The sequence below is a fragment of the Oncorhynchus tshawytscha genome, linkage group LG03 (genome assembly GCF_018296145.1).
Source record: "Oncorhynchus tshawytscha isolate Ot180627B linkage group LG03, Otsh_v2.0, whole genome shotgun sequence".
Classification (NCBI taxonomy): domain Eukaryota; kingdom Metazoa; phylum Chordata; class Actinopteri; order Salmoniformes; family Salmonidae; genus Oncorhynchus; species Oncorhynchus tshawytscha.
Genome location: NC_056431.1, coordinates 49,717,347 through 49,789,435, shown reverse-complemented (window position 1 = coordinate 49,789,435; position 72,089 = coordinate 49,717,347). Strand labels below are relative to the sequence as shown.

At 41.5% G+C, this 72,089-nt stretch overlaps 1 protein-coding gene across 2 annotated transcripts in view; it reads left to right on the top strand.

The window, feature by feature from the left end:
- The first annotated feature begins 71,783 nt into the window (after positions 1-71,783).
- The window catches only part of LOC112238034 (isocitrate dehydrogenase [NADP] cytoplasmic), a 13,479-nt gene continuing 13,173 nt past the window's right edge, over positions 71,784-72,089 (top strand). The window contains exon 1 of one of the 2 annotated variants that reach the window (XM_024406643.2): positions 71,784-72,089. This exon is cut by the window's right edge and continues 162 nt beyond it. The gene's annotated coding sequence lies outside the window, so the exon portion shown is untranslated. The other variant, XM_024406636.2, reaches the window with a different exon arrangement.

Below are 72,089 nucleotides of genomic sequence, written 5' to 3'. Positions count from 1 at the left end.
TATCTCAATCTCTTCATTCAAAGACTCAATCTCTTCATTCAAAGACTCAATCTCTTCATTCATGGACACTTTTTTCTTTGTGTGATGTATTTTTGTCTCTACCTTCTTGCCTTCTGTGCTGTTGTCTGTGCCCAATATTGTTTGTACCATGTTTAGTGCTGCTACCATGTTGTGCTGCTACCATGTTGTTGTTATGTTGTGTTGCTACCATGCTGTGTTGTCATGTGTTGCTGCCTTGCTATGTTGTTGTCTTTAGGTCTCTCTTTATGTAGTGTTGTGTTGTCTCTCTTGTTGTGATGTGTGTTTTGTCCTATATTTATATTGTATTTTTTAAATGTTTAATCCCAGGCCCCTGTCCCCACAGGAGGCCTTTTGCCTTTTGATAGGGAGTCATTGTAAATAAGAATGTGTTCTTAACTGACCTGCCTAGTTAAATAAAGGTGAAATAAAATAAATAAATAAATACAAAACATATTGGTGTACAAAGCACTCTGTGTACCTCGTAGGGTCCCGTGTCTTATAGTGCCAGAAAGCCCCATCTCTATGCTCCTCCCCTCTTCCACTTTCCCAGCAGAGCAGATTTGAAGTATCAGGTTTCAGACCCCACATTTGCATATGGAGTGATGTGTCACATTCTCTGGCCTATCCAAACAAAGGAACAATGTTCTGTGTCTTTGAAACTCACTTCTGCTTGTCATAATGCATGTGAAATTGAAGAATCTAGCGGATTTAACAATAGTCATTTTATCTCACTGTGATATTCTCAGCTGGATTTACTCAATCATTTCAAGACTGTCTCTTGGTCACAGACAGATTAAATTAATTTGTGCTTAAAGCTGAACCTTTAATGAGTAGAGGTGTGCCGAGTAGGCGAACAAAACGAGTATCGCAACGCATATGGGCAATTTTGTGAATACGATTATGATCCAAGTATTTTTTGTATTTACCCGTGATTTCATGTCAGCCAGTCAAGTGTGAGGTTCTACAGTCAAAGTAACTAAACGGTCTGTCTTTAAAGAGAAGGGCAGGCTGCACCTTGATCCTGCTGCTCTGATTGGATAGAGTGAGGCTGTATTTCTCTGTCTCTTCGCTTCTTCATTTCAAAGTATCAGTTTTCATCGCATGTTTTTGATATGAAACGCTGTTGTGAATTCTGAGTGACAGCCAAATTGGCTGCCTGCTACAAGTTGAGGACACACACACACACACACACACACCCTCCGCTCGCTGCTCCTAATCTGCAGTTTTTTTGGGATTGAGAATGTGCAGGGAGGTATTTTGCCAACATCTACTTAGGCATATTAAAAACACTTCAGTTTTCAAAGATTCAAAGATTTGACTGAGTTACAGTTCATATGAGGAAACCAATCAATTAAAAAAAGTTAATTAGGCCCTAATCTATGGATTTAACATGACTGGGAACACAGATATGCCTCTGTTGGTTACAGATACCTTAAAAGAAAATAGGCCTCACAATGAGCCTCAGGACTCGTTGCAGTATTTTTTTTGCATTCGAATTGCCAATCGTAAAATTACAATTGCATTTGTTGTCCTTAGCTTATGCCTGCCCACACCATAACCCCACCACCATCATGGGGCAATCTGTTCACAATGTTGACATCAGCAAACCGCTCGCCCACACGATGCTATACACATACACGGTGGATGTACCAAATTCTCAAAAACAATGTTTTAGGAGGCTTATGGTAGAGAAATTAACATTCAATTATCTGGCAACAGCTCTGGTGGACATTCCTGCAATCAGCATGCCAAATGCATTCTACCTCAAAACTTATGACATCTGTGGCATTGTGTTGTGTGACAAAACGCCACATTTTAGAGTGGCCTTTTATTGTCCCCAGCACAAGGTGCACCTGTGTAATGATCATGCTGTTTAATCAGATTCTTGATATGTCACACCTGTCAGGTGGATGGACATGGCCATAGGGCTCCTGAGTGGCACAGCGGTCTAAGGCACTGCAGCTCAGTGCAAAAGGCATCACTACAGTCAGTGGTTCGAATCCAGACTGTATCACATCCGGCCGTGATTGGGAGTCCCATAGGGCGGTGCACAATTGGACAAGCGTCGTCTGGGTTTGGCAGGGGTAGGCCGTCCTTGCAAATAAGAATTTGTTCTTAACTGGGGTGGCAGGGTAGCCTAGTGGTTAGAGCGTTGGACTAGTAACCAAAAGGTTGCAAGTTCGAATCCCCGAGCTGAGAAGGTACAAATCTGTCGTTCTGCCCCTGAACAGTTAACCCACTGTTCCTAGGTCGTCATTGAAAATAAGAATTTGTTCTTAACTGACTTGCCTAGTTAAATAAAGGTTTTATATATATATATCTTGACAAAGGAGAATTGCTTACTAATAGGGACGTAAACAAAAGTATGCACAACATTTTTGAGAAACAAGCTTTTTTGGAATATTTTTGTGATCTTTTATTTCAATTTACATGTTTAGTTTCTAGTTTTGTAAATGTAATGGTGCCAATATTGTACTGTCTCTAAGTATGATCATATTCATTTTAAAGTTATAAGAAATGTGAAATTGTGATTGTTACTATATTTAGAAAGCATGTCAGTCATTTCAAGCTGTATTGCCCCACTTTTGTTGAAAAGGAAATCATCTTTTGATAATATTTGTACTATGTAGTTGAGCTTGTGTCATCAAAAGTGAGGACACCTCAGCTGTTTATAACTATTTTTACCAGTAAGGTGAGTTCCAGTCCTTTTGAAAACTATACAACATTACCAGTTATTGTTTATGGCCATCTCATGAAAAATAATTCTCTTTGGGTATGTCTATTAAAGCTGAAATAAAAATGTTGCCCTATCATTAAACTGTTAGGTGTTATATTTTCATTACACAAGGGTTGGCGGAATGAGAATATAGGAGAAAGGATGGAGGGGGGAGAGAAAGGGAGGTGGAGAATGGGGGAGGATGAAAGAGGCTGGATGTGGGCTGAGGGAGGAAGAGAGGGAAACTAGGGAATAGAGAGGGGGAGAGACTAAGGAAAATGAGGAGGGGTAATAGAGAGGGGAGATGGAGGCTGGGGGAGGAGGGAGCGTACAGAGGAATAGAGGTGACAGCCACCAGGGGTCTTTCCACAGTCCCCAAATCCATAACAAATTCAAGAAAGCATACAATACTATATATAGAGCCATTATTGCATGGAACTCAGTTCCAACTCATATTGCTCAAATGAACAGCAAACTTGGTTTAAAAAAGCAGATAAAGCAACACCTCAACGCCTCTCCCCTATTTGACCTAGATAGTTTGTGTGTATGTATTGATATGGAGGCTACGTGTGCTTTAAAGAAATGTGTGTAGTTCTGTCCTTGAGCTGTTCTTGTCTATTACTGTTCTGTAATATGTCATGTTTCATGTTTTGTGTGGACACCAGGAAGAGTAGCTGCTGCTTTCTCAACAACTAATGGGGATCCTAATGAAATACCACATATAGGATATTAAAGAACACTGCATTATTTACAGTGCCTTGCGAAAGTATTCGGCCCCCTTGAACTTTGTGACCTTTTGCCACATTTCAGGCTTCAAACATAAAGATATAAAACTGTATTTTTTTGTGAAGAATCAACAACAAGTGGGACACAATCATGAAGTGGAACGACATTTATTGGATATTTCAAACTTTTTTAACAAATCAAAAACTGAAAAATTGGGCGTGCAAAATTATTCAGCCCCCTTAAGTTAATACTTTGTAGCGCCACCTTTTGCTGCGATTACAGCTGTAAGTCGCTTGGGGTATGTCTCTATCAGTTTTGCACATCGTGAGACTGACATTTTTTCCCATTCCTCCTTGCAAAACAGCTCGAGCTCAGTGAGGTTGGATGGAGAGCATTTGTGAACAGCAGTTTTCAGTTATTTCCACAGATTCTCGATTGGATTCAGGTCTGGACTTTGACTTGGCCATTCTAACCTGGATATGTTTATTTTTGAACCATTCCATTGTAGATTTTGCTTTATGTTTTGGATCATTGTCTTGTTGGAAGACAAATCTCCGTCCCAGTCTCAGGTCTTTTGCAGACTCCATCAGGTTTTCTTCCAGAATGGTCCTGTATTTGGCTCCATCCATCTTCCCATCAATTTTAACCAGCTTCCCTGTCCCTGCTGAAGAAAAGCAGGCCCAAACCATGATGCTGCCACCACCATGTTTGACAGTGGGGATGTTGTGTTCAGGGTGATGAGCTGTGTTGCTTTTACGCCAAACATAACGTTTTGCATTGTTGCCAAAAAGTTCAATTTTGGTTTCATCTGACCACAGCACCTTCTTCCACATGTTTGGTGTGTCTCCCAGGTGGCTTGTGGCAAACTTTAAACGACACTTTTTATGGATATCTTTAAGAAATGGCTTTCTTCTTGCCACTCTTCCATAAAGGTCAGATTTGTGCAATATACGACTGATTGTTGTCCTATGGACAGAGTCTCCCACCTCAGCTGTAGATCTCTGCAGTTCATCCAGAGTGATCATGGGCCTCTTGGCTGCATCTCTGATCAGTCTTCTCCTTGTATGAGCTGAAAGTTTAGAGGGACGGCCAGGTCTTGGTAGATTTGCAGTGGTCTGATACTCCTTCCATTTCAATATTATCGCTTGCACAGTGCTCCTTGGGATGTTTAAAGTTTGGGAAATCTTTTTGTATCCAAATCCGGCTTTAAACTTCTTCACAACAGTATCTCGGACCTGCCTGGTGTGTTCCTTGTTCTTCATGATGCTCTCTGCGCTTTTAACAGACCTCTGAGACCATCACAGTGCAGGTGCATTTATTACGGAGACTTGATTACACACAGGTGGATTGTATTTATCATCATTAGTCATTTAGGTCAACATTGGATCATTCAGAGATCCTCACTGAACTTCTGGAGAGAGTTTGCTGCACTGAAAGTAAAGGGCTGAATAATTTTGCACGCCCAATTTTTCAGTTTTTGATTTGTTAAAAAAGTTTGAAATATCCAATAAATGTCGTTTCACTTCATGATTGTGTCCCACTTGTTGTTGATTCTTCACAAAAAAATACAGTTTTATATCTTTATGTTTGAACCCTGAAATGTGGAAAAAGGTCGCAAAGTTCAAGGGGGCCGAATTCCTTTGCAAGGCACTGTATATTACGTAGTTATTGCAATTTTATTTTATTTATTTTTCCTTACAATGTCCTTACCTCCCTTATTTCATTAATGGGCAAGACAAAATATGAATGTTTCTTAAGCCAATAAAGTATGAGAGAGAGAGAGAGAGAGAGAGCCCGAGAGAGAGCGAGAGAGACTTTAATGACATCTCTGCCTCTTACTGTGCCCCTGAGACCGGCTCTCTTAATTACAGTTACACTGACTACAGTACCGTCTGTCTGGACCAATCACATCACACAGCTCAACCATTTTTTTAAGCCTTGAGACAATTGAGAAATGGATTGTGTATGTGTGCCATTCAGAGGGTGAATGGGCAAGACAAAATATTGGAGGGATGCGACACCATTAATCCACAAGGAATTCCAGCATTTGGTGTTTAGTTGATGGTGGTAGAAACGCAGTCTCAGGCACCATCCTGACGGACAGGAGCTCCCTAGCCAAAGTGAAATTAGAAAGAGGGCAGTAGAGTTATATGCTGAGCTCTACAAGTGTGAGTACAAAGAGGATATAACAGTGACACAACAGTTCCCTGATGAGCTCCCACAGGTGGCTGCAGAAGCTCAGGTTGAGCTAGAACAACCATTGTTTTTGCAGGAGCTATAAAAGGCATGGAAAATGGAAGGGCAATGGGCTTCCCGTTTCCTTTTTAAAGTATTTTTGGGCTATGTTGGGAGAGGATTGGCTAGCAGTTGTTAACGATAGTTTGACTGGAGGGTTACTACCGATAAGCTGCAGGAGGGCTGTCCTCACACTACTGCCAAAAAGGTTGGCCATAGGGGGGGTGAAGAACCGGAGGCCGGTGGCTTTATCATGACCTGATTATAAGATCCTGTCCAAGGCTTGATCCAACAGGCTGCGGAAGGTGATGGGGCAAATCATACACACGGACCAGTCCTACTGTGTTCCCGGCAAGCAAATAGGGATAACATTTCCCTGATTCTGGATTTTTTGGACGTCTCTAGGCAATGACGGACTGGCCATCTGGAGCACCGGGAGTTTTCCCGTTGGGCTGCTTGACAATTGGGGCCGATGCAACGCAAAATATAAATAACTCCAGCCCCCGCTTAAATAAAAATAACCAAGTGCTGTGTGTCTGACTGGCCCAGGCGGGTGGGCTGCCGGCCTACTGCCACCGCGGTTGGGTATTACATCTGTCAGCCTCTCTCTCCTAGCCAATTACTTTTGGTCCATTCTGACTTTACCTGGGCCCCGCCCTTTTCCCATCTCTGTTAAGTGGTGACATTTGGATAAATAGTGGAGTGGCGCAAGATGGACAAAGTAAAAGAGAAAAAACGTAAAGGTGGTGCCGAAAAGCGGAGAGAGAAGAGGTTGAAGTCCCTTGGGGCTGATGCAGCCAAATGTTTTAAAATAACAAATTATTAATTTGGTGCCGTTACCAGTTAATCAGCTCAGCCTAGTGAGCCTGAAGGCACTGGCAGCAGAGAGCAGAGAGGGCAGAGAGAGCAGAGAGGAGAGAGAGCAGAGAGAGCAGAGAGGAGAGAGTGCAGAGAGAGCAGAGAAAGCAGAGAGGAGAGAGAGCAGAGAGAGCAGCCCATTGAGCCCAGCGAATCCAGTTCAACTGCTAGTCAAGGTTTTGCAGCTGAAGTGGTAAGACAGAAGACAATAGGGAGAAGATAAGCAATGTTTGGGTTTGGCTAGCTGGTCATTTAGCTATATCGGGTGCCTATTGTTGAAACAAGCGTTTGTCAATGTCCCTTTTGTGAACCGACCAATCACAGACTGGATGGGGCGGGCCATTAAAAACAGGTTCACGCACTACAGAAAAAATGTGAAATGTTGAACTCATTGTTATGCATGAATGGTTATGATTACTGACAAGTTAGTACTTAGCATTAACAAATTAGAGACTAACCACCAATGTAGACCATTTTTCTTGCACGAGGATTTAATGACAGAACAAAACCTACAAAAATTATAAATGTTGGTTGTGTATTTCTTAAACGTCTGTATTGTCAAATTGGAATTAATATTGCACTAGTGGTATATAGTATACTATTATATGAATATACTGACATTATAGAATAAATATTTTCATAGTATACTCACAAACTATTATATTAACATTTAACTTTTTATTTAATGTTATAATATTATACTAATATGCTAATTTATACTAATTACTCATCCAGGTAGAGGATAGTGCATCTGCAGTGGACAGATGTAGATTGAGCCAGAGCCAGGATACCCCTGCCACCCCAATATTAGATTATTTTAAGAAGTCAGGGGACCTAGATACGTTTTCAAGTTTCCACCTCCAACAAAAGTATGAAAAGTGTGGTGCAGACGGTTTTCTTTTGTAAAGATGGGACCAACAGGAAGTGGCTGTCATACAGTGACGATAACCATGCCTTATTCTGCTTCATTTGTATGGCATTTGAAAAGCCCACAGAGAACATATGAATGGAATGGCAGACTGGAAGCATATCCTGGACAGTGACCTGGTTATAGATGGCATTGCTGAGAGAAGTGAGCTGCTGCAGAAATGGCTAATTTAAGCAGGTAGGAAATATGTTTCTTTTATTCTATGACTTGCCTACTCACCAGTCTTTTCACCAACACATTTCTTATTATTTATTTTACTGGTCAGATGGTTCCAGAGATTCTTGCCACCTTGCTGCCAGTGCCATTGTGCCAATATGTGCTCCTTCTAGACAGCCTCCTCCTAAGAGCAACACGATTCCCTTGTTCTATTTCACATCTATTTTACTAAACTTATTGTTATAAATATTGTTCGGTAATGTTGTTTACATAAAGTGTGGTATGGGTTGTGTGGGTGGTGGTATATCACTGGGGGGATTTTGGTGAGCCGTTCTGAGGCAAAAAGTCCAGAGCCATTTTTCATTCCCAGTCAGTCCCTGTTTCTAGGGCTGTTGGGTTGGATGCTGGTCTAATATCAATTGATCAGGAAAAGGCATTTGACCGAGTTGAACATCAATACCTATGGCGCACTTTTGAGGCTTTTGGTTTCAGCTCTGGTTTTATTGCCATGATAAAGGTGATATATGGTGACATTGAAAGTGTATTGAAAGTGAACGGTGGCTTGAGTGCTCCTTTTAAAGTGTGTAGAGGAACTAGGCAGGGGTGTTCGTTGTCCAGAATGTTGTATGCCACCGCTATAGGGCCACTACTAAATAGCATTAGAAGTCACATTGAAGGGGTGTACCTTTCAGAGGATATTCCTCCTATTAGTCTCTCAGCCTGGTGATGTAGTTATTTTGGTGAAAAATCAAGCAAAGGTGGATAGTTTGTGTCTCATGGTTGATCGGTTTAAGGGAATATCCTCTGCAAAGGTACATATTGGGGATAAAAATGGTGCTTTACAGATTGGGAAATGGTCTGGAGGGATCATGGCTTTGCCAGGGGGGTTGGAATGGTGTAAGGGAGGTTTCAAGTATCTTGGAGTGTACTTAGGGGATAAGGGGACAATGGAAAATAATTGGAATGGGGTGGTTGAAATGGTGGAAGGGAGGATGAGGAGATGGCGGTGGTTGTTATCTCGAATGTCATACAGGGGGCGTACTATTATTGTTAACAATGTGGTTGCCTCTGCACTGTTGCATCGGCTGTCATGTTTAGAGCCACCGTCTGGCCTTCTGGCCAGTATACAGGCAATTATTGTAGATTTATGGGGGGATAAATATCATTGGTTCCACAAAATGTTTTGTATTTGTCAAAAGAGGAGGGGGGACAAGGTCTTGTACATCTTGCTAGTAGGGCTGCTGCTTTCTGGTTTCAGCTTACTCAAAGGTTGCTTTATGGACCGGAACATGTGTTGTGGAGAGGGGTGGCAGGTCTGGTATTACAGACGGTAGGGGGATTAGATTTAAAGAAGGCTTTATTTTTGATTGATAGTAGCCAGAACAGTACCTCTGTTTTACAGAGGCCTTCATAGGGTTTGGGGTATAATGAAGGTGCCCAGGCGCACTAAGGCGGAGTTAGTGCGTTGGCTGTTGGAGAAACCTCTGGTGTATGGGGCAAGATTGGATTGTACAACTGAAACTGTTCCACATTTCTCCAAGATGCTGGTGAAGGGCAAGATCATCACCCTAAGGAAGTTAATGGACATGGCTGGGCCCACATTAATGGATGGAGGACGGGTGGCTGAACATTTGGGGGTGAGGTCGGAAAGGATTTCCGGACAATTGCTGGGAAGGTGCAGGAAGGCTCTGTCAGCAGAAGAAGGGATTATGCTCAAGAGTTACAAGAAAAAGGCACAAGATGAAGACGCCCCATTTCCCAGACTAGGGATTACACCCAGTATCCCAGTCAGACAGACTAGGGATTACACCCAGTATCCCAGTCAGACAGACTAGGGATTACACCCAATATCCCAGTCAGACAGACTAGGTAGGGATTACACCCAGTATCCGTCAGACAGACTAGGGATTACACCCAGTATCCCAGTCAGACAAACTAGGGATTACACCCAGTATCCCAGTCAGACAGACTAGGGATTATACCCAGTATCCCAGTCAGACAGACTAGGGATTACACCCAGTATCCCAGTCAGACAGACTAGGGATTACACCCAGTATCCCAGTCAGACAGACTAGGGATTACACCCAATATCCCAGTCAAACAGACTAGGGATTACACCCAGTATCCCAGTCAGACAGACTAGGGATTACACCCAATATCCCAGTCAAACAGACTAGGGATTATACCCAGTATCCCAGTCAGACAGACTAGGGATTACACCCAGTATCCCAGTCAGACAGACTAGGGATTACACCCAGTAATCTTTAAATAAAGATACATTGAAAAATGGAAAAGACACTCTGTGGAGGGTAAAACTGGGCCTTGATGACAAGGTAAAGCCAGCATGGAGAGCACTGTACAGGCCACCGTTACTAAAGGGTACTGGTGATATGTAATGGAGGGTGTTGCATGGTATCATTGCACTTAATGCTTTTGTATCTGTCATTAACTCAGATGTTGGAGATGGATGACCTTTTTGTAATATAAGAGAAACTATTTTTCACTGTTTTATGGAGTGTGAGAGGATCAAACCTAGGGGAGATTTTCAATAACACTGTTTTTATTTTGGGGTTTCAATACAGTAAGCAACAGAAAAGAAAATGAATATGTTAAAAAAAGAAGTTGTATTTAAAATATTTATTTTTATTTAATTTATTTGTTTTAATTTCTGAAAAGGCAGTGTGCCAATATTTGTATTAACACTTGAGTATAAAGCTCTCTCTCACTCACTCACTCTCTCGACAGTGTCACTCTGCCCTAAAAGATGGCCATGCAAGGCTGATTTCTACTGTGTTTAACCACCCCCGGGATGCTGACAGGCACACATGAACACACTGACGCATACACATGTGCATGCACGCACGGAAACACACATACACACTTGCATGCAATCTGCACACACACACACACACACACACACACACACACACACACACACACACACACACACACACACACACACACACACACACTCCTGCTCAGTGCGCCTGGAGACGGATGGGATTTATCTTAACCACCAGAGCAGCACATTACTCAGTCGCCCTCCAAGGCTGTGTGCATTTGCATGTGTGTGAGTTTGTTCTTGAGTGCCTGTGTGTGTGAGCGTCTTTATGTGTGTGTGTGTGTATGCCTCAGTGCCGTGTGCATTTCTATGTCTGCATGACTGTCTGGCATACCATCAAGTATGGAAATATTATGCGTCTACACAATTAAGCTCCAACAACTGGCGATCATAAGTGGAGGTGAATATTCGCCACTGGGCTCAAACACTAATGTTGTCATCAGATTAGAGGAGATTTATGACAGAAAGACTGTCCTCCACCATGACACTGATCTGTGTGTTCAACAACTAGCTTTATGGGGCCAGCATTACACCTGACAACACAGATACACGGCTGAGGAATAGACCTGGACGACAGAGGTATTGGACCGGGGCAGGAACAATGGGCTTGGGAAAGCTCAAGATAAAGGCCTGACAAATGACAGAAAGACAGAGGGAATGGGAGAGAGAGGGGGGAGCCGTTTTCACTGCTTGCAATGTCAAAATGTGAATAAGACCGATCAGAGTTAAATCAAGTTGACTCCTCGTTAATTCTCCTACCCCCTAAAAGAAAGCATAGTCCTAATGTGAAAACGCATATTTTCAGACCAAGCCTGATATTCTGAGAAATGATTTGGGCGGGTCGGGACCGGGCTTAGGTTTGGGCAGTCTTGTATGTGGCCGTTGCTGTGGTGAGAGAAACAAGTGCCTGTATTTCTCTCACTCTACGGTCTCTGCTTTGATAGGCATGAGCCTGCAACTCTCTCTCCATCTCTCCAGCATTGCACTTGTTACATTCATTAAAAGTGATTTAATATGTCCATTAGGTACTTTTTTCCCTGTATAAAATTGTAGCCTACTGTTATGCTTAGATATGTAACACTATTTGCAGTTGAATAATAGTCTTCATCACATTGTTGACGGTAGCCTACCTGAATGCTGGCCATTAGAGCGCATGCAAGGACACATATGCAGTTTGATAAGAACAGACAGTAGCCCACTTCAGCAACAACAGTTTTAACCAACTTAAATATGTTCGGTAACATGAATATTGAACTGTTTTCACAACAAAATGTATTATATTAAACTGTTTAGGCCCCCTCTGTGCCCTCAAGAAAGGAATGAAAGAACAGAGAGATGATCCAATAGAAAACGCATGGAACTGTGGGGAGGTATTCTGCATGTGAGCTTATTAATTATACAATTATAAAATAGGCCCTATTATTAGGATACTATTCAGAATTATATACAAATTCACCTATAATTGTATGTTTCCTGCACAATCACTGAACCACCAGCATCACATAGGCCTCTCCCAGCCTCATGGATATAATGTTGAGTATAGCCTACCCTAACCAATCCACACAGTATGCATAATTATGCAGTCCACAGTCAAATACAATTAGCCTACTTGAGTTTGTTTCATTTTGCAGTAGACCAAATATTTATCTTAAATATATTGTTCCCCATCCTAGAATGTGTAATAAAGTTGAAGCTCATTTACTGCATTTCTATACAATTTAAAAACTCTAAAATGCTATTTGGAAAACAAGCTAAAAGTACCCCAGCCATTTTCACATTGGTTACAGTAGCTTCATTCACCTCAGTCGTATAGCCTATTAGCAATACAATTAGCCGCTACTCATTAACTCACATTAACTCAGCACCAGGATTAAAAACTGTAATTTAATATGTACAGAGGGATCAGCAGAAAAATTATTCCCTAGTATTTATTAACAAAACTTTAACCGTTTTAATGCTAATTCCCTGCCGTTCCACACATTTTGCCATGACTTGTGCCATGTTAATATGATATGAGTGAGAGTGACTAACAAAATCAATGGGGGCCCCTGGAGGTCATATATATGAGGCCCAACTCATACCAAACCATCTCAATTGAGTTGAGGTCAGGTGATTGTGGAGGTCATCTGATGCAGCACTCCATCACTCTCCTTCTTGGTCAAATAGCCCTTACACAGCCTGGAGGTATGTTTTGGGTCATTGTCCTGTTGAAAAACAAATGATAGTCCCACTAAGCGAAAACCAGATGGGATGGTGTATCGCTGCAGAATGCTGTGGTAGCCATGCAGGTTAAGTATGCCTTGAATTCGAAATAAATCACTGACAGTGTCACCAGCTAAGCACCCCCACACCATCACACCTCCTCCTCCATGCTTCACGGTGGGAACCACACATGCGGAGATCATCCGTTCACCTACTCTGCGTCTCACTAAGACACGGGGGTTGGAACCAAAAATCTCAAATTTGGCCAAAGGACTGATTTCCACTGGTCTAATGTCCATCGCTCGTGTTTCTTGGCTCAAGCAAGTCTCTTCTTATTATTGGTGTCCTTTAGTTGTGGTTTCTTTGCAGCAATTTGACCATGAAGGCCTGATTCACGCAGTCTCTTCTGATCAGTTGATGTTGAGATGTGTCTGTTACTTTTATTTGGGCTGCAATTTCTGAGGCTGGTAACTCTAATGAACATTTCCTCTGCAGCAGAGGTAACTCTGGGTCTTTCTTTCCTGTGGCGGTCCTCATGAGAGCCAGTTTCATCATAGCGCTTGATGGTTTTTGCGACTGCGCTTAAAGAAACTTCCAAAGTTCTTGACATTTTCTCCTTGATTACTTGAGCTGTTCTTGCCATAATATGGACATGGTCTTTTACCAAATAGAGCAATCTTCTGTATACCCCCCCTTGTCACAACACAACTGATTCAGTCAGTCAGTCTGTGAGTGAGTGAGTGAGTGAGTGAGGGAGACTACTAGCTAGCAGAGAGACCAGGGACTAATGACATCTCTGCCTCTTACTGTGCCCCTGAGACCGGCTCTCTTAATTACAGTTACACTGACTACAGTACCGTCTGTCTGGACCAATCACATCACACAGCTCAACCATGTACTCCTATCGGCTCATAATGATATGAGTCCACTTACAATTAGGGCCAGTGGTTTTTCCTGACCACTGTATGGTCACCTTTATTTGAAGACCTTGCAAGACTGGCATTTCAATAGCAATAGAAAAAGGTAAACATGTGACCTGGTCAGGGAAAAACATGGAAGGGATTACTGTTAGAACAATATCCTTATTCTGAGTACTGAAACTACCCCATCTCACCTATTACAGTGGAAACAACATTGCGTGGAGACTTTCCCCCCCGTCTACAACACAGTGGTAAAACATTATCTGGGAGTTTTGTAACTACAGCCCAAGACCACAACTATTATATTCCCCTTCCCCCTTCTGTTACTGGTTTCTCCCAATCATCTCTGTTCATTTTGGCTTCCATTAAAATTATATAACCCAGTCCATTCGTATCTAGTTCTTATCTCTCCATCGTAACTTAATTATGTTCAGTTAGTTGCACATGATGTGCCATGTGGCTCCCTCTGAGGTACATATGTGTCCTGGACACTAGATGACACATGCAGTACAACCATTATGGGAGAGTACCTGTGCTTGTGACTCTCCACAATCTCTTTCTATCCCTCTCCTACTGTTTATCTATTTTTTTTTTGTAGTCTCTCGCCGACTCTCTCTCGCCCCCCTCTCTGAAAAAGGCCTCCTATCCTCCATGAGTGAGTGAGAAGACCCACACTGCCCATCCCTTTCTCCTCCGTCCTGTCACTTCTATTGTTAAGTCTCCAATTAGATTGGGCACCCCGCTGCTTTCTGGGAGCCAGGCCACAAAGAGGTTTTAGCACCTTACATGTGATTTAAGAGTCTGGGCTGGGCTGGGCAGACAGGCTGTTCACAGAAAACACACAGCCAGGACAGTCAAAAACACACAGCTAGAACATGGGGGAAGGAAAATAATACGTTTACCCTCAGATTGACCCTCAGATAGATGTGTCTGCCAGGCATTCATATCTATCGAGACTGACTGATATGGGTTTTGAAGCAGAGGATGCCTTACAAAGACAGAAATAAAGATAGAGAGACAGAACAAAAGAGAAAAGAAAGAGACATTGATGATGGACAGAAGTGCAAAGGTGCAATGGTAAGATAAACAGATGCTCTGTGTTTTTACTTAGTCTGAGGTCAATCATAACTGAAGGGTCATTCATGGCTCCAACTCTGCACCATTCTAATGTCAACAAACCAGCCATTTTGCCCAGTAGTGGCGGACACACCCAGACAGCAAAGTCGTCCTCGCACCCAGAAAGATATAGGATCATTCATTATGAAAGACGAGGCTGTAATTCCCTATACCATATACAGTGCATTCAGAAAGTATTCAGACCCCTTGACTTGTTCCACATTGTTATGTTACAGCCTTATTCTAAAATGTTTTAAATTATTATTTTTTCCTCATAAATCTACACACAATTCTCCATAATTCTCCAAATTAATTTAAAATAAAAAAACAGAAATACCTTATTTACATAAGTATTCAGACTAGGGATGCACAATATATCGTTGAACATATCGGAATTGGCCGATATTAGCTAAAAATGCCAACATTGGTATCTGCCGATGTCTAGTTTAACGCCAATGTGCAAAACCGATGTCAAAGCTGACGTGCATACCTATATCACGTACATGACGTAATGACGCCATGTAAAATTTTGCGCTATACGTGCAACACAGCATTCCTAAACGAGCCCACAATGCCTGCTGTGTGGATCGAGCAGTCAACAAGTCGAGCAGTCATTTGAAAGAGTAACAAAACTTGAGCGAGACAACTCAAAGGCGAAATCCATTAAAGCCAAGATAATGGAATACATTGCCCTTGACAATCAACCGTTCTCTGTCGTGGGTGATGTTGGCTTTCGCCGACTGGTCGAGCACTGGCACACACTACCAAGTGTGCACTGTCAAAGCTGTACAAAAAAGTCTGCAAACAAGCAAACACCGGCCATGAACGATGTGTTTACAATACCACGTTAGTAATAAAGCATCATTTGTATGACCGCAACTTCTTGGGTAGCTAGCTTTAGCTTGGTACCTAGCTAGTACCAATACAACCAGCCTGAAAACAATGACCAGTAGAAACTGCAGTCATTTTCATTATTCTTAGCAATGATTTAGGAATCCTTGTGAGTAAGTATTAGCTAGGTTGCCACTTGTTGTTCGCCTATTGAAATTGAACTTCAGTTCATAAAAATAAATAGCCAGCTACTTAACCCTGTTGCCTAAAGCTAACATTATAAGCAGCCAGCTAGCTTCATCTGGCTAGTGAGGCTCGACCGGACCGGGTTATGAGTTGTGGCCACAATAAGGATTAGGCACACTAGTGGAATTTGCGGTCAAAATAAAAGTATGTCACTGACAGTGATGCAAAAGAATACAAATAGTAGAATCTTGCATACTTTTATTTTGAAGGCTAACCAAAGTCCACTATTGTGGCTAATCCTTATTGTGGCTAGCTTCACATAGATGGGTCTGACCACCATTAATCAAATAAGAACTGTCTTATAAATTAGGGCTATTTTAGATGATGACACCTAGCTATATAGTTAGCTAGCTAACTGTAGGTGCGCGAGACAAATTTATCAGCATCATACCATATGTACTGATGAATCGTTGTGACATATGAAATACGAGTGATTCATGAACGCGTTAAATTATGTCTTGTGCAGTCATAATCAGGACCTGAATGGTTAACAAGCTTATTTGACGCATCAAAAAGTGTTATTTGACACGTCAAACAGTGTTAAATAGTCGATTTTTTGACACGCAAAGAACAAAACGGTGTTCCATAGAAATCCTGGTTGAAAATGAAACGACTGAACAAATGAACAACAAAATAGCACAGCAAGTAAGTGAAATAGGTTTTGACTATGTTTTACTGGTAATGGGGACATATGTAAGTGCCAACAAAATAACTTTTTGGTCAGTGTGGTGTGTGTGTATGTAACCTTTATTTAACTTGGCAGGTCAGTTAAGAACAAATTCTTATTTACAATGACAGGCTACCCCGGCCAAACCCGGACGACACTGGGCCAATTGTGCGCCGCCCTATGGGACTCCCAATCACGGCCGGATGTGATACAGCCTGGATTCGAACCAGGGACTGTAGTGACTCCTCTTGCACTGAGATGCAGTGCCTTAGACCGCTGTGTCAACGTGTGTGTGTTAACTATTTAACTGTAATAGAATGCTTAAAATATCGGTATCGTTTTTTTTGGCAAGGAGAAAATCGGATATCAGTATCGGCCAAAAATGTAATATAGGTGCATCACTAATTCAGACCCTTTGCTATGAGACATGGAATTGTGCTCAGATGCATTCTGTTTCCATTGATCATCCTTGAGATGTTTCTACAACTTAATGGGAGTCCACCTGTGGTAAATTCAATTGATTGGACATGATTTGGAAAGGCACACACGTCTATATACGGTCCCACAGTTAACAGTGCATGTCAGAGCAAAAACCAAGCCATGAGCCACTGAGTAATCGGGGGAGAAGGGCTTTGGTCAGGGAGGTGAGCAAGAATCCGATGGTTACTGACAGAGCTCCAGAGTTTCTCTGTGAAGATGGGAGAACCTTCAAGATGGACAACCATCGTCACAGCACTCAACCAATCAGGCCCTTATGGTAGAGTTGCCAGACGGAAGCCACTCCTCAGTAAAGGCACGACAGCCCACTTCGAGTTTGACCAAAAGCCACCTAAAGGACTCAGAGCATGAGAAACAAGATTCTCTGGTCTGATGACACCAAGATTGAACTCTTTGGTCTGAATGCCAAGCATCACGTCTGGAAGTAACCTGGCACCATCCCTAACGGTGAAGCATTTTTGTCAGCATCATGCTGTGGTGATGTTTTTCAGTGGCAGGGACTGGGAGACTAGTCAGGATCTAGGGATCCTTGATGAAATCCTGCTCCAGAGAATTCGGGGCCTCAGACTGGTTCACCTTCAAACAGGACAATGACCCTAAGCACACAGCCAAGATAACGCAGGAGTGGCTTTGGGACAAGTCTCTGAATGTCCTTGAGTGGCCCAACCAGAGCCCCGACTTGAACCCGATCAAACTTCTCTGGAGAGACCTGAAAATAGCTGTGCATCGATCCTCCCCATCCAACCTGGCAGAGCTTGAGAGGATCTGCAGAGAATAATGGGAGATATTTCACAAATACAGGTGTGCCAAGCTTGTAGCGTCATACCCAAGAAGACTCAAGGCTGTAATCGCTTACAAAGGTGCTTCAACAAAGCAATGAGTAAAGGGTCTGAATACTTATTTAAATGTGATAGTGTTTAATTTCTTATAAAAAATTATGGGGTATTGTAGAATGATGAGGTACAAAAACAATTTAATCAAATCTGAATACTTTCTGAATGCACTGTATTTACAACGTCTGGAAAATACCTCTTTTTAACATCCGGAATTTAAGAATTTTCAACTTTCATTCAGAACCGTAAATTAACCTAATTTCAACGTCCGGAAAATATGTATTTTAAACGTACAGAAAATACGTAATTTCACCTTTCATTCAGAACCAAAATTGAATCTAACTTCAATATCTGGAAAATAGATGTTTTAGACGTGTTTTCAATGTCACTTTGCTTACGGGGACTATTCTAGTTTAGAACTATGGAGCCTGGTCAAAAGTAGTGCACTATACAGGGAATAGGGTGCCATTTGGGATGTGCACTCTCAGCCTGGAGCCCGTGAAAATGTAATCTGTCCTCTAAAGTGGAGTAATACTATTTTGAAGCTAGGGCTTGTTGTTATTTGGCTTGCCTCTGATGAGACCACAGCGCCACACACACACACACACACACACACACACACACACACACACACACACACACACACACACACACACACACACACACACACACACACACACACACACACACACACACACACACACACACACACACCGTATTAATATTAATTAATGCAAACAGCCCAATCAGAGTGACGTTTGTCAGATTACACTGCAGTCCTTCCCTGGATTCATTGATGATAAATATTTCATGTTTGGATTTGGACACATTCGTTCTGGTGAGACCGAGGACTTTCTGTGAGTGGATATCAGGTACAGTTGAAGTTGGAAGTTTACATACAGTGCCTTGCGAAAGTATTCGGCCCCCTTGAACTTTGCGACCTTTTACCACATTTCAGGCTTCAAACATAAAGATATAAAACTGTATTTTTTTGTGAAGAATCAACAACAAGTGGGACACAATCATGAAGTGGAATGACATTTATTGGATATTTCAAACTTTTTTAACAAATCAAAAACTAATTGGGCGTGCAAAATTATTCAAGGGGGCCGAATACTTTCGCAAGGCACTGTACACTTAGGTTGGTTTACATACACTTAGGTTAACAAACTATAGTTTTAGCAACTTGGTTAGGACATCTACTTTGTCCAAGACACAAGTAATTTTTCCAAAAATTGTTTACAGACAGATGATTTCACTTAGAATTCACTGTATCACAATTCCAGTGGGTCAGAGGTTTACATACACTAAGTTGACTGTACCTTTAAACAGCTTGGAAAATTCCGGAAAATGATGTCATGGCTTTAGAAGCTTCTAATAGGCTAATTGACATAATTTGAGTCAATTGGAGGTGTACCTGTGGATGTATTTCAAGGCCTACCTTCAAACTCAGTGCTTCTTTGTTTGACATCATGGGAAAATCAAAAGAAATCAGCCAAGACCTCAGAAAAAAAATTGTAGCTCATGGTGGTGTTTGTGATGGTCATGGTTGTGGTTGCGATGGTCACAGTTGTGATGGTTATGATGGTGCTGCTCATGGTGTTGTTTGTGATGGTCATGGTGGTGGTGACATATGGCAACTGTACATCCCAAAATACAGTCATGTTTGGATGGGGATGTGAGAGTGGGTGATGAGTCAATTACATAACCACACCATGAAATACAGAAAGAGACTTTGTAGCTTGGCCTGTTGTTGTATATCAGAGAGTGGTGGTAAACGGCATGCGTCACACCAAGAGGGATGAAAGAAGGTGCCATCACTCTCAACCAATTTGGGAAAAGTAAAAGCATACGTCATACGGAGAGGGGGCTGATGAATAAGGTCAGCATCATCATGTTTCCTTCCAGAAGTATGATTCAAGTTCGAGGTGTGACACTGGGGAGACAGGTGTATGAATGTGAGACTAGGTATGGCTTGGCTGTGGCCTTTAGGCCCCACAGCATCTGCTACAGTGTTATGATAAAGGCCTGAGGTGGATAAACCTTCCTTGTGAATCTGGAGTCAGGCACTCAGTTGATCGTTTGGAGCCAACTGGGTTTGAACCGTTGTCTCCTGCGTCCTGTACTCTACAAGACTGTTTACGCAAGTCTTGCTGTCTGGAAGGTTACTCATCAAACCAGTCTATGGGCCCTGGTCAAAGGTAGTGCACTATATAGGGAATAAAGTGCCATTTGGGACACATTCAGGGAAGAGTAAGTACAGACTAGAGACTGGGACAAAGCTAAACTCTGCTTTGATTCTCTCTCTTTACTGTGTTATCGTTGGCTTAATGAGAGCTTTAAAAGGTGTTGTGTTGCTGTGTATGTGTCAGACCGTTTATAAAACACAAATCTCTGTGTTTGTTGGTCGCAGGCAGCATCGAGATGCAAGAACAAAATGGCTTTGTATTTAGCTCCGCGTGTGCTTTGTAAAACGCTTAGGCTCCGACTCTCTGCAGATCCCACTTCTGACAGCACCAAGGCCATCATGAATCCTTGGCGTCCATGGGAGTTAATTGCAATGACTGCACTTAGATTGCTGGAGGTGGATAATTAGGGAGAAGAGTAAACGAACAACACAAATAGAAAGAAAAGAAAGGCCTGTGTCTTTGTAGCTCTATCAAGAGAAAGTGAGTGGATCTCTTTTGGGTGAGCCAGAGTTCATTTGGATGCAGGATAGTAGGAAAGAAAGTGTGTGGATGGATCGCTGTTAGAAGAGCCAGCATTCGTTAATCTGGATATCACTGTATACAGTTGAAGTCGGAAGTTTACATACACTTAGGTTGGAGTCATTAAAACTCATTTTTCAACCACTCCACAAATTTCTTGTTAACAAACTATAGTTTTGGCAACTTGGTTAGGACATCTACTTTGTGCATGACACAAGTAATTTAATTTAAGTAATTTACAGACAGATTATTTCACTGTATCACAATTCAAGTGGGTCAGATGTTTACAAACACTAAGTTGACTGTGCCTTTAAACAGATTGGAAAATTCCAGAAAATTATGTCATGGCTTTAGAAGCTTCTGATAGGCTAATTGACATAATTTCAGTCAAATGGAGGTGTACCTGTGGATGTATTTCAAGGCCTACCTTCAAACTTACTGCCTCTTTGCTTGACATGGGAAAATCAAAAGAAATCAGCCAAGACATCAGAAAACATTTTTAGACCTTCACAAGTCTGGTTTATTTTTGGGAGCAATTTCCAAACGCCTGAAGGTACCACGTTCATCTGTACAAACAATAGTATGCAAGTATAAACACCATGGGACCACGCAGCTGTCATACCACTCAGGAAGGAGACGCGTTCTGTCTCCTAGAGATGAACGTACTTTGTTGTGAAAAGTGCAAATCAATCCCAGAACAACAGCAAAGGACCTTGTGAAGATTATGGAAGAAATGGGTACAAAAGTATCAATATCCACAGTAAAACAAGTCCTATATTGACATAACCTGAAAGGCTGTTCAGCAAGGAAGAAGCCACTGCTCCAAAACTGCCATAAAAAAGCCTGACTTTTTCTGGTTTGCAACTGCACATGGGGACAAAGATCATACTTTTTGGAGAAATGTCCTCTGGTCTGATGAAACAAAAATAGAACTGTTTGGCCATAATGACCATTGTTATGTTTGGAGAAAAGGAGGAGGCTTGCAAGCCAAAGAATACCATCCCAACCGTGAAGCATGGGGTGGCAGCATCATGTTGTGGGGGTGCTTTGCTGCAGGAGGGACTGGTGTACTTCATAAAATAGATTGCATCATGAGGGAGGAAAATTATGTGGAAATATTGAAGCAACATCTCAAGACATCAGTTAAGTTAAAGCTTGGTCGCAAATGGGTCTTCCAAATGGACAATAACCCCAAGCATTCTTCCAAAGTTGTGGCAAAATGGTTTAAGGACAACAAAGTCAAGGTATTGGAGTGGTCACAAGCCCTGACCTCAATCCCATAGAAATTTGTGGGCAGAACTGAAAAAGCGTGTGCGAGCAAGGAGGCCTAAAAGCCTGACTCAGTTACACCAGGTCTGTCAGGAGGAATGGCCAAAATTCACCCAATTTATTATGGGAAGATTGTGGAAGGCTACCCGAAACTTTTGACCCAAGTTAAACCATTTAAAGACAATGCTACCAAATACTAATTGAGTGAGTGTATGTAAACGTCTGACCCACTGGGAATGTGATGAAAGAAATAAAAGCTGAAATAAATCATTCTCTCTACTATTATTCTGACATTTCACATTCTTAAAATAAAGTGATGATCCTAACTGACCTAAGACAGGGACTTTGTACCTGGATTAAATGTCAGGAATTGTGAAAAACTGAGTTTAAATGTACGTGGCTAAAGTGTATGTAAACCTCCAACTTCAACTGTATGTTCCTCATATCCCTATTATCTGTGTGCCTTGATATCAGATATCATTCTATGCATTAGCTGTCTGGTTGGCAAACACATCTAGGGGCTCTAGAGTCTAGAGTTGTTTACGCAAATTGATTATATTAGAAAACAATTCACTTTAAGCTTGGGTTTCTATACCGATCTAATAATTATTTTACTGTATCCATTAGAAAGACACTAGTAACCCAATTGCTGCTTCATATCCTAGACTATGGTGACATCGACCAAAACACAACTAAGACCTTACTCTGTGAATTTGATGTAATTCATAACAATCTTTGCAGATTGATTCTTGGATGCCGTTATAAAAGACACAAGAGTGTGGGGCCTAGGATTGAGCCCTGGTGTACTCCCTTGGTGACAGGCAGTGGCTGAGACATCAGATTTTCTGACTTTATACACTGCACTCTTTGAGAGAGGTAGTTAGCAAACAAGGCAAAGACCCCTCAGAGACACCAATACTCCTTAGTCGGCCACAATAATGGAATGGTCTACCATATCAAAAGCTTTGGCCAAGTCAATAAAAATAGCAGCACAATATTGCTTAGAATCAAGGGCAATGGTGACATCATTGAGGACCTTTAAGGTTGCAGTAACACATCCATAACTTGAGTGGAAACCAGATTGCATACCCGAGAGAATACTATAGACATCAAGAAAGCCAGTCAGTTGATTATTGACACGTTTTTCAAACACTTTTGATAATCAGGGCAAAATAGAAATAGGCCAATAACAGTTAGGATCAACTTAATCTCTCCCTTTAAATAAAGGACGAACTGTGGCTGCCCTCCAAGCAATGGGAACCTCCCCAGAAAGGAGAGACAGGTTAAAATGGTCAGAGAGAGGCTTGGTGATGATAGGGGCAGCAAACTTAAAGAAGAAAGGGTCTAAACCCTCTGACCCAGATGTTTTTTTCGGTCAAGTTTAAGGAGCTCCTTTAGCACCTCGGACTCAGTGACTGCCTGCAGGGAGAAACTTTGTAGCGGGGCAGGGGAAAAAGAGGGAGAAGCATCGGGGATAGCTGCATTAGAAGGGGTGGGAGATGAGGAAATGTTGGATGGGCAAGGAGGCATGGCTGAGTCAAATAGGAATCCTAACTTAATGAAGTGGTGATTAAAGAGCTCAGCCATGTGCTTCTTGTCAGTAACAACCACATCATCAACATTAAGGGACATGGGCAGCTGTGAGGAGGAGGGTTTATTCTAGACCCACAGAGAGACCCACAGAGAGAGAACTGCTCCTTAAAGTAACTAACTTTGGTCTTCCCGGATAGTGCACTTATTTCTCATTTGCCTGAACGATAGCCAGTCAACTTGAGTATGCGTGTGCCGAGCCTTTCGCCAAATGCAATTCTTGAAGTGGAGTAACTCTGCAAGATCACGGTCGAACCAGGGGCTGAACCTGTTTTTAATTCTCATTTTCTTTATGGGGACGTGTTTGTTAACAATACCACTGAAAATATCAAAAAAGAAGGTCCAAGCGTCTTCGACAGAGGAGATCAAGCTGATTCTATACCATTTTACAGAGGCCAGTTCATGAAGGAAGGCTTGCTCATTAAAGTTTTTTAGCAAGCGTCTATGACAAATCAGAACAGGTCGTTTCACTGAGCAGCCATTACAAACACAGGCTGTAAAACAGTGATCACTAAGGTCATTACAGAAAACACCAGACTGATACCTATCAGGATTATTTGTGAGGATAACATTGAGGAGAGTAGCCTTTTCTGGGTGTTTGGAGTCATACCTTGTGGGATTGGTGATAATCTGAAAAAGATTTAGGGAGTCCCATTGCTTTAGGACTTGGTCAGGTGGTTTAAGCATGTCCCAGTTTAGGTCACCTAGCAGGACAAATTCAGACTTAGTGAAAGGGGCCAGGAGAGAGCTTAGGGCAGGTGGGGTACAGGCCGGTGTTGACAGAGGACGATAGCACCCAGCAATAGTCAGCAAAGAGCTATTTTTAAAAAACAAACATGTTTTAACCTTTATTTAACTAGGCAAGTCAGTTAAGAACAAATTCTTATTTTCAATGACTGCCTAGGAACAGTGGGTTAACTGCCTGTTCATGGGCAGAATGACAGATTTGTACCTTGTCAGCTCGGGGATTTGAACTTGCAACCTTCTGGTTACTAGTCCAACTTCAAATATAACCAATAATAATAATAATATAACCAATTTGAAAATGTAATGCTTTAAAACCAGCAAATCAAATCAGATATTTGTAAATATGTATGTGCAGTGGGGTCCAGAATTATTGACAACCTTGATAAAGATGAGCAAAGATGACTGTATAAAATGTATTTTTCAAATACTGAGCCATATTATAAGGTCCAGAAATGGGGAAATGATATGATATACTAAAACAATTGCTCAATGAAAGATTTTGTATAACGAGTAATATTTTTGTTCCTCAAAAAGGTAGGGGTCCACATTATTGACACCCCTGTTTTCAAAACCTCACCTTGCTAGGATAACGACACTGAGCCTTTTTCTAAAATGTTTTATGAGTTGGAGAAGACATTGTGAGGGATCTTACACCATTCCTCCATACAGAATCCTTCCAGATCCTTGATATCCTTTGTCTGGCCTTTTGGGCTCCCCTCTTCAATTCAAAACTTAGCTTTTCAATGAGTTTCATGTCCGGAGACAATCCATTTCTTTGTGGATTTTGGGTTGTCTTTCTGGAAGATCCACTTGTGGCCAAGTTTCGGCCTCCTGGCAGAGGCAACCAGGTTTTTGGCAAAAATATCCTGGTACTGGGTAAAGCTCATGATGCCGTTGGGACCCAGGACCAGTGGAAGCAAAATAGCCCCATAACTTACTTGGTAGCCCTTTTCTGCAGTCAATGACCAAAAGCTCGCTCTTTGGCTTCATGGGTGGAATGTTAATATATATAGATTTTTTTTACATTGAAGATCTGGTGTTTCTATGTCAAAAAGTTTGGTTATATTTCAGTCTTCTGTGATATAGTGATATACTGTAAATAAAGTGTAATATTGTGATGCAAACTCACAATTGAATACATTTCAAGTTAATATCTGACTTGGTAGATGCATCCTCTTTTCATAACCATCTGTGAGGTGTATACTTTTGTTTCAAATAGGATTTGTTTAAGACTACCAAGAACCACTCGGTGTTACCCTGATTTAGCCCACTGCAGTAAAAGTTTGACCAAAATATCTTTCTTTGAGCAATTGTATCAGTATAAATTGAATTTCCCCCCCAAACTGTGCATACAATATAGCTCAGCATTTTAATAATTTATTTTATGCAGTTATTTTTGCTCATCTTTATCAAGGGTGTCAATAATTTCATTCCCCATTGTATGTACACTGAGTGTACCAAACATTAGCAACACCTGCTCTTTCCCTGACAGACTGACCAGGTGAATCCAGGTGAAAGCTATGATCCCTTGTTGATGTCACCTAAATTCACTTCAAATCAGTGTAGATAAAGGGGAGGAGACAGGTTAAAGAAAGATTTCTTAAGCCTTGAGACAATTGAGACATGGATTGTGTATGTGAGCCATTCAGGGGGTGAATGGGCAAGACAAAATATCTAAGTGCTTTTCAACGGGGTATGGTAGTTGGTGCCAAAAGCACCGTTGCGTGTGTGTCAAGAACTGCAACGCTGCTGAGTTTTTCAAGCTCAACAGTTTCCCATGTACATCAAAAATGGCCCACCAACCAAAGGACATCCAGCCAACATGACACACCTGGGGGGAGTTAACATGGGCCAGCATCCCTGTGGAACGCTATCAACACCTTGTAGAGTCCATGCCCTGATTAATTGAGGATGTTCTGAGGGCAAAAGGGGGTGCAACTCAATATTAGGAAGGTGTTTTGTCCACTCAGTATATGTATATACAGTACCAGTACACAGTATTTTGATTTGTTTAACACTTTTTGGGTTACTACATGATTCCATATTTGTTATTTCATAGTGTTGATGTCTTCACTATTATTCTACAATGTAGAAAATAGTAAAAATAAAGAAAAACCCTTGATTGAGTAAGTGTGTCCAAACTTTTGACTGGTATTGTAGGTATTAGTAGTTGTAGCAGTAGTTTTGTTAGCTGTAGGACTGTTAGTAGTTTTGTACAACAACTTTTGTTTGCTTTTAATGTAAGATTTTGTTAGAAATTATTATTATTATATAATTGTTATTATTATTATAATTATGTTGCTATATTAATCTTGTTACTAAGTATTGTTTGTTTTGTTTTTACATTTGGACACTTAAAAATTAGATTCTGCATCTCAAGAGATTTCAACCTGCAAAACTTCAAATAATGAAAAATATTTTTTGGGGTACAATGACATTCCTCTCCTCTCCTCCTCTTTCAGTTCCTGTATTCTTCCTTTTCCTATTCCTAGTTTATATGGATTCCTTTCATTAACAACAGTGCATTTGTTGTGAAACAATCCATGATTGTTTGTGACAATCTAATGAATGAATCCATCTGTGACACATATGCATTTTGTTACGTTACAGCCTTATTCCAAAATTGATTTTAAAAAATGATCCTCATCAATCTACACATAATACCCCATAATGACAAAGTAAAAACAGGTTTTTAGAAATAAAAAAACTGAAATACATGATTTACATCAGTAGTCAGACCCTTTGCTATGAGACTCAAAATTGAGCTCAGGAAATCCTGTTTCCATTGATCATCTACGAAATGTTTCTACAATTTGAATGGAGTCCACTTCTGGTAAATGCAATTGACTGGACATGATTTGGAAAGGCACATACCTGTCTATATAAGGTCCCACAGTTGACAGTGCATGTCAGAGCAAAACCTCCATCATTATTAAATGGAAGAAGTTTGGAACCACCAAGACTCTTCTTAGAGCTGGCCGCCCGGCCAAACTGATGGTTACTCTAACAGAGCTCCAGAGTTCCTCTGTGGATACTTCCAGAAGGACAACCATCTCTGCAGCACTCCACCAATCAGGCCTTTATGGTAGAGTGGCCAGACAGAAGCAGTAAAAGGCACATGACAGCCCACTTGGAGTTTGCCAAAAGGCATCTAAAGGACTCTTTTACAATGAGAAACAAGATTCTCTGGTCTGATGAATCCAAGATTGAACCTTTTGGCCTGAATGCCAAGCATCAGGTCTGGAGGAAACCTGGCACCATCCCTACAGTGAAGCATGGTGGAGGCAGCATCATGCTGCGGGGATGTTTTTCAGCTGCAGGGACTGGGAGACTAGTCAGGATCAAGGGAAAGATGAACGGAGCAAAGTACAGAGAGATCCTTGATAAAAACCTGTTCCAGAGCGCTCAGGACCTCAGACTGGGGTGAAGGTTCACCTTCCAACAGGACAACAACCATAAGTACACAGCCAAGACAATGTATGAGTGGCTTAGGGACAAGTGTCTGAATGTCCTTGAGTGGCCCAGCCAGAGCCCAATCGAACATCTCCGGCGAGACCTGAAAATAGCTGTGCAGCGATGCTCCCCAATGGGAGAAACTCCCCAAATACAGGTGTGCCAAGCTTGTAGCGTCATACCCAAGAAGACTTGCGGCTGTAATCACTGCCAAAGGTGCTTTTACAAAGTAGTGAGTAAAGGGTCTGAATACTTATATAAATGTAATTTAAAAAAATGTAAATTAATGATTTGTCATTATGGGGTATTGAGTGTAGATTGATAAGAAGAAAAATTATTGTATCAATTTTAGAACAAGGCTGTAATGTAACAAAATTTGAAAAAAGCCAAGGGGTCTGAATACTTTCCGAATTCACTGTAATTACTCTAGCTTGGCTGTCTTTCTTACACACACTCACATACATTGTGCACACACATTGTACATCATACACATGATAGACAGATTTCCCTGGGAATTTTTCATTCATGCAGACAGCCGGCTACAAAGACTCTCCCCTGCCTGGTTCCATTCATGTATAATGTACACTCATGTGCGGGCAAGCACGCTTCGACACACACAGCACAGTCAGAATGGTACCATACTTCATTCAGCTTAAATTGAACACAGACAAAGACCCAGTCATTCAAACATTCTCATACACACTCCAATGTAGCCTATCATCTCCATATCAATACAACAGGATATGGCCTTAACATTGCTTAGCACAAAAACACAGCGCTCTCATCAATGTCCAACCACACTGACACACAGGCACATGCAAGGACACACATGCACACACATCGTCACACCACCACTAACCATGCAACATGGAATCACCCAATGCAGAAAGGTCCATCTCATTGTTGGGGTTGTCTGTGTTTGGACATGGATTGTTGAATGCCTTCTGACAGATGAGGTGAAAGCAAAGCTCAGTAGGATGTAAAAAGGAGAACAGAAGGAACCATTGTGGAATTGAGAAGATACAGTATATTAGACTTTCATAGTCCTGCTTTGAATCATGACCTTGGAATAATAAAACAACGCTCAGGACATGGACAGAATCAGAACATACACAACATTCTACTGTGATGACACTCCTAAAACCCAAACGTGGAAGTATAAGCTTAAAAGTTCCACCAATTTTATTCCACTGAATAAAATGATTTACCAAGTCAAAAGACCAAACTGGCACCCCTTCAGTTAGTGAAGTATAAAAGATGTACCCTTCCAATCAAGACCATTGTCTTTAGGTCGGCCCTAATTCATCACCCTCCAGCAAAACACTTCTAAGTACCAACACCACCGTATCAATCTATAAACGGCACATGGAAACACTAGCAGAAAATGACAAGCTGAAATGTCTTGAGTCAATAAGTATTCAACCCTGTTGTTATGACCTTAATCTGTTCAGGAGTAAAAATGTGCTTAACAAGTCACATAATATGTTTCATGGACTCACTCTGTGTGCAATAATAGTGTTTAACATGATTTTTGAATCACTACCTCATCTCTGTACCCCACACATACAATTATCTGTAAGGTCCCTCGGTCGAGCCGTGAATTTCAAACACAGATTCAACCACAAAGTTTAGGGAGGTTTTCCAATGCCTCACAAAGAAGGGCACCTATCGGTAGTATCCCTGAGTATCACTTTGTGCATGGTGAATATATTAATTACTCTTTGGAAGGTGTATCAATACACCCAATCACTACAAAGATACAGGTGTCTTTCCTAACTCAGTTGCCAGAGAGGAAGGAAACAGCACAGGGATTTCACCATGAGGCCAATGGGGACTTTATAACAGTTAAGAGTTTATTTATTATAGGGACAGTGCACATTAATCAACATCCATTTTACAATAATGCAACATCCATGTAAATGTGCTGGGGTTAGCCAAAGTATAAATTGCACCCGTAGTCCCAGGGTAAGTAAGGACCATTACACAACCACAAAACAAATACAAATACTCTACATCCAATACAATATGAATATAACAACAACTTATTTGTTTAAAAAAACACTATCATCAACTGTCGTCTTACATATGAGGAACCACAGATAACTTTGTGTACAGATGTGTACAGGTTTGGATAGATTTGAGCCATGTTTTCAATTTAAAATTACAATAATAATCAGTGCAAGTTCATAGGCATTGCATTCCAGTATATTTTAGTTCTAACAGAGAAGGCCGATTGACCAAGTTTACTGTGTTGAAAAGGGACAATGCAATCCCCTCTAGTTACTGCCCTTGTTATCCTGGAGGTGCTTTCCTTGAGCATGATATTCTGGCATAGAGGTGGAGGGGCAAGACCATGCAGAATCTTAAAGACAAGGCTTGTATCTACATACTACGGAAAGCTGTCCAGGCTGAATAAATTATGTTTGTGAATGATGTGACAATGGTGGTAACTGTTTGGTTTGTTATCATAAATATTAAGTGTTTGTTTGTAGAGTGATTCAATTGGTTTCAGAATAGTAGTTCCTACTTGTGACCAGCATGTGAGGCAATATCTTCAACGGCTGTGATAGAAGAAAGCTGAGGATGGATCAACAACATTGTAGTTACTCCACAATTCTAACCGAATTGACAGAGTGAAATGTAGGTACACAATACAAATATTCAGAAACACGCTTCCTGTTTCCAACAAGGCAATAATAATGCAAAAAATGTGGCAAAGCAATTACATTTTTGTCCTGAATACAAAGTGTTATGTTTGGGTCAAATCCAAGACAACACATTACTGAATACCACTCTCCATATTTTCAAACATGGTAGTGGCTGCATCATGTTATGGGTATGTTTGTAATCGTTAAGGACTGTGGAGATTTTCAGAATAAATAAATGGAATGGAGCTAAGTACAAGCAAAATCCTAGAGGAAAACCTGGTTCAGTCTGCTTTACACCAGACACCTAAAACACAAGGCCAAATCTACACTGGAGTTGCTTACCAAGGAGACAGTAAATATTGAAAATCTATGGCAAGACCTGAAAATGGTTGTCTCGCAATGATATACAACTAATTTGACAGAGCTTGAAGAATTTTGAAAAGAATAATGGGCAAATGTTGCACAATCACGGTGTGGAAAGCTTACCCAGAAAGTCTCACATCTGTAATCTCTGCCAAAGGTGCTACAAAGTATTGACTCAGGGATGTGAATACTTGTGTAAATTATATATTTTTCTATATATTTCTTTTTCTAAATGTGAAAAAAAAAATGTTTTCACTTTGTCATTCTTGGGTGTAGATGGGTAAGAAACGAATCTATTTAATAATGTTTTATTCAGGCTGTAACACCATACAATGTGGAATAAGTCATGTGATATGAATACGTTCTGAAGACACTGTAGTTGAAATGTTACTGATAGTCTGTAGAGAATCCACAGATGGACTATCCAAATTATCCAAATACAGTGTAAACGAAAATAGAGCTGCAATGCCCTGTGTGTGTGTGTGTGTGTGTGTGTGTTGGTTCTTATATCCTTGTGGGTACCTAAAATCCCCAAAAGTCCCCACAAGGATAGTAAAACAAGGAAAATTCTACCTCGTTGAGAAATTGAGGAAAATGAGGAAAAAGGCTATTTTAAGCTCAGGGGTTAGGTTTAGGGTTAGGGTTAGAATTATGGTTAGGGTAAGGGATTAGGTTGTTAGGTGGTTAGGTTTAGGGTGGTTAGGTTTAGGGTTACGGGTGAGGGTTAAGGTATGGGTAAATAGGATTTTGAACGGACATTTATTTTAGGTCCCCACAAGGATAGAACATAACTTGTGTGTGTGTGTGTGTGTGTGTGTGTGTGTGTGTGTGTGTGTGTGTGTGTGTGTGTGTGTGTGTGTGTAAGAGCGAGCAGAGGATATCTAATGGAGTGAATAGGGTCCACGGTGCGCTGGACACTGCCTGGCGTGTGTTCTGGAAGAGGCCAATTAAGTGGTTATTTGTAGAAGCAGAGTGGCAAGTGTGTGCGCAAGCGTGCATCTGTGTGTGTTTGTGTGGCTCAGAGAACACCATGGCTTCTCCCAGGCGCTTGCTCTCTCATTCTGATTAGTTTAGCCCAGGGTCAGGTGGAACAGAGCAGGCCAAAGTGATTTCTAATTAATCTGCAGGGCCGAGTCATCAATACAACTGTATGGCAGGAGGAATGAGAATTGGAATGAATGGGCAGGATAAACACACCTTGTTCCTCATGGACTTAAGAGGGTTCAAAGGGGCGGAAAGGATGGTATTTTATCTTTATATTGAAGATTTTTGTGTGTTCCCTGGTCTAAATAATGCCTTTAATAATGAAAGAAAACAGGTTGACTTTCTACGTCAGGCCTAAGAGGGGTGATGGGATTGGGATTCTGGGGTGGGATTCTCGTGGTATTATAATTTTATTGCAGGTTTTTGGACGGGTCTATTTTTCCTTGGTCTAATGGCTTTATTAGTTAATGGTTGTAAACAATTTGACTGACACTGTTTATTTAGATTTATTTGTAAACAATCAATATCAACCTAATTGTCTGCGTGTCTAACTACCTTGTAAAAAGAGAAGGATCATGCAGTAGTAAACATATTTCATAGATGTTTACAATTCAAACCTTGGTCCAAATGTTCTAATTGATGAGGCATAACATAGAACAGCAAGACGCCTGAACTGTGCTCATTTACAGTTGTTGGTGGTTTAATATAAACTGACCCCCCCATGAGACATGCTCTATAGCTCTCTTTTGTTTTTTTTAACTTTAATTATTCAGAGTCTAAGACGTTGGGGAGGAGGGGGTGACAAGCTGACATATGGAATTGTTTTAAGAAGGTCAAACTATGGATCATTTAGCTATTTGATTTTTAATTGTATGATCCCTTTAGGTAATTAAAAAATATCCTTCCCCCCAAAAAATGTGATAAAATATTGATTTAGGACTTTACTAGTGAAGCCTATAGAAACGCATTGAATAACACGTTCATAAACGGGGAAAAAGGACAGTTAAAAATAAATCAGAAGAAAAACACATTTTTGTCCATTAAAATAACATCAAATTGATCAGAAATACAGTGTAGACATTGTTAATCTTGTAAATGACTATTGTAGCTGGAAATGGCAGATTTTTTATGGAATATCTACATAGGCGTACAGAGGCCCAATGGTACGTTGCATTAGCTAATCCTAGTTTAGCATTTTAAAACAGCCGCCTCACAAATCCTCAACTGGCAGCTTCATTAAATAGTACCCTCAAAACACCAGTCTCAACGTCAACAGTGAAGAGGTGACTCCAGGATGCTGGCCTTCTAGGCAGAGTTCCTCTGTCCAGTGTCTGTGTTCTTTTGCCCATCTTAATCTTTTATTTTTATTGGCCAGTCTGAGATATGGCTTTTTCTTTGCAACTCTGCATAGAAGGCCAGCATCCCAGAGTCGCCTCTTCACTGTTGACGTTGAGACTGGTGTTTTGAGGGTACTATTTAATGAAGCTGCCAGTTGAGGACTTGTGAGGCTGTTTCTTAAACTAGACACTCTAATGTACTTGTCCTCTTTCTCAGTTGTGTACCGGTGCCTGCCAATCTTTCTATTCGGGTTAGAGACAGTTTGCGCTGTGCTGTGAAGGGAGTAGTACACAGCGTTGTAGGAGATCTTCAGTTTCTTGGCAATTTATCACATGGAATAGCCTTCATTTCTCAGAACAAGAATAGCTGACGAGTTTCAGAAGAAAGTTCTTTGTTTCTGGCCCTTTTGTGCCTGTAATCGAACCCACAAATGATGATGCTCCAGATACTTGACTAGTCTAAAGAAGGACAGTTTAATTGCATCTTTAATTAGGATAAGAGTTTTCAGCTGTGCTAACATAATTGCAAAAGGGTAATGATCAATTAGCCTTTTAAAATGATAAACTTGGATTAGTTAACACAACGTGCCATTGAAACACAGGAGTGATGGTTGCTGATAATGGGCCTCTGTACGACTATGTAGATATTCCATAAGAAAATCTGCCGTTTCCAGCTACAATAGTAATTTACAACATTAACAAGGTCAACACTGTATTTCTGATCAATTTGATGTTATTTTAATGGACAAAACATGTGATTTTCTTTCAAAAATAAAGACATTTCTAAGTGACCCCAAACTTTTGGACGGTAGTGTATATAAATATATTTTTTTACACATATTTAACTCATTTTTGGGGCAGGCACAAAATGACTGTACATTCATACTTCCATTCATTCTTTTAACCGTTACCTGTTACCTTCAGGTGAGTCCCATGACAATTGTGGAGGTCATAGAGCAAAACGTAGAACGCCATCATGTTCGTGAAAATCACCCATTTCCACAGTGAGCAATGGTTTGTAGCTCAAACGGTCCAGATGCCCGACTTCAGACGAGTCTCTTGACACTTGTGGGGGTCGTAGTGCAAAACAGAGAACACCATCTACCCTTTTCATACGTGAGAAGACCAATTTTCAGAATGCCTCATGGTCTGATAAACACCGCTCTAGCTCTGCCACCTTAGATGCTGAAGTGCGATACTGGCGACTGTGGTGGAATGAGACGCACCCAATGCAAGACAAACTGATATCTCTAGCGTAAACTGACAGATTTTGATTGGGATTTGTTTGTTATGTAACTTAGATTGACACACTGGTGCATGAATCGACTCCAGGGGGTTAAAAGCTAGCTTGATTTTAATAACAGCTGACATCTTGAAAGCAAACAATTTGGTAAGATAGTACAAATAAATAAATAACATTGCTAATGTACTGTAAAGACCAGCAATGCCAAAAAATATAAACCCTGTTTATTCTCAATCTTTGCCAATACAGTTATAAATACAATCCAGTGAGGGTAGCCGAAATGTAGAACCGAGAGTAAGGGATAAACGCTGACGTTCTGAACATCCCTTTGCGGAGTCAATTTTTTCCAAGGTAATGTACAGGACGGAGGTGTTTATCACCAACTCATTGTTCTAAACAGAGGCATTTATCCCACTTATACCACAGTTGCCAAAGAAATCAATACTAAAGCGCAGATTTACCAGTTGAAAAAAATAAAAATAAAAATCTATTTTTATTTTTAAAACAGAATTCACTCTTTTTCATACTTTGGTTGCTAGAGACACAACACTGTTGTTCGTTCTATATGCTCCGTTGCCATACTTGCTGGCAATGATCTTGAACTTTGCTTGCTAACCAGCCAACTAACTACGAATAACAAAGTCACGACCTCTGCAGCCAATTGAACACATTTGAACTCTATATCTGACATGGTACAGGTAGGTGTCTTCTTTTTAAGCCCAAAACTGTGTGTGATGTGTACACTTTTGTGCAACACAGAATTTCTAACCTAGTCCACAATGTCTGCTGTGTGGATCTATTTTGAAGTTTCAAAGGAAGATAAAGGCCATATGCAACGTTTGTGCTGCTATTATTTCCAGAGGAGTGAAGAAGTGAAATCTTTCAATACCACAAACCTATTTACTCAATTGAAAGTGCATCATCCCCCAGGCGTTCAGCGACAAAAGCAGAAAAAAATAAGCACACACTTCCAACAACTCAACAAGTTCATGTCGAGCAGCCTTTTGAAAGAGTAAGAAAATTTCAGTGAGACAACTCAAAGGTGAAATCATTAACGCCAAGATAATGGATTTCATTGCCCTTGACAATCAACCGTTCTCTGTCGTGGATGAAGTTGGCCTTCGCAGACTGGTCAAGCACTTCGAGCCCCGGTACACACTACCAAGTAGATGTTGCCCTGCCAGAGTTACACAGTACTGTTGAAACGCACATCTATGAGCTACTTGCTATGGGCGTCAATGCTATTAGCTTCACAACTGACATTTGGACCAGCGATGTCAGCCCCATGAGCATGTTCAGTCTGACAGCACAGTGGGTCGACAAGGATTTCATACTGAGGAAAGCCGTATTGCCACCCCAAGAATGTGCTGGTTCTCATACCGCTGTTGCCATTTCAATGGCATTTGAGAACATGTTTGAAACTTGGAAACATGAACACATTCCTGGCTCCATTCAAACAACTGACTCGTGAAATAAGCACCTCAACTGCGTCTGCAGCAGACGTGATACCCTCGGTCATGGCATTGAAACTCCTGCTCAACAAAACTGCCGACACAGACCGTGGGTTTAAAACTTGCAAAAGTACACTACTAGAGGCTGTGAACAAGCTAGAGTCGGTGGCATCCTCTCTGAGCCTCTTTACTGCGTCGCCACCATGCTCGATGCAAGGACCACTACTTCCATGTAGACAAGAAACAGGGTTTACGTGAAATGTTACAGACACAGCTGGACAAGATGGAAATGGTGACAGTGACAGTGTGCACTGAGGAAGAGGAGCCACGACAGAAGAGGCCACGGACAGACAGAGCTGAAACTTCACTGCTTGACATGTAGGATGAAATCCTGGTTGAGAATGAAACGACTGCACAAATGAACACCGAAACAGCACAGCAAGTCAGTGAAAGAAATAGGTTTTGATTATGTTTTGCTGGTAATGGGGATATACGTAAATGTCAACAATAACTTTTTGGTCAGTGTGTGTGTGTTTCAACTATTAACTGTACTAGAATGTTTAAGGCCACTAAAATGTTAAATATCAGCTATCGGTATAATTTTTTTTGGCAAGGAAAATATTTGATATCGATATCGGCCAAAAACGTCATTTTGGTGCATCCATAGTAAATTTATTAAATTATAGCTATGGAATAAAATGGATAATCAACTCGGGGCTTTATGCATTCTATGGAAAATAATGCAACTCTGTGGAAGCTAGTTTCACTCTGCTAGAGTTGTGGAACACACCTTCCACGTCGTTCATTATTTTCCATAGAACACATAGCCTCTCGTTGATTATCCCTTGCATAATGCCCATCTAGTCCATAAACAAACACACACACGCCCACGTACAGTAGCAGGTACACACACAAATTCAGAAGGAGCATTTTCTGAGAGTGAAGAACTACCTCCGCTGGCAGTGTCTCAAATAGTTCTGTTTACCTTCCATCTCGTCAGTGACTGGGATGCTAATGGGAGGTGACAGTCCCCTGGCTGAGTCTGCCATGTTGATTTACTACTTACAGGACATCAGTCACTTCCAACAGGACAGGATGAAGAGAGAACAGGATGGGACACTCCCTGTTTGGCTCACCACTTAAGTCACTCAATGAGAGTCCATTGGACTCGCTCATTGAATGAGAGACCAACTGTAGCCGTTGGATGAAATGCAGACCTCAGGCCATGTAAATGCTTCATTTAAAAGCCCGATATTCATCTAAGGGTTGAGGGCTGGGAAGATAGGGGAAACAAAGTAGCGTGGAGACTGGGTACATGGTATGGTGCAGGGCTCAATCACCACACCTGGAAATGATTGGTCGAGTGCCTGTGAGATTATTAACAGCATCATCCCCAGCTTCCAATTGGCTCATTCATCCCCTGTAACTACTCCCCCAGGTCGTTATTGTAAATGAGAATGTGTTCTCCGTCAACTTACCTGGTAAAATAAGAGTTAAATAAAATCAAATAAAAAAATCTTAAGAGATAGCAGGTAGATTAGTACAATTGATAATCCTAGGAATTTGACATGAAATCAATAAATGATGGTAAACTGCACTGTCACTTTTTGGGTGACCTCATCAAATTCACATAGAACTGTGTTATATACATGTCAGCCATTCTCATTGAAATCAAGTCTAAGATGTGGTAGATCTGTTCTATGTGCTCTATCTCTATACAATATCTTTGTTATAGAAAATATATTTCACAGCGGTTTAGACAGTACAATGATTCACTACAATATACTTGCTTGTTTTGTCACAAACTGAAATTAGGTGAACTATTCGAATCACTCCACGAAATGGTGGAGTGATTTCTGCATAGTGCATCTTTAATCAAAACATGGCACAGTATAATACTGGTTCCAATCAGGATTGTTTGCCCTTTTCACCCAATCTCTCTCGTCACCTTCTCTCCCTCTACATTTTACCTTTCACTTGCCACTCTCAACCCCCCCCCCTGCTCTCTCTCCCTCTCTTTCTCCCTCGCTCCTCGTTCTCCTCTCTTTCCTTCCTCACATTTACATGTCTATGATAGCCTGTCTTGTCTCCCCTCTACCCAGAGGCCATTGGAAAGCCTTTGTCTCCCCTCTACCCAGAGGCCATTGGAAAGCCTTTGTCTCCCCTCTACCCGGAGGCCATTGGAAGGCTTGTCTTGTCTCCCCTCTACCCGGAGGCCATTGGAAAGCCTTTGTCTCCCCTCTACCCGGAGGCCATTGGAAGGCTTGTCTTGTCTCCCCTCTACCCGGAGGCCATTGGAAAGCCTTTGTCTCCCTCTACCCGGAGACCATTGGAAGGCTTGTCTTGTCTCCCCTCTACCCGGAGGCCATTGGAAAGGCTTTGTCTCCCCTCTACCCGGAGGCCATTGGAAGGCTTGTCTTGTCTCCCCTGTACCCGGAGGCCATTGGAAAGCCTTTGTCTCCCCTCTACCCGGAGACCATTGGAAAGCCTTTGTCTCCCCTCTACCCAGAGGCCATTGGAAAGCCTTTGTCTCCCCTCTACCCGGAGACCATTGGAAAGCCTTTGTCTCCCCTCTACCCGGAGGCCATTGGAAAGCCTTTGTCTCCCCCTACCCGGAGGCCATTGGAAGGCTTGTCTTGTCTCCCCTGTACCCGGAGACCATTGGAAAGCCTTTGTCTCCCCTCTACCCGGAGGCCATTGGAAAGCCTTTGTCTCCCCTCTACCCGGAGGCCATTGGAAGGCTTGTCTTGTCTCCCCTCTACCCGGAGGCCATTGGAAGGCTTGTCTTGTCTCCCCTCTACCCGGAGGCCATTGGAAAGCCTTTGTCTCCCCTCTACCCGAAGACCATTGGAAAGCCTTTGTCTCCCCTCTACCCGGAGGCCATTGGAAGGCCTGTCTTGTCTTGCCTGAGGGGAAATACAGGGCTGTGCTCTCCCTCTCACACACTCCACTGCCTCCCACCCAGTCCCTTCCTTCCCCCAGCCTGGCCCAGCAAGCCTCGCCTCGCAACATTTTGAGTGCGTCCCAAATAGTAGTGCACATTAAAAGGAATAGTGTGCCATTTGGGATGCAAACATGGTTTGAGTGCATTCTGAGAATGACTAATAACAGACTGGATGGAGGCCAGGCTATCCTCCAGGCATCTGGGGAAACAGCTCATATACTTGAAGTGGATTTGTCTCTGATATTGGTCCCCCTTAAATGCTTTCTCTATTTTCTATTTCTATTTTCTATGAAGACATCAGTGAGTGGCAGGGCATTTCTTCCCCAGTGGACCTGTGAGGCTAATAAAGTACAGTGTTTCTCGCTCTCTCCCTTTCTTCCTCTCTATCTCCCCCCCCCTCCTCGTTGTCTCTCCCACCCTACATCCCTCTCTTTCGTTTAGCTTGTGTTCCATGTTAGTGCATTACTCTCTCTCTCTCTTCACTCCACCAATGTGCCTCCTGTCTGTTTCACTTTATCACCTTTGTTTAAAACACAGGCTGAGAGGCGCTGGGTCATTTTGTCTCATTCTGTCCTGTCATGTATTCTTCCTCGTCTTGAACACACCCCAACATCCTCTTTAACGACTTCATCTTGTGTCTATTTTGGAACTCTCTCTGCTCCTCCGCAAGGTTGAATTGAGACACAGGGATCTAAAATACTGTAAGTTAAAGCAATTGCCACGCTCAAATCAAATAAGCCCGAGGGGAGAGAGAAGGTAAAGAGACATCTTGACATTTGAACACCTGTGTGTGTGTGTCTCTCTTTCTCTCTCACTCTTTCTCTCTGCCTGCCTCTTTTCAAAAACTCCCGGAGCTGGATCTATACCTGGCCCTTTATAATTTTGGATTCGTCGAGGCGAGCCACTCAATGTCATGACCCCTCTTCTCATTTGGTCTTTGTTTGCGCAGGAGTACCAGGCATTATAGGGAGGAGCAATTACAGGAGCGCTATACAGAACACAATGATGGTGACACAAGCCATAAACCTTAATGATACACTACTGAACACCAGCGTACCTCTGTGACACTATACTGCCATATCTCTATAGGCCTATACTAGAGGTCGACCAATTAATCGGCATGGCCGATGAATTAGGGCCGATTTCAAGTTTTGATAACAATCGGTAATCTGCATTTTTGGAAGCCGATTATTATGGCCGATTACATTGCACTCCACGAGGAGACTGCTTGGCAGGCTGACTACCTGTTATGCGAGTGCAGCAAGGAGCCAAGGTAAGTTTCCAGCTAGCATTAAACTTATCTTATAAAAAACAATCAATCTTGACATAATCACTAGTTAACTACACATGGTTGATGATATTACTAGTTTAACTAGCTTGTCCTGCGTTGCATATAATCAATGCGGTGCCTGTTAATTTATCATCGAATCACAGCCTACTTGATTTAACAAGCGCATTCGCAAAAAAAGCACTGTTGTTGCACCAATGTACCTAACCATATACATCAAATCCTTTCTTAAAATCAATACACAAGTATGTTTTTTAAAAACCTACATATTTAGTTAAAATACATTCATTAGCAGGCAATATTAACTAGGGAAATTGTGTCACTTCTCTTGCATTCTATGCAAGCAGAGTCAGGGTATATGCAGCAGTTTGGGCCGCCTGGCTCGTTGCGAACTGTGTGAAGACCATTTCTTCCTAACAAAGACCGTAATTAATTTGCCAGAATATTACACAATTATGACATAACATTGAAGGTTGTGCAATGTAACAGCAATATTTAGACTTATGGATGCCACCCGTACGATAAAATACGGAACGGTTCCGTATTTCACTGAAAGAATAAACATTTTGTTTTCGAAATGATAGTTTCCGGATTTGAACATATGAATGGTATAAGGCTCATATTTCTGTGTGTTTATTATATTATAATTAAGTCTATGATTTGATAGAGCAGTCTGACTGAGCGGTGGTAGGCAGCAGCAGGCTCGTAAGTATTCATTCAAACAGCACATTCCTGCGTTTGCCAGCAGCTCCTCTGAATGCTTGAATACAGCGATGTTTATGACTTCAAGCCTATCAACTCCCGAGATCAGGCTGGCAATTCTATAGTGCCTATAAGAACATCCAATAGTCAAAGGTATATGAAATACAAATGGTAGAGAGAAATAGTCTTAAAATTCCTATAATAACTACAACCTAAAACTTCATAACTGGGAAAATTGAAGACTCATGTTAAAAGGAATTACCAGCTTTCATATGTTCTCATGTTCTGAGCAAGGAACTTAAACATGAGCTTTTTTTACATGGCACATATTGCACTTTTACTTTCTTCTCCAACACTGTTTTTTTGCATTATTTAAACCAAATTGTACATGTTTCATTACTTTTTTTGAGACTAAATATATTTTTATTTATGTATTATATAAAGTTAAAATAAAAGTGTTCATTCAGTATTGTTGTAATAATTGTCTTTATTACAAATATATATATATATATATACATGTATATAAAATAAAAATCGGTCAATTAATCGGTGTCGGCTTTCTTTGGTCCTCCAATAACCGGTATCGGTATCGGCGTTGAAAAATCTTAATCTGTCGACCTCTAGCCTATACAGTCTGTCTCTGTGTATGACCATACTAGTCTAATTTTATTTGTCACATGGGCCCGATACAACAGGTGCAGTTTTTACCGTGAAATGCTTGGTTACGAGCAATTCCCAACGATGCAGAGTAAAAAAAATAATTATAATAAAAACAGTAACAAATGAGGAATAAAATACACAAGAATGGAGCTATATACAGGGAGTACCAGTACCAGATCAATGTGGAGATATATACAGGGAGTACCAGGACCAGATCAATATGGAGCTATATACAGGGAGTACCAGTACCAGATCAATATGGAGCTATATACAGGGAGTACCAGTACCAGATCAATGTGGAGCTATATACAGGGAGTACCAGATCAATGTGGAGCTATATACAGGGAGTACCAGTACCAGATCAATGTGGAGATATATACAGGGAGTACCAGTACCAGATCAATATGGAGCTATATACAGGGAGTACCAGTACCAGATTAATGTGGAGATATATACAGGGAGTACCAGTACCAGATCAATATGGAGCTATGTACAGGGAGTACCAGTACCAGATCAATGTGGAGCTATATACAGGGAGTACCAGTACCAGATCAATATGGAGCTATATACAGGGAGTACCAGTACCAGATTAATGTGGAGATATATACAGGGAGTACCAGTACCAGATCAATATGGAGCTATGTACAGGGAGTACCAGTACCAGATCAATGTGGAGCTATATACAGGGAGTACCAGTACCAGATCAATATGGAGCTATATACAGGGAGTACCAGTACCAGATTAATGTGGAGATATATACAGGGAGTACCAGTACCAGATCAATATGGAGCTATGTACAGGGAGTACCAGTACCAGATCAATGTGGAGCTATATACAGGGAGTACCAGTACCAGATCAATGTGGAGCTATATACAGGGAGTACCAGTACCAGATCAATGTGGAGCTATATACAGGGAGTACCAGTACCAGATCAATATGGAGCTATATACATGGAGTACCAGTACCAGATCAATGTGGAGCTATATACAGGCAGTACCAGTACCAGATCAATGTGGAGCTATATACAGGCAGTAGCAGTACAAGATCAATGTGTGGCTATATACAGGCAGTACCAGTACCAGATCAATGTTCAGAGGTACAAGGTAATTGAGGTAGATAATTACATAAAGGCAGGGTAAAGTAACTAGGCATCAGGATAGATCATCTACTCTTGCGACACTAGTACTTAAGTATGGCCATATTTAAATCAGCAATCAACAGGAGAGGACATCATTTACTACAACGTCACTCTCACTTTAAGCCCATTAGGCGATTGACAGCTAGTGTAATTAAACAGTTTTGTTTCTAAAGTAATGCATTACCCCCCAGTCTTACAGGGCTCCAGAACATCAGTTCATCTTGGTGTTCAACATTCCCATCACTTTTAATTCAGTGGTGAGACCATCAATATTGATTGGCTTTAAACAACATTGAAGCAGACAGTCATTGTTAATAATATATATGTGTTTGTGTATCTATTGATCCCAGAGAAGAGTGCCTACTTACTTCTTGACACGTAGGACTGTATATCTGACCTCACCCCATTTACTGGTGTGGTGCATATGCAGAAAATACTCCCATGTAAAAACTCCCAAAACTCCCATGTAAAAACAAGAAATGTGACATTCTGAAATCTTACTGCTAGAGGCAGTATTGTAACAACACTGAATGTGTGTCCCAAATGGCAGGGGAAAGGGTGCCATTTGTGATGTAGTCTTATTGAATGCCCCTCTCTGTATGCATCCTAGAACGCAGTGTTTTAGTAGATAGTCCTCCTAAAACATAAAAACATTTCTCATTTCAATTCATTTACTACTGCAAGGTGATGACTCTACAATCTCCTCATATATAATCAGAATGACAAATTGTATGAAGAGACTCCCCCGCCCTCCTTTTGGCAAATAAGACCACGACTCCATTTTGTTACTCCCTTCCTATAGGCAGAAACTCAAAACAGGATGTACCCGTGCTAAGGACTATTCAACACTGGTCTGACCAATCGGAATCCAGGCTTCAAGATTGTTTTGATCACGCGGACTGGGATATGTTCCGGGTAGTATACGCTGATTCGGTGAGTGAGTTTATAAGGAAGTGTATAGGAGATGTACCCACTGTGACTATTAAAACCTACCCTATTAAAACCATGGATAGAAGGCAGCATTTGCGCAAAACTGAAAGCGCGTACCACCGCATTTAACCATGGCAAGTCGACTGGGAATATGGCAGAATACACAGTAGACATTCCCTCTGCAAGGCAATCAAACAAGCAAAGTGTCAGTATAGAGACAAAGTGGAGTCGCAATTCAACGGCTCAGACACAAGACGTATGTGGCAGGGTCTACAGACAATCACGGACTATAAAAGGAAAACCAGCAGCGTCTTGCACCGTCTTGGTTCCAGACAAACTTAACACCTTCTTTGCCCGCTCTGAAGATACCACAGTGCCACTGACTCGGCCTGATACCAAGGACTGTGGGCTCTCCTTCTCCAAGGCCGACGTGAGCAAGACATTTAAACCCTCGCAAGGCTGCCGGCCCAGACAGCATCCCTTTCCGTGTCCAAAGAGCATGCGCAGACCAGCTGGCTGGTGTGTTTACGGACATATTCAATCTCTCCCTGTTACGGACATATTCAATCTCTCACTATCCCAGTCTGCTGTCCCCACATGCTTCAAGATGGCCACCATTCTTCCTGTACCTAAGAATGCAAAGGTAACTGAACATGACTTCTGACATCATGAAGTGCTTTGAGAAACTAATCACGGATAATTTCACCTCCACCTTACCTGTCACCATAGACCCACTTCAATTTGCTTACCGCCTCAATAAGTCCACAAACGATGCAATCGCCATCTCACTGCACACTGCCCTATCCCATCTGGACAAGATGAATACCTACAATTGAAGTTGGAAGTTTACATACACTTTAGCCAAATACATTAAACTCAGTTTTTCACAATTCCTGACATTTATTCAGGCTAAATTCCCTGTCATAGGTCAGTTAGGATCACCACTTTATTTTAAGAATGTGAAATGTCAGAATAATAGAAGAGAGAATGATTTATTTCAGCTTTTATTTCTTTCATCACATTCCCAGTGGGTCAGAAGTTTACATACACTCAATTAGTATTTGGTAGCATTACCTTACATTTTTTAACTTGGGTAAAACGTTTCGGGTAGCCTTCCACAAGCATCCCACAATGAGTTGGGTGAATTTTGGCCCATTCCTCCTGACAGAGCTAGTGTAATGGAGTCAGGTTTGTAAGCCTCCTTGCTCGCACATGCTAATTCAGTTCTGCCCACAAATGTTCTATAGGATTGAGGTCAGGGCTTTGTGATACCTTGACTCCAATACCTTGACTTTGTTGTCCTTAAGCCATTTTGCCACAACTTTGGAAGTATGCTTGGGGTCATTGTTCATTTGGAAGACAAATTTGCGACCAAGCTTTAACTTCCTGACTGATGTCTTGAGGTGTTGCCTCAATATATCCACAATATTCCTCCTTTATGAAACCATCTATTTTGTGACATGAACCAGTCCCTCCTGCAGCAAAGCACCCCCACAACATGATGCTGCCACCCACATGCTTCACGGTTGGGATGGTGTTCTTCGGCTTGCAAGCCTCCCCCTTTTTCCTCCAAAATTAATGATGGTCATTATGGCCAAACAGTTCTATTTTTGTTTCATCAGACCAGAGGACATTTCTCCAAAACATACGATCTTTGTCCCCATGTGCAGTTGCAAACCATAGTCTGGCTTTTTAATGGTAGTTTTGGAGCAGTAGCTTCTTCCTTGCTGAGCGGCCTTTCAGGTTATGTCGACATAGGACTCGTTTTACTGTGGATATAGATACTTTTGTACCTGTTTTCTCCAGTATCTTCACAACGTCCTTTGCTGTTGTTCTGGGATTGATTTGCACTTTTCACACCAAAGTACGTTCATCTCTAGGAGAAAGAATGCGTCTCCTTCTTCAGCTGTACGACGGCTGCGTAGGTCCCATGGTATTTATACTTGCATACTATTGTTTGTACAGATATCATGGTACCTTCAGGCTTTTGGAAATTGCTCACAAGGATGAACCAGACTTGCGGAGGTCTACAATTTATTTTCTGAGGTCTTGGCTGATTTCTTTTGATTTTCCCATGATGTCAAGCAAAGAGGCACTGAGTTTGAAGGTAGGCCTTGAAATACATCCACAGGTATACCTCCAATTGACTCCAATGATGTCAATTAGCCTATCAGAAGCTTCTAAACCATGACATAATTTTCTGGAATTTTCCAAATTGTTTAAAGGCAGTCAACTTAGTGAATGTTAACGTCGGACCCACTGTAATTGTGATACAGTAAACAATTGTTGGAAAAATTACTTGTGTCATGCACAAAGTAGATGTCCTAACCGACTTGCCAAAACTATAGTTTGTTAACAAGAAATTTGTGGAGTGGTTGAAAAATGAGTTTTAATGACTTCAACCTAAGTGTATGTACCAAACGTCCGACTTCAACTGTATGTTATCACAGCTGAAAACTGTTGTCCTGATTAAAGAAGCAATAAAACTGGCCTTCTTTAGAATAGTTGAGTATCTGGAGCATCAGCATTTGTGGGTTCGATTATAGGCTCAAAATGGCCAGAAACAAAGAGCTGTATTCTGAAACTTGTCAGTCTATTTTTGTTCTGAGAAATGAAGGCTATTCCATGTGAGAAATTGCCAAGAAACTGAAGATCTCCTACAACGCTGTGTACTACTCCCTTCACAGCACAGCGCAAACAGGCCCTAACCAGAATAGAAAAAGGAGTGGGAGGCCCCAGTGCACAACTGAGCAAGAGGACAAGTACATTAGAGTGTCTAGTTTGAGAAACAAACGCCTCACAAGTCCTAAACTGGCAGCTTCATTAAATAGTACCCGCTAAACACCCGTCTCAACGTCAACAGTGAAGAGGCGACTCCGGGATGCTGCCTACTAGGCAGAGTTGCAAAGAAAAACACACATCTCAGAATGGCCAATAAAAATAAAAGATTAAGATGGGCAAAAGAATACAGACACTGGACAGAGGAACTCTGCCTACCGGAAATGTTTGACCCAAATTAAACAATTTAAAGGCAATGCTACCAAATACTAATTGACTGGGAATGTAATGAAATAAATGAAAGCAGAAATAAATTATTCTCTCTACTATTATTTTGAAATTTCACATTCTTAATGTGGTGATCCAACTAGCCTAAGACAGGGAATTTTTACCCTGATTAAATGTCAGGAATTGTGAAAAACTGAGTTAACATGTATTTGGCTTAGGTGTATGTAAAAGTCTGACTTCAACTGTAATTGCAAAAGGGTGTTCTAATGATCAATTGGCCTTTTAAAATGATAAACTTGGATTAACTAACACAACGTGCCATTGGAACACAGGAGTGATGGTTGCTGATAATGGGCCTCTGTACGCCTATGTAGATATTCCATAAATAATCTGGCGTTTCCAGCTACAATAGTCATTTACAACATTACCAATGCCTACACTGTATTTCTGATCAATTTGATGTTATTTTAATGAACAAAAAAATTGATTTTCTTTCAAAAACAAGGACATTTCTAAGTGACCCCAATCTTTTGAACGGTAGTGTATATACTACAATTTGTTTCTATTTGTCTTTGTAACTTCTTCATGATATTTACGAGTCTTATTTTTGTATATTTGTATAAGTTAAGATTTGAATTTGAAATTCAGTTTTTAGTTTTAGTTAGTTTTCAGATCCACTTTACTAGTTTTTATTTAGTTAACTTAAACATTTCCATTTTTCAGGGACAGAAAGTAGTCTTATCCATGGGAGGCTAGTAGCCCTTCATATGTTGTATATTTGAAATACAAATTGTCCGTCTTGCAAATTTAACTGCATGAACGTTACAAAAATCATGTGGTCAAAGGTTATGACATTTTGACTGCAGTTTCTTTAGTTGCTTTTCATCGCTGGATATGCTCTGAACTGCTATATACTGCTGATTGGTTTTAGTTCTGCCCACTATAGCACTGCCTGGTCAGAACATGATGTTGAGGCCCATTGTGAACACTTGGCCACCACACACAGTCACAGCTGATTCCATTAAAGTTCTTAATATTGATGTGTGGTTCTAAGGAAAGATAAAATAAACAATCATTAGGATCCATTTGCAAGAGACTAATGAAATATATGTGTGTGTGTATATATATATATATATATACACACACTGGACAGTTTATTAGGTACACCACCCCTTGAGCGGCACAGCGGTCTAAAGCACTGCAACTCAGTGCTAGAGGCGTCACTACAGACCCTGGTTCGATCCCGGGCTGTATCACAACCGTCCGTGATTGGGAGTTCCATAGGTTGGTGCAAAATTGGCCCAGCGTTGTCCGGGTTTGGCCCGGGATAGGCCGTGATTGTAAAATAAGAATTTGTTCTTAACTGACTTGACGAGTTAAATAAAGGTTACATTTTGTATTATTTTAAAAATTGAAAATCACAGAACTGGATCGCTTCTACAGACAGTGAGTCACGTGGCTTGCTATATAAAGCAGGCAGATAGGCATCGAGGCATTCAGTTAATGGCATTCAGTTAACTTTGAGTGTGGTATAATCGTTGGAGCCAGGCACACCGGATCCAGTATCTCAGAAACGACCGCTCTTCTGGGTTTCTCATATGACAGATGAGAATGGTGCAACAAACAAAAAACATAGTCAGCGGCAGTCCTGTGGGGAAAACAGCTCATTGATGAGAAAGATCAAAGGAGAATGCCAAGAATCGTGCAAGCTAACAGGCGGGCCACAAACAGACAAATAACGGCACAGTACAACAATGGTGTGCAGAATGGCATCTCGGAACACACAACTCGTCGATCCTTGTCACGGATGGGTTATTTTTTCATTTTTTTATTTACCTTTATTTTACTAGGCAAGTCAGTTAAGAAGAAATTCTTATTTTAAATGATGGCCTAGGAACTGCCTGTTCAGGGGCAGAACGACAGATTTTGTACCTTGTCAGCTCGGGGATTTGAACTTGCAACCTTTCAGTTACTAGTCCAATGCTCTAACCACTAGGCTACCCTGCCGCCCCTGCAGCTGACGACCACACCGGGTTCCACTCCTATCAGCTAAAAACAAAAAGAAGCAGCTCCAGTGGGCACACATTCAACACTGGACAATTGAGAAGTGGAAAAACATGTCCTGGATCAGGACAGTGAGTTCAGTTTACTTGACTGGCCTGCGCCGTCCCCAGACCTCAACCCAATAGAGCACCATCTGTTTGTTCGTAGCATGAATGTATCGCCATCCAATCTGCAGCAACTGCGTGATTCCATCGCGTCAGCATGGACCAACATCCCTTTGGAACGTTTCCAACATCTTATTTTAGAGGCAAAGGGGGGGATTAGGAATGCAAGAACAATAAAGAAATGTGCTGCTATAGTAAAACATGCAAACACTTGCATAGTCACACAGCAGAAACACACTTTCAGAAATGATAATGACCATAACACTTATTAGCATGTACAGGGTACATGCAAACAATGCTAGCATGTAATGGTGCTAGAAAACAACATTACAATTTATCTTACTTATCTACAAACACCTAGCGCATCACACCAAATATTCCCCAGAGAATATCCCCAAACTGACATGCCAGTGGATGCACAACACGTTAGTTAGGAAACAGCATGTGAAAGGACCGTCAGCATCAAACACTTGCTTCTTTCTCAAGACGGCAAAACAATCTCTAACATAAGGTGTGGGGGCGGAGCCATGGAGTGAGTCCAAGCGCCCTGATTGATTGGAATGAGTGAAGGCTTGAAAGTTGATTTGACAGGGCTGCAGGCCAATCAGGTTGAAAGGGCCACCCTTTTTTACAGCCACCCCTGGATTTCTGGTGGAAATTCACACAATCTTAAAAGGCCTCAGTGGAGGGCTTAGTCCTGAAAGGCAGGCCAGAGGGGCAGAGCAGTGAAGCAACAGACCGGGTCGAGTCCAGTCCTTGTGTGCATCTGGACGAATTAGAGGGGCAACTGATTACAACTGTCACTTTAGAGGACCATGGGGGGCCAGGAGGGTGCCTGCTCTGGTGCACGTAAGGGGCCGCCCTGTGAGTAGGGTGCACAGCGTTGTGGGAGCAGTGTCTGGCCACCCTATGGGATGCCACAGAGGTGGCGGAGGATCCTTTAACTCAGCTGGTGCCCACTGAGTACAATGCCGGAGGCTGGCCACAGCTGAAAGAGGTGGCTTGCCTACCGTGACAGAGGAATGTGGCACACCGGCCACAACTGTCATTAGCAGCTCACTGGCTGCTGCTGGGGTGGGTGACTCTCTCACCACAGCTGGAGGCGATGGCTCCCATGGTGGAGCAGGTGGGGACACCTGGGCGAGGCCCATCAGGGACCCGAAGGCAGGGGCTGGCTGGGCCCCAGAGATGAGGTCAGGTGGTTCCCCAGGTGCGAGGGCCAGAGGGTCTTCCATTGCAGGAGGTGGGCGGCCGCCCAGAACTGGAGACAGCAGGTCCCCCGGGTCAGAGAATGGTGGGTTCCCTAAGTCAGGGGACTGAGGGCCTAGCACAGCAGGAAACTCAGGGCCTGGCAGGAAACTCAGGGCCTGACAGGGCAGGGGACTTGGAACCTATTACTAGGACTGAGGACTGCAAGCTTGGGAGGCTGCGAACCTAGCTGAGCAGGGAACTTGTAGCCTAGTGCTAGTATAGGACACTGGGCGTCGGCTGCAGGTTGCGAACTGGCTAGGAGCAAACACTGTACACCTAGCGGAGCAGGAAACTCAGAGCCTAGCTGGGCGGGAGACCCAGGGCCTAGAACTACGGCAGGCGGTTTGGCGTGTAGTACTGAGGGAGGTGAGGATGTCCAGCCAACTTTACACAACTGTGGGAAGCATTGGCGTGAACATAGGCCAGCACCCTGTGGAACGCTTTCGACACCTTGTGGAGTCCATGCCCTGACGAATTGAGGCTGTTCTGGGGAGGGCGGATATTAGGAAGGTGTTTCTAATGTTTGGTATAGTCAGTGTATATACGTACATGCAATAGTAAAGTTGCACTTTACCCAATTAGGAATGAAAGAAAAAAGAGATGCGGAAACATATGCATGCTGCTCTATTGGTCTACATTTCTTTACATGTATTTTTCCATATTGGCACCCTGTGTGTTTTAATAAAATCAACTATATGCATTGACCTTGTCTGATGCTTTAAGCTTACAGGTTTGACGAAATAAGAGAGATCTAGATAACAAGAAGAAGAAAAAATGGACCAAACTATTATCCTCCCGCTCCTGCTGGCTTTCTCAGATTCTGCCATCACTCTCCTGAAGTTCCCGGTAATAGGCTACACGAGGAGTCGGCAACCTTTCTCATGTTGAATGCCAATTTATCTTACCATTTCTACCCATTGGCATGCCAGTTATGGTTTTCATATGCACATTTTCACGAAATAGTTTCATCTAATTTATAATGAACGTTTTCATATCTCAAAATCATTGTTATGTGGTTAATCAAAACATTCTATCTAAATGAAAATGACACAAACCTAAAAAGTAACTTCTATTGCCATTGCCAACTATGTAAAAATAGCTCACATGAAGCCAACAAATATAAATATTGCAGCCTGCAGGTAGAAAATACCCTGATAAAAAGAAATACCCTATAAATCACATTGGCTACACAGGCCTGTCTGCAACTAACTGGAAACATTGTATCAACTTTTAACTTAGGTCAGGCCAGAAGCCTGCCCTAGCGAACTTAGTATGAAATATTCTGGGCCCTCATGCCTCAATCACACCAAGAGACTCACTGCATTTTGGTACACCAGAAGTACATTCATTTCCAATAGAATGCTGCGTGTACAGCAGTTGCAGTGCGTTCAGTGTGGCACGTACGTTGGATTTATCGAACGTATGCGTCAAACTGTATGTGTAGACGGCTTGACAGAAATGGTAGCAGAAGGTGAATGTTGAACTTTTGTTGCATACATATCCAGATGATGCTGCATACTATTTTGCGCAAATACACTATCAAGGCATCAGAGATTCCATGCCGGTGAGCTCGGTACCGACACTGCTGTAGGCTATTTGCGCAAGTGATAAGAAGCAGTTGCTTGAAGGGTGATTGACAGGGCTGTAGGCCAATGAGGTTGAAAGGGCCGGCCTTTTATTACAGTGCCTATTCAGCAAAACTCACGTAAACCAGATCTACCATTGTGCAAGAGACACTAAACAAACCTATTGACATGAAATGTTTGATAAGTTATTACACTAATTCAGTTTATGGATCTATACATGGCCAATGCCCCCTGAAACAAAATATGACGTTTTACAGTCAAAATACCTGATTTAAACATAAGTAAAGGCTCATGGATAATGGTAAAATATAATACAAACAAATATAAACAATATATTTGTTTAAGCTGTTGAAAATAAGACTTTTGGTGCCAAATTCATCTTTAAAAGTAGACTTTGGAGATTTATGCTTGTGGTCTTGTGACCATACTGAGAAATCGTATGAAACTTCCCTGAATCATACTAGACACCTTAAAAATGCATAATATATTACGTATTTGTTGATAAGTACTACTTTAACTTCTCTATTGTGACCGTTGGGATTAAATGAGTTAATAATAAAACATTTAACTTGTGTATATTCAAATATTTTATCTGATGACTAATTATTTCATTCCAAGTCATCTCATCTCTGCTTAGGCAGTAGCAGCCAGTCTATCTCAGTGCTCCTTAAAGAGTCACCCTATTTAGGCTAGTAGCTTAGCTGGCTAGCTGCCTGATGTCTGACAAAAATCACTATTTTACTAGTTCTTCAAGGTAGAGAAGGCATACTTTTAAGACTGCTGAATTACAACTATCAATCAATCAGATGTATTCTCAGGTAAAGATACCCAGCGGCAATTCCATGATAATGGAATAACGTTGAGACTCAGAAGACAGACTTATTTGGTCTTTGTGAGATGCGGTGTGGGTGAACGGATGACCTCTGCATGTATATTTCCCACCGTACAGGAGAGGGAAAGGGGGATACCTAGTCAGTTGTACAACTGAATGCATTCAACAGAAATGTGTCTTCTGCATTTAACCCCTCTGAATCAGTATGGAGGTGTTATGGTGTGGGGGTGCTTTGCTGGTGACACTGACAGTGATTTATTTAAAATTCAAGGCACACTTAACCAGCATGGCTAGCATAGAATTCTGCAGCTATATGCCATCCCATCTGGTTTGGGCTTAGTGGGACTATCAATTGTTTTTCAACAGGACAATGACCCAACACACCTCTAGGCTGTGTAAGGGATATTTTACCAAGGAGAGTGATGGAGTGCTGCATCAGATGACCTGGCCTCCACAATCTCCCGACCTTAACCAAATTGAGATGGCTTGGGATGAGTCGGACCGCAGAGTGAAGGAAAAGCAGCCAACAAGTGCTCAGCATATGTGGGAACTCCTTCAAGACTGTTGGAAAAGCATTCCCGGTGAAGCTAGTTGAGAGAATGCCAAGAGTGTGCAAAGCTGTCATCAAGGCAACGGGTGGCTATTTGAAGAATCTCACATATATTTTGTTTTGACTAACACTTTTTTGGTTAATACATGATTCCATATGTGTTATTTCATAGTTTTGATGTGTTCACTGTCTGTTATATATGTGAGCATGAAAATAGATTGAAAAAGATATGTTTAGAACTGATAATTGACCACATGTTGCAGGAATAAATTAAATTAATTGACTACTGAATTTTATGGACACAGCTTTATAGAACGGAAACATACACAACCTCAACAAACTCAAACACGAATCGTTTGGGCGGCTGCCGTTCGCAAAAGATGTATTTTGCTTATCTTCACGGCAGTCAAGCAATGCATTCCGCCAAAATGAGTTCACAATATAGTCAGGTTGCAGTCACAACTAGACCTCGTTTCAAATGTATCAAGTAATAATCGTATTTGTATACCTATAGCAATCAACAATGCACACTTTTACTCCGTCACAAATGACAGCTCCAATGAATAATCCCCCCTATGGTGAACGACATTTGAATGAGAGATTTGTTTTCATCGTTCGCCTGTAGGGCGTTCTGCACACCCCCTATATTGAAAGAGATGTGATCTAGAGGCTTGTAGTTTTCTGACCAAAGTTCCCTCTAAACTGCGCAGGGGAACAGTAGCCCCAAGAATGCTACGCATATCCCTGGGACTGCCGCGCAGAAGAAATACTGTATCAGCTCACAGATTGAACGTCACTCAACTTTCTAGAGTTTCCCCTGTTAGTTAACACTATCAATGTTTCCCTTTGCTGTGGCAATTGGGATCGAATCAACCCAATATTAGCCATGCTCAATGCAACATACCTAAACAAAACAAACTATGCAAAAGATTTTGTTGTAGGCAGAACACATCGGAGTAGGATTATATTGCAGTGATACACATGACTCAGCCTTACTCTACACAGACCAGTGCAGGCATAACCAGTCAGAGCTGCAGTCGGCCTACATGCAAATAGATCATTGCCATATATGGATATGTGCCATTTACTTTAAACTGGACTGTGTTTACAGCCGGGTTGTGAGGAGATGCTCTTGTTTTGAATCAAAGCGAGAGCGGCATGTATCCAAGTGTGCACATTTTGTTCATATCCTTTGCTAGTTAGTGAGTTATTAGCCCAGTTATAGATCATGTGTAGTCAGCAATAGGAGAGGGACTGCTTCCTACAAGAGCACAAAATGTGTCCATCTTTGAAAAGTGAGTTAGGTAAAGAGCTTTTTGTATGTCTTAAAGGGGCAGCGTTGTATTTTGAGACAAGCTTGGATAAGTAGCCAATAGGCAGAGGGTAACATAATTTGTCTGATTCTCTGTAATAATTGTATGGAAATAATAATGCATTTTATTTTGTAAAGTGGTTTCTTGCATCAAACACCACAACAGTATTTTCAGCCACCTCCATGTCTGAAGGACAAGTGGATAAACAGGTTAATTTCAAGCCCTGCATGTTTTTTTTTCAAAAGTCTCATGGAATGTAGGTCTACATTGAACACCACACATTGGCTTCTACTGTATGCTGAATGATATAACAGCTATTTCCATGTTAAAATGTTTTGTGATGGATTTTCTCCATTGTATTTGATGGTAGGACACTCTGGTAGTTATACATTATGATCAAATAGGTCACAGTATCCTACTTGGCCACTGTTAAAACTGTAACTTAAAGCGGGTACAGCCTCAGTGATCACAGTAAACGCGCGTTGGAAGTTGCAAAGACTTTTCAAAATGTTCAAGTTTGAGCTCAGCAGACCTGAAATTTGCTCAGTACCGAGAAGAATTTGAGGGAACATTGATCATGACTCTTTTCAGTTCATAATTCCCCGGTAGGGGGTGCTGCATTCTCTGGGCATTATTGAATCAAATGAACAAAATGAGAAGAAACATTGGTTCCTCTACCTGAACCAGTCGAAAAGATCCATCAGTAAAAAGAGCCAAACTTCCCATCACTACTCTCTATGCCTCTAGTCGACGATGTGTTCTGTTCCTCTCCGTGTCTGTCTGGCACCCCAACAGGCTTGCCCCGGCAAGAACCAATGGGAATAGGCAACTGTAGGCGCAATGGATTCTGGTCATTGTAGTTAACTACAATTGTCCCACAGTTGAGAGGACCGGCGCGTTGAGATGACAGAAAAAAAACGAACTAAATGGAATTCAAATAATTGAACCAACGTCAGTGAATTAGTTATTTAAAAAACTAAAATAAGCAAAACTTTTGGCTAATCGCTCAGCATTACTAGGCTATGTAGGGAATAGGGTGTCATTTGGGATGCACACCCAGTCATTATAAATGTGCAAGAGCAACACTGATGGGCTCATTAATTGTGCTCTTAAATCCCAGTCTGAATGAAAAATGCAGTTAGGCTATTGTGTCTCTCAGAGACATGAAACAATATATGCTGTACTGCAGCAGGATCATGAATGTGTGTGTTGTTCTGTGTTCATCTGTCAAATCTTCTCTCCTTCTCCTCCCTCTCTCTTCCCCGTTGCTCTCTCTCTTCACCCCACTCTCCCGCTGTGAGGCCTCTTCCCTGGGGCACCCATGATCCTGTCCAAAGCTGATAATGAGAAGCAGATTGTGCCTCTGACCTGGAGCTAGTGTACTGCCCTGGGGAGCAGCCTGGTACAATACAAACACCCAACACAACACACACTCTTTATACAACACTACACTGCTTCCTTCTGCCCTGCAGCCGTTTACACTGAGACAAAACTGCTGAAACGGTGGCTGTCTCCGTTCTTATTGGTATACGCCGTTGGTCCTGCATAGCCATTCTTTCAATTAAATTGGAGATGTTTCTTTGACCATTCATCGAGAGACTACTAGTTGTTTCTACACAACATATTCAAATAATAATATTCTCTTTGTATCTAGACAAAATGTGTAGTGTGCATCGTTCCTGTCAAGAGTTCATAGTGCGTACTGCGTAATACACTACAGCATGTTTCATACCAGTGGATACACTAAACCACTACCAGGGCCAGTGCCACATCACAATCTTTATCCCCCACCCAGAGAACACAATGATTATTGTCTAAGACAGCCCTAGGAAAGACACCTGGCTGTGATAACCATGCTCTGTTGCTAATCGGCCCAATTTCCCTCTCTGCTTTCATCACCTCACAATGGACCACTTCAGCAGAGCAGGTGAAGAACACCTATAGCCTGGAGGTGTGTGCCATACAGAAAACAGTCAATTGGAATGGGTGGTGGAGACTGGTAGAAAGGTATGTAAGGGATGGAGAGGTGGTGGGAAGGGAGGTGGGGGGAATGGGAAGGGAGGAGAGGGGAGTGAGGGGAGAGAGAGAAAGACTGGCAAGTGAGAGAGGAAGAGGAAGCGAAAGAGGTCTGGGGAAAGGAGAGATTGTGTCTGGTCTGTCCCACAGAGGTCCATCTGCTGAACAGACGTACCCTAACCTGATTATCACAGACCAGGATGGCAGAATGAATATGGCTGATTGATATATGGCTGATTATTAAACATTTGAGTGGTTTATGTCTGATTAAGGGGTTTTAAGGGAGAAAGAAAATAAAGTGATTCTAATATAGGACTTGCAAGTGATGGTCATGGTGATGTTGATAGTTGTGATGGTCATGGTCATGGTGGTGGTGGGTGTGATGGTTGTGGTCATGGTGATGGTTGTGATGTTCATTATGGTGCTGGTCATGGTGGAGGTTGTGATGTCATGGTGGTGCTGATCATGGTGATGGTGGTTGTGATGGTCATGGTGGTGGTGGTGGTTGTGATGGTCATGGTTGTGATGGTTATGATGGTGGTGGTCATGGTTGTGATGGTCATGGTTATGATGGTGGTGGTGGTGGTTGTGATGGTCATGGTTGTGATGATCATGGTGGTGGTTGTGATGGTTATGATGGTGCTGCTAATGGTGGTTTATGTGATGGTCATGATGGTGCTCCTCATGGTCATGGTGGTGTTTGTGATGGTCATGGTGGTGATGGTGATGGTCATGGTGGTGCTGGTCATGGTCATGGTGTTGTTGGTCATGGTCATGGTGTTGTTTGTGATGGTCATGGTGGTGGTGACATATGGCAACTGTACATCCCAAAATACAGTCATGTTTGGATGGGGATGTGAGAGTGGGTGATGAGTCAATTACATAACCACACCATGAAATACAGAAAGAGACTTTGTAGCTTGGCCTGTTGTTGTATATCAGAGAGTGGTGGTAAACGGCATGCGTCACACCAAGAGGGATGAAAGAAGGTGCCATCACTCTCAACCAATTTGGGAAAAGTAAAAGCATACGTCATACGGAGAGGGGCTGATGAATAAGGTCAGCATCATCATGTTTCCTTCCAGAAGTATGATTCAAGTTCGAGGTGTGACACTGGGGAGACAGGTGTATGAATGTGAGACTAGGTATGGCTTGGCTGTGGCCTTTAGGCCCCACAGCATCTGCTACAGTGTTATGATAAAGGCCTGAGGTGGATAAACCTTCCTTGTGAATCTGGAGTCAGGCACTCAGTTGATCGTTTGGAGCCAACTGGGTTTGAACCGTTGTCTCCTGCGTCCTGTACTCTACAAGACTGTTTACGCAAGTCTTGCTGTCTGGAAGGTTACTCATCAAACCAGTCTATGGGCCCTGGTCAAAGGTAGTGCACTATATAGGGAATAAAGTGCCATTTGGGACACATTCAGGGAAGAGTAAGTACAGACTAGAGACTGGGACAAAGCTAAACTCTGCTTTGATTCTCTCTCTCTTTACTGTGTTATCGTTGGCTTAATGAGAGCTTTAAAAGGTGTTGTGTTGCTGTGTATGTGTCAGACCGTTTATAAAACACAAATCTCTGTGTTTGTTGGTCGCAGGCAGCATCGAGATGCAAGAACAAAATGGCTTTGTATTTAGCTCCGCGTGTGCTTTGTAAAACGCTTAGGCTCCGACTCTCTGCAGATCCCACTTCTGACAGCACCAAGGCCATCATGAATCCTTGGCGTCCATGGGAGTTAATTGCAATGACTGCACTTAGATTGCTGGAGGTGGATAATTAGGGAGAAGAGTAAACGAACAACACAAATAGAAAGAAAAGAAAGGCCTGTGTCTTTGTAGCTCTATCAAGAGAAAGTGAGTGGATCTCTTTTGGGTGAGCCAGAGTTCATTTGGATGCAGGATAGTAGGAAAGAAAGTGTGTGGATGGATCGCTGTTAGAAGAGCCAGCATTCGTTAATCTGGATATCACTGTATACAGTTGAAGTCGGAAGTTTACATACACTTAGGTTGGAGTCATTAAAACTCATTTTTCAACCACTCCACAAATTTCTTGTTAACAAACTATAGTTTTGGCAACTTGGTTAGGACATCTACTTTGTGCATGACACAAGTAATTTTTCCAACAATTGTTTACAGACAGATTATTTCACTTATAATTCACTGTATCACAATTCCAGTGGGTCCGAAGTTAACATTCACTAAGTTGACTGTACCTTTAAACAATTTAGAAAATTCCAGAAAATGATGTCATGGTTTAGAAGCTTCTGATAGGCTAATTGACATCATTGGAGTCAATTGGAGGTGTACCTGTGGATGTATTTCAAGGCCTACCTTTAAACTCAGTGCCTCTTTGCTTGACATCATGGGAAAATCAAAAGAAATCAGCCAAGACCTCAGCCAAGAAACAATTGTAGACCTCCACAAGACCTGTTCATCCTTTGGAGCAATTTCCAAATGCCTGAAGGTACCACACTCATCTGTACAAACAATAGTATGCAAATATAAACACCATGGGACCACGCAGCTGTCATACCGCTCAGGAAGGAGACGCGTTCTGTCTCCTAGAGATGAACATACTTTGGTGTGAAAAGTGCAAATCAATCCCAGAACAACAGCAAATGACATTGTGAAGATGCTGGAGGAAAAAGTATTTATATCTACAGTAAAACGAGTCCTATATTGACATAACCTGAAAGGCCGCTCAGCAAGGAAGAAGCCACTGTTCCAAAACCGCCATAAAAAAAAGCCAGAATATGGTTTGCAGCTGCACATGGGAGCAAAGATCGTACTTTTTCGAGAAATGTCCTCTGGTCTGATGAAACAAAAATAAAACTGTTTGGCCATAATGACCATCGTTATGTTTGGAGGAAAAGCCGAAGAACACCATCCCAACCGTGAAGCATCTCAAGACATCAGTCAGGAAGTTAAAGCTTGGTCGCAAATGGGTCTTCCAAATGGACAATGACCCCAAGCATGCTTCCAAAGTTGTAGCAAAATGGCTTAAAGACAACAAAGTCAAGGTATTGGAGTGGCTATCACAAAGCCCTGACATCAATCCTATAGAAAATGTGTGGGCAGAACTGAAAAAGTGTGTACGAGCAAGGAGTTCTACAAACCGGACTCAGTTACACCAGCTCTGTCAGGAGGAGGGGGCCAAAATTCCCCAACTTATTGTGAGAAGCTTGTGGAAGGCTACCTGAAACGTTTGACCCAAGTTAAACAATTTAAAGGCAGTGCTACCAAATACTAATTGAGTGTATGTATACTTCTGGCCCACTGGGAATGTGATGAAAGAAATAAAAGCTGAAATAAATCATTCTCTCTACTATTATTCTGACATTTCTCATTCTTAAAAAAAGTGGTGATCCTAACTGACCTAAGACAGGGATTTTTTTTACTAGGATTAAATGTCAGGAATTGTGAAAAACTGAGTTTAAATGTATTTGGCTAAGGTGTATGTAAACTTCCAACAACTGTTGTCGTTGAAAGTTTAAACACGGGACAGACTTTTTCCCTTCTGATTTCTGGCTGCTCAGTGGATAGTTGAGTCACTTGGTTGGTTTGGACTACAGTCAAACTGATGAAGTGACTACATTGTGTACTTATGACTGAGGGTGCCAAATGAATTAGGCTAAATGGTTCGGATAAAGTCAGTTACTGAGGGTGGGTGCTCAAACTAATGGTAGGCCTCAATCAAGTCTATATGGTAAATGATTTATTGTGCTCAATGAAAGTCTATGGTTTAATACCAAAGAACCTACAAGCAGAGATCAATTGTTCACGGGAATCACATCTTTTGAGGAAATCTTGGTTTGAAAGACCCCTGAAATGATAAGCAAGGTCATGCATTCTAACTCAACAATGGAGCATCTCGCCTGCTCTCAAGAAAGACCAAGGACTGTTTTTCCTCCATAATTTAGTTTAGTTTTTTCAAAGGAGAGCTCTCTTGGAGTCATACAACACAATGGATAAACATGCCAATGACAGAAAATTGAATACAAATCATTACTAAAAAGGGTGAACAGAGGAAATGTCTAGGAAATCCATTGATTGACAGGTGAAGCACACCCAAACACATGCCCTCACACTGCAGCATACACCATTCAATAATATCAGACTACCCTGATTGCCCGTATCTATGTAGGCCTATGCTGGTGTTCCAATACAACAGTCCTTGTATTACAGTGACTAAATTACTGCATATACTGCTGAAGAGCCACATTAAGGTAGAAAACACAATTTGATCTTATCCAATACTTTCAACTAAATGAAACAAGCTACCTAATAAGATTAGTTATAGCTTAAAGGGGTACCAATTCCCACCAGCAGTGCTGCCTCTGTCTATACCAGACTACTAGCTGTGCATAGGGGCTCCGACCACTAGGGGGACCCAAACTAATTTTTTTATATGTACATGGCATAAATCATGGCAAAAGGGCCCCAAAACGCTAGAGGGATCGCGACCTGCCCACCAGGCTAAGTTATTCCATATCAATCACAAGTGTTGGTAAAATGAGCTGCAGTGAGTGAGTGAGCCTTGTTCGTCGGCTCTTATCTTCCTCTAGAGGAGAGGGTGAGGACGGATCGTTGGAATGGATGAGATTGGATCTGCCTCTCTCATTGTTCACTCCGGTGTCAGATGGAGCTTTTATCAAGCTTTCACACATAAATGGTTTGGGGGAAAGACTCATTCATAATCCAAGATTCTCCACTAACAGTATGTGATGAATTTGTTTATAATTCTTGCTAAATATTAAATCCATGAAATGAAAAACATATTCAATATTTTTAAAGGTTTCATTTAAAAAATAATTTCCACATTGAAAAGGCCTAATGTGCTCTGTAAGAATAAGAAAGGATCTATTGATAGGCCCACTCTTGTGTTTTTGTTTGTAATGTTTTGTGTTAACAATTTTCACGAAGGATGTATAGATTTTTGTAACACACCTGAATTTGTGTTCTTCAAAATGCATGGAATTTCCATACAAAACCAAAATAAACGCAGCGAGACACACAAGGCTCGAGCAGCCCTGCTTGGAACTTGACCGCCCACATCCCCAGCATGCACCCTAAACCCAACCAACGCGCACGGGCTGCTCATCGCATCTGTTCACAACTACCCTCCTCTGACAGAAGCCGCTTTGAAACTCCCGCTTTCAGAAAGTGTTTACTGATTTAATTATATAAAAATAGGCAGCTTTAAAAGAACATGAATTAACATATCGTTCAAAACACATATCAAAGTTGGAGACAGCTGAGGTGAATGGTGATAGATGGACATTAGCATCCAGTGCATTATTAAACAATGGACCGCAGTATTGCAGTTTAACAGGTGCGCTATCTCGGTATTCTAATAACGCCGACACGTATTAATCAAGCGAGCCCTGTTTATCCATGTCTATCCACGTGCACAAAGGTATTAAAGCTTGGAAATGGTTTTATGCAACGTTGACGATCCAAACATGCGTACGTGTGCATGTGCGCTCATCGCTATCATAAAACTAGCACCTATATTTAAGATTAACCAACCCAAACATGTATTTTCTGACCAAAGACACCATGATAACAAAATGCATATTTTCTTAGCGTTTTATTGTTCCTCTCGACAAAATAACGTCCGTGATGAAGTCCAAATTATTAATACAAAAACTGATTTTCTGAATGTTAAATCAGTCATGTCCCGATGTAGGAATAACTGCATTTTGCTGTATTATTATGCAGCACATACTTAATAGTAAGCAGAGAAAGGGTTAGAATACGATGTGTTTACAAAAAGGCTACATAGACCGCAAAGCACCAGAACGTGCTCAGTTGCGCCAGACTGAAACCATTGAACAAAGAAATCCCACAAAGCTAGCCAACGCCAACTTTTCTTTTAAGCCCAATTTTCGAAAACGTCAGCTATCGATTATAATAATAGGTCAAGTCCAGACAATGCATTAACGCACGAAAATTGATGATACATTGAAGTGAAATCAATGTGGGTGCTTTGTCAATAACAGCGTACTGGGTAGGATATAAGCAGGCTCTGACAGTCCAAAGCAATATAGGCTTTTAGGCGACCTATGACCTGGAGGTTGGCTACTTACGGGTGCCATCGAAGCGGGTGGCGATAGTGTCCAGGAAGGTGTTCTGCGGGGCCAGCAGACCCCTCATCACCGGCATCCTGGTCCGGGTCGACTGGGTCCTCCTGCCGAGGCGACCCGGGGCAGTGGACTCCTGGTCAGACCCGAACCCGGGCAAGAACCTGGATGTTCCGGGCGCGCATCCTAGCCCCTGGAGGAGCGCGCCGATCCGAGATACGCGTGGCTCCACTTTGAGACCGGGGTTGTGACCATATCCTTCAAAAGAAAACGTGCATACAGGGTCTTGGAGAACACAAACCTGGCACCAGCTTTTAGCTATAGACGACCAGCTATAAATAACTTAGTGTGTTCATCTGGTGCAATGACTCTGTTGTTGAACCAGCACAGGGTAAGGACAGCGCAAGTTTCGGTGCTGAGGCTGTGAACTGAACTCCGGAGGAAAGCTCCTCCTCGGCAGCATACAGTACAGCGCGCGCTCTCCCCCTTCGCTGTTCCCTCTCCCCCTCGCGGTTGCTTGGTTTCTCTTAGTTACTTATGCTAGCAGATGTCATGTCACGTGATGCATTTGGGGGACTACTTCCAGAGACCTATGCTCCTGAGTGCATTGGAGAGGCTTGGCAGGGTGATGATCCCTTGTGATGCCCACAGACTTTCCTTTGGGTTGAATGAGGATTTGACACTAGTAGAGCCCTCTTGAACAGAATAAAGGAGCTCCAATGTTGTAAGCATGGCATATACCATATCTCTCCAACTCACTCCATAATCCAGAAGTGTCATTCCATGAAATGAGTGCTTTGTGTCCCTTTGATATTTTAAGTAGGAATTGTGCACCAATATGGAATTTTAAAAGCCTGCTATATTCAATGAAGTGCCCTTTAATATAGACCACATAGAGAATTTAATAAATCAGATTTTATATGAATAATGACTTCTGCATTTTGACATGTCCCTACCTGCACCCTCTGTGACTTCCAAGAAGATTTTAATCCACTTAACCTCAAAGTTTTCACCATCATTGTAAGGCCCTAGTTATTTTGTTGCTTTGACAAAGTAATTTATGAAGATTATTTATTTAATGTGATTAATTTTAAGGTTAAAAAAAGTCCCTCAGTTTAAGGGCCACCCTGTTTCGTGAACCGATCTCTCGTTTTATTATGGTGAAACTATTCCTTTTCCACAAAAAAATTCTAAAGAATCATTGAACATCTAATAGTCAAATCATAGTGTAAAAGCAGGTGGGTTGGTTCTACCCTTTTTGGCAATGTTCTGGTGTTTTGTGGTAGAGAACTGAGTGGGTCAAGCATAGCATGTCAACTCTGTTACCCATAGACAGGCTAGACATTTTTAAACAATTTCATTTTTTTTTGTGAAGCTTGCATTCAATTGTCCATCCATGTTGCACACAACAAGATCTCCATTCCAAATAATTTAAGATTATTTGTCAACCCTGTTACTTTATTTGGCACTTGTGTAGTTAATCCGACTCTCTCTGCCTAGTCATCACCATTTTACCTGCTGTTGTTGTGTTAGCTGACTAGCTGTTGTTGTCTCACCTGTTGTTTTAGCAAGCTCTCCCAATCAAGACCTGCGATTACTTTATGCCTCGCTGTATGTCTCTCTCAAATATCAATATGCCTTGTATACTGTTGTTCAGGTTAGTTATCATTGTTTTAGTTTACAATGGAGCCCCTAGCTCCACTCCTCACACCTCTTGATACCTCCTTTGTCCCACCTACCACACATGCTGTGACCTCACCCATTATAACCAGCATGTCCAGAGATACAACCTCTCTTATCATCACCCAGTGCCTGGGTTTACCTCCGCTGTACCCGCACCCCACCATACCCCTGTCTGCACATTATGCCCTGAATATATTCTACCATGCCCATAAATCTGCTCCTTTTATTCCTTGTCCCCAACGCTGTAGGCGACCAGTTTTGATAGACTTTAGCTGCACCCTCATCCTACTCCTCCTCTGTTCCTCGGGTGATGTGGAGGTAAACCCAAACCCTGCATGTTCCCAGGCACCCTCATTGGTTGACTTCTGTGATCGAACAAGCCTTGGTTTCATGCATGTCAACATCAGAAGCCTCCTCCCTAAGTTTGTTTTACTCACTGCTTTAGCACACTCTGCCAACCCTGATGTCCTTGCCGTGTCTGAATCCTGGCTTAGGAAGGCCACCAAAAATTCTGAGATTTCCATACCCAACTATAACACTTTCCATCAAGATAGAACTGCCAAAGGGGGAGGAGTTGCAATCTACTTCAGAGATAGTCTGCAAAGTTCTGTCATACTTTCCAGGTCTATGCCCAAACAGTTCGAACTTCTAATTCAAAAAATTAATCTCTCCAGAAATAAGTCTCTCACTGTTGCCGCCTGCTACCGACCCCCCTCAGCTCCCAGCTGTGCCCTGGACACCATCTGTGAATTGATCGCCCCCCATCTAGCTTCAGAGTTTGTTCTGTTAGGTGACCTAAACTGGGATATGCTTAACACCCCGGAAGTCCTACAATCTAAGCTAGATGCCCTCAATCTCACACAAATCATCAAGGAACCCACCAGGTACAACCCTAAATCCGTAAACATGGGCACCCTAATTGACATTATCCTTACCAACTTGCCCTCCAAATACACCTCTGCTGTCTTCAATCAGGATCTCAGCGATCACTGCCTCATTGCCTGTATCCGCTACGGGTCCGCGGTCAAACGACCACCCCTCATCACTGTCAAACGCTCCCTAAAACACTTCTGCGAGCAGGCCTTTCTAATTGACCTGGCCTTGGTATCCTGGAAGGATATTGACCTCATCCCGTCAGTTGAGGATGCCTGGTCATTCTTTAAAAGTAACTTCCTCACCATCTTAGACAAGCATGCTCCGTTCAAAAAATGCAGAACTAAGAACAGATATAGCCCTTGGTTCACTCCAGACCTGACTGCCCTCGACCAGCACAAAAACATCCTGTGGCGGACTGCAATAGCATCGAATAGTCCCCGCGATATGCAACTGTTCAGGGAAGTCAGGAACCAATACACGCAGTCTGTCAGGGAAGCAAAGGCCAGCTTTTTCAAGCAGAAATGTAGCTCTAACTCCAAAAAGTTCTGGTACACTGTAAAGTTCATGGAGAACAAGAGGACCTCCTCCCAGCTGCCCACTGCACTGAGGCTAGGTAACACGGTCACCACTGATAAATCCGTGATAATTGAAAACTTCAACAAGCATTTCTCAACGGCTGGCCATGCCTTCCTCCTGGCTACTCCAACCTCGGCCAACAGCTACACAAGTGCCAACAGCTCAGTTAATCTGCTAAATTGTAATTATTCACTCCTATGGCCTATTTATTGCCTACCTCCTCATGCCTTTTGCACACAATGTATATAGGTTATTTTTTTTCTACTATGTTATTGACTTGTTTATTGTTTATTGTTTACTCCATGTGTAACTCTGTGTTGTTGTCTGTTCAGACTGCTATGCTTTATCTTGGCCAGGTCGCAGTTGCAAATGAGAACTTGTTCTCAACTAGCCTACCTGGTTAAATAAAGGTGAAATAAAAAATAAAATAAAAACTTATTAGGCATTTACGAGTTTATGACAGAATGTCAAAAGTAGGTGAACTCCAACGTTTTTTTCACCAAGTTACACATCTCAAAAGGCGGAATTGGTGGAAAGACCCAAAAATATAGGCAAAATCCAAGTATATTTTATTCTGTCTTAAACAAAATCCGCCCAAAAAACAAAATAATATGTACAGATAGGCCAAACAGCCCCAACATGTGTTTCTCTCCGGTGCAGTTGCTATGGTGGCAGGCAGCTGCTGTGCTTCAATGGTGCCGGTCAGATTAGGGAATCAATTTTGACCTGTCCCAACATACAATAACAAAACCACAATAGGCCTGTAAAACATGTTCCACCGAAAAACGAAAGCCCAATTATGTTCCCAGGGGAGTACTAAACGTTCCTTCATTGCTTGAATCAATGCCACAGAGGTGAAAGCCTTTGACATGTTCCTCCCTTTCTATCTGTGTTTTGAGATGTTTGAGATGTTTTGGTGCCTCCTCGAAGTAAATAGGCTATATTCAGAACATGAAGACGCACGCGTAAAGGGCATGCACTGCAGACGGTTCATCATCATGAATAAATAAACAACGTTTATTCAGTCCCAACACGCTTCCCTTGAATAGTCATTTGACTTGTTTATGTTTTAGTATTGATTCAAATAAAAGTTGGTTGCACAAACACATTTCGAAGAATTGAAAGTCCTTAACTAACGGTCCTCCAGAGAGGCCGCCTTTCTGCATGTACAGTGAAATCCTGCCATCTTCTGGCCAAGTTGCTCCTTATGGCTTCCCCTGGATAACACAGCCACGAAGTCAGATTCCAATGCCATAAAGTCAAAACTGGCTTTTTTGTCTTAATTTAAGGTTTGGGTTAGGCATAAGGTTAACAGTGTGGTTAAGGTTAGGTTTAAAAATTGTAGAAATGGGCGGGGTTTAGCCAAATGTATGACTTTAACATGTTAACCATAGATGACGCCACCATTTTGACGCCACCGCAAAGCCGTTTTGGTACTCCTCCATTGTATTTTTGGGGGGGGGAAGCTATAGAAATGCATTTATTAATGTCTACATTAGAGGAGAGGATTGGCAAACTCTGGTATGGAGGACTGCTCCTTCTCGGGAGTACCAATATGGCGAATGGTGGCTTCAAAACATCTCATTTGCTATTACATAGCATCAGCAATACAGGCTTTGTACACATCATTGGTGCCAACCTACTGTAATAAGATTTTCACCCAGCCTGTATTGAAGTAGGCCTCTGTGCCTTATAGCCTACAGTATAGTTTTAGTTATTTCTCCAATTGATTATTGGCTCAATACAACCTCTATGAGCTCTCAAAATATCAACCTAACATGTAAGGCTACTTTCAATTATTTTTCTTTTAATTAGCCTATTCATTGAAGAATAGAGTTGAAGGAGCCTATATGTCATTAGACATTGTCCCTATGAAATGAAATGTGTTGGTAAAAGGGGCAATCTGTAGTTCAAACAATAACAAAGCGGCTATCCGCCTCAAGCTGAGGGATGGGGCTGGAGAAATGTAACCACTTAAATTCATAGACAGAATGTGGATACAAGGACCAACAATCTATGATATAAAAATATACTTTTAACCATTTGAGGCTATACCGTAAGTTTACAATTACATTGTTTATAAACAATGTAGTTTATAAACTACTACATTGTTACTACATTGTTTATAAACAATGTAGTAAGGCACTTATATTTTGGGTTGTGATGGGGTAGGTGAGTTTAACTAAGTTCATGTGGCATTTAGAAGTTATATTCTTCAAAAATGAATGGATATTGGGGTATGGATGCTAAAAGGTGTTGAAAACGTGATAGGGATGCTGGTCCATGTTGACTCCAATGCTTCCCACAGTTATGTCAAGTTGGCAAGATTTCCTTTGGTTGGTGGACCATTCCTAATAGATACAGGAAACAGTTGAGTGTCAAAAACCCAGCAGCGTTGCAGTTCTTGACACACTCAAACTGGTGCACCTGGCACTTATTACCATACCCTGTTCAAAGGCATTTAAATATTTTGTCTTGCCCATTCACCGTCTGAATGGCACATATACACAATCCATGTCTCAAGGCTTAAAAATCCTTCTTTAACCTGTCTCCTCACCTTCATTTACACCGATTGAAGTGGATTTAACAAGTGACATCACAGGTGTCCCTGTTATGTTTTGTACTCTCAGTGTATTTTATTAATTTAAAATTCAAAAAATGGACGCACCAATTGCAGATTGCCCCTTTATGCCACCACCATTTCTCATTTGCGTATTCTTGCACTTGTGCAGCCCAATCTTTGCCGTGTAAAAGTCAATGTAGGCTAGGCTTAAAACGCACAAGGCTAAGCCAGATCAATAAAAGCAGGGTTATTCCTACAGTGGAAGAGTTGTTTGATATATTTTTGATATTTCCTAAAGATTCTTCTTGCTGCATTTGCGTAGCCGATCATCTCCATTTTACAGTGGTAATGATAATGAATGAAAGCCATCATCGCTGACACTGAATTAGGATACTAATCGACCTAGAACAACTGTGGTAGCACATATTTCCATATTCAATCATGATAGCTAGAGGCTAAGGATAGGGGAGAGAGACTTGAGTTTAGAGAGTTGTAGCTCCCATTTATTTTATCCTTTCAATCGTCCATTTTATTCCTATGAGTTGGTTATTGGACACACAACAGAAATAAAAGGGATAAATGCTGGAGTTTCTTCAAGAGGCATGGATTGTTTGGCACTCAACTAAAAGACAAAATAACTATTGTGTTTAACAAGGGAAATTGGTTGCAGGTGTGCTGAGAGCATAGAGATGTATAAAGGACTGAATTTGTGATCTCTATACATCTCTATGGCGCAGAGGTGCCTGCAGTTAAAGAGACAGTTCCCTGAAAAGTGAAATTAAAGGAACAGTTAAATTAACTAAAGTCTAAAAAAACAAATGTTAACCTTTTCTACATATACATTTTTTTCTTTAAAAAAATGGAAGCACCAATCACATTTAACCCTAAATAATAATAATTTAACCACCATCGCTCATTTGCAAATTCTTGCACTTCTGCAGCCCAAACCTTGGCTTGTAAAAGTCCATGTCGGCTAGGCTTTAAATGCAATTTACCCACAAAACAATGCGTGTCGTTTTAATTGATCTGGTTGAGCGTAATAACACCAGAGTTATTCCTACATTGGGAGAATTGTTCAGTATTTCCTAAAGAGTCTTCGTACTGCATGTGCATAGCCTATCACCTCCGTTTTAGTGGTAATGAATGACAGCCATAATCTCTGACACTGAATCAGGCTACTAATCAACCTAGAACAAGTGTGGTAGCACATATTTTCATATTCAATCATGATAGGCATATGCTTTCCTGGAAGTAGCAGGAAACAAGTGAAATGGTTAGTGTAATTGATCGTTAGACCGATATAACCCAATCCACACGCACATCATTATAATAGTCCACGTTGTAGACTGTGGGACCGCAAGACATGTTATCATTTATATCAAAGGGGGTTTATTTAACCCTTCCAATTATTCATTTTGTCTATAAAACTATCCCCGATCCAGTGTAAAGAATAATAAAATAACCAAATTAAGCTTATACATGTGTCTGCGGACCCATCACATCTTTTTGCTTAAACTATCTGAATTTACGGGTTTTACGCACCAACTAAACTTCTGGGAGAGCGCGATGATCCCCTTTAGATTGTCTAGCAACTTGTTCCCTCAGTTAATCACATCCTATCTAGCCAAATCACCAACGGCACCCCACCTATAATGTACAGCGTTGCACTCTGAAACGAACCCTCCCCCCACGCAATAGCAACGACACCGCAGGAATCCTTTTATTTTCTAAACGTGAAGAAGGCAGCTCATAACAGATTAGGCTACTTCACTACAGAATTAATTTCGTTCGTAGACTACAAATTCACAGTTATGCGATTGATGCCACTATGGGCCACCTTCTCTTCCGGATTAACCTGTTCCACAATGTCTGCAGACGACGACACGCACGGCGATAAAGTAGGAACGCCAGAATTATTTGATAGCACAGACTATATTAACAAGATACTTCAGTGGCCGCTCTAACGATGAAAACAAAGGTCTTCAAAAATCAAAGGCAATCCGGGGAGCGGCAAGATCAGGTGGGACCATTCTAGCCAATGAGAGGGCAGATACGCGGGTGCAACAGGCACAATGGTTTCCACTAGTTACCACAGCCAAAGTCAAAATTGGCTATATGGGTCATTCTTGGGCTCGGGCAATATTTCAGTCCCTCTGACTTTTATATTATATTTCAAGTATTGGGTCCCCAAAATGAAATGTTAAAAGATGTTGTATATATATTGAAATGTCCAGTATAATGAATTGAAATAAATATACATTAATTTAAACTTTATTATTAAAAAAATCACATTTTTTTAATTGACACTAAGAATTGTGTCATGTCCCCCAGGCATTTCACTTAATTTTTACTTGGGAAATGACTAGTAAAATGTGTACATAATTCACAAATATTGCCATTAATGCAAACATATATTTGTGTTCTTTTGTTGAGAAAGCATTTTAATCAAATAAATGCATAACTATTGATTCAAAATCACACAATTCCGCTCTGGCCCTCTGTCTACAACCCTGTCACGCCAACCAAACTTCGCCAATAAAAATGGTCAGTCCACCCTTATGTGCCATCATTAACAGGAAGTGACATCATTCAACCATTGTCAACTGCATGGTACAGAAACAGGCACGACCTTTACCCAGTCATCATCCTCGGCACAGATAAAATGAGTGTACAAATTAAATGTATGCATCGTGTAGGACCAAACAGATTTTTCTGGCCTTCTCGAGACAACATCCACTGGCATCAGTTTGATGAAGTCCTTGATGATTCCACCCCCACAGCGTGTGACATCCCTCCACGTAGAGCTTCAGAGAGATCTGTGGGCCAGACTCTCAGGAAGAAAACCATGAATTAATGAATATGGTGCTCGTGGGAAGAAGGATAGTCATGCTGATACTAGTGCTGTAGTTACAGCTGTTCTAGCATTCTAAATGCCATTGGAAAATGTTCCTACAGTTTGATGACACTTTTCTGATGAAACCTGTTGAATGTTATTAATTACCTTAATGTTGATGTTTTTATTTGTTTCAATATTTACTGCAGTTTGGTTAATAAAACCCAAATTATTTTTAATATATCTAATGTCCTTAATATATGGTTGCATACAATGACATGCAATGTTCTGGGGTAAATCTTGGGAGAGATTTTGATAGTAAACTCAATGCCGTTACAGTATTCAACCATGTCACCCTAGTCTCAACCCTGTCACATGACAATATTTGTTAAATAAAATGGTAAAGATGAATAAATAGGAATTGTATGTTTTCTGAGTTCAGTCTGAAATGTTAAGGACAATCCCAAAAAGATTTGATAGGTTAAAATTCAAAAATACATTTTATTTAAATTATGATCCCACTGACACATAATGTGTCTATTTCAGGGTTTAATATAGCAACATTCTGAGATTTTACATACATTTTATATGTATAATTGAATTGGTTTAGGGGACACATGAGCATTAGGTACATGTTGATTTTTATAAGTATCTTTCAGAATCATATTCAGACAACATATTCAACGGGGTTGAAGATAAATGGTTTCCATATCCGACAAAAATGGACAATAAAAGAGCTTTAATGCCTGAAGTGGGAAAATATGTTTTCTTGAAGGTTTAATATGTACTTAATGTTGTGCATTTATTCTTTATTTAAAAACAATATTACTGTAGCGCAATAATGACTCCTGTCATAAAAACATTGTGCTTTTTGGTCTTAAATTAAGGATAGGCATAAGGTTAGGTTTAAAATAACTTTTTAAGAAGATAAATTGTTGAAATGGGTGGAGTTTATGACTTTGGCTGTGGTGTGAAGACCAGGCACAATTTTATTTTTTTCAAAGTTACCAGGATTTCACGTGTCCTACTTATCAGTACACTCGTAACAAACTAATCATTACGAAACTTATATTTGATCAAATAAGCCACGTAGCAATAAGCCCTTCATATTTTAACCAAATTCGACACTCATTGACCACCATACAAAAACGAATGACTTGGTGAACGAAAAACGCCACCTGCTGGAGAAGACCGATTTCTGGCCCAGTTATCCTTCTCGTTTAGCCCTTTGCTCTTTGGTGATAGCCTAGCAACTACATCTTTTGAAATAGGTTTATTTGAAAGCGCATGAATGTCATATGACTCATTTTTGTTGTTGTTGTCAAAATCTACCGCAGATGATCTAATCTATGAATTTCTAAACAACTTGGTTATGAACAGGTTCTTATGTTGCAATGATTAGCATAGCACAAACCGACCCTCTTGAACAAACACCTACCCAACACCCGCCCATAAATACGCTCCCACAGCTGTGGGGGTTACTGTATTGGCTGTTTTAGATTATACATC